The sequence below is a fragment of the Zingiber officinale genome, chromosome 7B (assembly GCF_018446385.1).
Source record: "Zingiber officinale cultivar Zhangliang chromosome 7B, Zo_v1.1, whole genome shotgun sequence".
Taxonomy (NCBI): domain Eukaryota; kingdom Viridiplantae; phylum Streptophyta; class Magnoliopsida; order Zingiberales; family Zingiberaceae; genus Zingiber; species Zingiber officinale.
In genome coordinates this window covers 114,774,226-114,846,314 of record NC_055999.1, presented here as the reverse complement: position 1 = coordinate 114,846,314, position 72,089 = coordinate 114,774,226, and the positions used below count along the sequence as shown (strand labels likewise).

At 36.4% G+C, this 72,089-nt stretch overlaps 5 protein-coding genes across 9 annotated transcripts; 2 read left to right on the top strand and 3 right to left on the bottom strand.

The window, feature by feature from the left end:
- Positions 1 to 11,958: 11,958 nt before the first annotated feature.
- LOC122007021 (probable serine/threonine-protein kinase BSK3) lies at positions 11,959 to 27,960 on the bottom strand. Of its 5 annotated transcripts, none has more exons than XM_042562764.1 (11): positions 27,786 to 27,960; positions 27,455 to 27,604; positions 27,116 to 27,336; positions 26,250 to 26,385; positions 25,402 to 25,535; positions 25,223 to 25,328; positions 23,290 to 23,375; positions 14,949 to 15,137; positions 14,505 to 14,669; positions 13,681 to 13,794; positions 11,959 to 12,605 (listed from the first exon to the last, which is right to left on the bottom strand). In XM_042562764.1, exons 2-11 carry the CDS (start codon positions 27,534 to 27,536, stop codon positions 12,360 to 12,362), a joined length of 1,479 nt encoding a protein of 492 aa, XP_042418698.1. In that variant the 5' UTR covers positions 27,537 to 27,604; positions 27,786 to 27,960; the 3' UTR covers positions 11,959 to 12,359. The 5 variants fall into 5 exon arrangements, with proteins under 5 accessions (XP_042418698.1, XP_042418699.1, XP_042418700.1 ...); XM_042562765.1 differs by having other exon boundaries at positions 27,455 to 27,600; XM_042562766.1 differs by lacking the exon at positions 25,223 to 25,328 and having other exon boundaries at positions 25,458 to 25,535.
- A 10,661-nt stretch (positions 27,961 to 38,621) lies between these two features.
- Positions 38,622 to 40,408, bottom strand: LOC122007020 (serine/threonine protein phosphatase 2A 57 kDa regulatory subunit B' alpha isoform-like). Its single transcript, XM_042562763.1, has 2 exons — positions 39,100 to 40,408; positions 38,622 to 39,037 (listed from the first exon to the last, which is right to left on the bottom strand). The coding sequence occupies exons 1-2, from the start codon at positions 40,168 to 40,170 to the stop codon at positions 38,750 to 38,752; spliced, it is 1,359 nt and encodes a 452-aa protein (XP_042418697.1). The 5' UTR covers positions 40,171 to 40,408; the 3' UTR covers positions 38,622 to 38,749.
- A 7,286-nt stretch (positions 40,409 to 47,694) lies between these two features.
- Positions 47,695 to 48,979, top strand: LOC122004091 (senescence-associated protein DIN1-like). The gene is made up of 5 exons (XM_042559021.1): positions 47,695 to 48,002; positions 48,083 to 48,255; positions 48,346 to 48,416; positions 48,515 to 48,568; positions 48,670 to 48,979. The coding sequence occupies exons 1-5, from the start codon at positions 47,749 to 47,751 to the stop codon at positions 48,742 to 48,744; spliced, it is 627 nt and encodes a 208-aa protein (XP_042414955.1). The 5' UTR covers positions 47,695 to 47,748; the 3' UTR covers positions 48,745 to 48,979.
- A 6,114-nt stretch (positions 48,980 to 55,093) lies between these two features.
- On the top strand, positions 55,094 to 57,788 carry LOC122007019 (chitin elicitor-binding protein-like). The gene is made up of 4 exons (XM_042562761.1): positions 55,094 to 55,823; positions 56,938 to 57,055; positions 57,159 to 57,343; positions 57,425 to 57,788. Exons 1-4 carry the CDS (start codon positions 55,172 to 55,174, stop codon positions 57,544 to 57,546), a joined length of 1,077 nt encoding a protein of 358 aa, XP_042418695.1. The 5' UTR covers positions 55,094 to 55,171; the 3' UTR covers positions 57,547 to 57,788.
- Positions 57,789 to 66,758: 8,970 nt separating this feature from the next.
- On the bottom strand, positions 66,759 to 71,228 carry LOC122004090. The gene is made up of 6 exons (XM_042559020.1): positions 71,030 to 71,228; positions 70,478 to 70,558; positions 69,705 to 69,833; positions 68,810 to 68,872; positions 68,061 to 68,185; positions 66,759 to 67,173 (listed from the first exon to the last, which is right to left on the bottom strand). The coding sequence occupies exons 1-6, from the start codon at positions 71,123 to 71,125 to the stop codon at positions 66,981 to 66,983; spliced, it is 687 nt and encodes a 228-aa protein (XP_042414954.1). The 5' UTR covers positions 71,126 to 71,228; the 3' UTR covers positions 66,759 to 66,980.
- Between the last annotated feature and the right edge of the window lie 861 nt (positions 71,229 to 72,089).

Here is a 72,089-nt window from a genome sequence, read left to right as displayed (position 1 = left end):
AATGCCTTTCTAGATTTAGAAAATATATTTATTATACCATCTTTTTTACAAAATTTAATTTCAATTTCATGTTTGGATAAATCAGGTTATTCTTGTTCATTTAGAAATAAATTTTTTAGTATTTTCTTTAATTCAATGTTGGTTGACAATGGTTCCTTGGTTGATAAGCTTTATAAATTAAACACTTTACTCCTACAGTTGACCAGGTGATAATGCATAATATAGGTACGAAACACAAATTAGCTAACAAGAATTCTTTCATATTGTGGCATAGGCGTTTAGGACATATGTCCAAACAATACATAGAAAGGTTAACGTCACATGGAATTTTCAATTCCCTTGACATGTTAGACTTTGATGTCTACATAGATTGTATCAAGGAGAAGACCACTAACAAAATGAATAAAGGGGCTAGTCATTGTAGTGACGTTTTGGAGCTAATATATATGGATATTTGTGAATCATTTCCTAAGACATCTTGGAATGGACACACATATTTTATTAGCTTCATAGATAACTATTCCAGATTAGCTATTTGTACATTATTCATGAGAAATAGCAATCTTTGGACATGTTCAAAGTTTTCAAAGCTGAAGTTGAACTTCAATTAGGTAAGAAAATTAAAGTCGTCTGATCTGACCGTGGAGATGAATATTACGGTCGATATGATAGATCAGGTGAACATCTTGGACATTTTACGAATTATCTTGCTGAGTGTGAAATTGTGTCTCAGTATATCATGCCTAGTACACCCATTCTAAATGGTGTAGCTGAGCGTCCCAATCGAACCCTAAAAGACATGGTAAGAAGTATGATGACTTTCACTTCTATACTAGAGTCTTGTGGGGTGAAGCAATCAAGACTGCAGTTTACCTACTCAATAGAGTACCTAGTAAGGCAGTAACTAAAACTCCATTCGAGATGTGGATGGGTAAGAAACCTAGCATTATGTAGTTACACTTCTGGAGTTATCCAACTGAAGCTAGGCCTTATAGGCCTAATGAAAGGAAACTAGACTCAAGAATGGTTAGCTATAATTTTGTAGGATGCTCTGAGAAATCAAGAGGGTATAAATTTTATGATCTCTCTAATAGATCCTTCTTCGAAATGGGAAATACTAAGTTTATTGAAGACAGGGAGTGATAAAGTCAGGGAAGTATCTTTTGAGGAATGCGTTAGCAATCCTCTTGTGGTCACTACTAGTACGATCAGTAGTGGTATGATTATCATATCACACATTATGGATATCACACATCCAGTGAGCATAGTGAACCACGATATTTCCGTGACATCTCTAATGCAATTGGAGGAACTTGTCATTAAAATTGAAGTATTGCCTCATATTGATGAGTAAGTACCTTAACCACCTCGAACAAAAGTACCTTTAAGGTGATCCACAAGAGAACGGAGAACCACGAATTCTCGTGATTATATTTATCTCCAAAAGCATGATTTTGACATAAAGTTGAAAAGTGATACTATATCTTTTCAAGAAGTCAAACAATACTCTAACCCTGAAAGGTAGATTAACGTCATTCAAGAAGAGTTCAAGTCTATGGCAGACAATGACGTTTGGGAACTTGTCAAATTGCCTGAAGGAAAAAAACATGTTAGCTGTAAATGGATATTTAAAACCAAGCGGGATGCAAGGGGCAATGTTGAAAAGTATAAGGCTCGTCTTGTTGCCAAGGGATTCACTCAGAAAGAAGACATTGATTACAAGAAGACTTTCTCACCTATGTCGATGAAAGACTCTCTTAGGGTAATCATGACACTTATAGCTCATTATGATTTAGAGCTACATCAAATGAACGTAAAGACTACATTCCTCAATGGAGACATAGAGGAGTCTATATATATGGTGCAACCAGAGAACTTTGAGTCTAAAGACTCAAAGAACCTAGTATGTAGATTAAAGAAGTCCATTTATAGTTTAAAACAGGCATCCCGTCAGTGGTACCGAAAATTTGATCAAGTGTTACCTCATTTGGATTTAAAGAGAACTCTGTCGATTAGTGCATATATGTCAAGTTCAGTGGGAGCAAGTTTGTTATACTTGTTTTATATATGGATGATATATTGCTTGTGAGCAATAATAAGGGTATGTTGCATCAAAGCAAGTCATTTCTAACTGATAATTTTGAAATGAAAGATGTTGGTGAAGTATCCTTTATTTTAGACATACATATCTATCGTGATCGTTCAAGAGGTATTCTTAGACTTTCACAACAGACCTATATTGAAAAGGTGCTTATAAAGTATGGTATGCAAAACTGTACACCTGGTGACACACTTGTATCAAGAAGTGACAAGTTCAGCTTGCAGCAGTGTCCACGGCTTGAACTTGAAATAAAGGAGATGGAACAATTCCCATATGTGTTAGCAGTGGGAAGTCTCATGTATGCACAATTTTGTACTTGACCAGATATAGCATTTATAGTGGGGATGTTAAACAGATATGTAAGTAACTCAGGACTATCACACTAGAAAATGATAAAGAGAGTGATGCGATATTTGCAAAGAACTAAAAGATATATGCTCACGTATCGGAGATCAGATCACCTAGAGGTGATTGGATATTCAAACTCTGATTTTACTGGATGTTTGGATAGCAGGAGATCCACTTCGGGCTATATCTTCATGCTTGCTAGAGGGGCTATATCTTGGAAGAGCATCAAGCAAACGCTAATAGTCACTTCTACTATGGAGGCAGAGTTGATAGCATGCTATGAAGCATTCAATCACAGGATTTGGTTGTAAAACTTCATTACAACATTACATATCGTTGATGACATTGACAGGCCACTGAGGATCTGCTGTGATAATAAAGCCCCAGAATTTTATGTCATGAACAACCCCAGTTCGTCGAAGTCCAAGCATATCGACATCAAATTTCTAGCAGTTAAAGAAAGAGTTCAAAATAGTTAGATTATGGTGGAGCATATCAGCACAGATTCCATGTTGACTGATCTACTCACCAAAGGCTTAGTGTCTAAGGTGTTTCATGTCCATATTGTGAATATAAGAGTCCTTATGGATGAAGAACTCATCTAATGAGAGTTTGTATTTATTTTATTGCTCTATATTTGATAATAAAGATAAATATTTTTTTTATTATTGTATGTACTTAAAGTTCAAAATATTAATGGGAATTTATATGTTTGTTTGACACTCTGACTGTGATATCATAATTTATTACTGTTGTTTAACATTTAGTATTTGTAAATATGATATAGATTCCTTTTGGAATCATAAAGTTTATCATAATTTTCTATTGCAATTTAGCATAAAGTATTTTGCAAATATGATCTGACCTTTTTTGTGGTCATCTTAGGACCAGTTGAAAATTAACATGTACTGATTATATTTCATATAATTTTCACTTTATGCATCTACATCTTGATCTATGTCATTAATGACATTGGTATTGTGATTACTGTTGGGCTTGTTACGATCATATCCAGTAGCTATGACCTCTTTAGTCTTATACCAATGAAGTTAATAGACCAGATTGTTTACAGGGGTATTCTATACCCATAAAGTTTGATATCAACTAAAGTTTTACTTGTATTTCGTATACAACTCAAAAATAATCCAAGTGGGAGATTGTTGGTTATTATCTCTAATTAGTGGGGTTAATTATAGGTTGTGCATATGAGTACAAATCGAACTCATTAAAATGATCTAACTTAGGCTTATTAGGTTTCGGTTGTTGGATGTAGACCTTGTATATGTAGAACCTATAGTCCCGCATCTATTATTATCTATATGTTGATAATAGATATTCAGTATATATATGGATTTATAGTCCCGCATATATTATTATCCATAGGATTGATCCTTAAGGGTTTAGGATGAAATTTTTGATAGAGCTTTTGGTTCCCCATTGACTTAAAGTTTTTCGGCGTCGTCACCCCTAAGCCACTTGAAAGACCTTCCTTTTCTTTCCGTTGCATGTTCTTCCACAGGGATTATTTTTGGACGACGCTAAAGACAAGGATGACTCTTCAATTAGGCTCCTTGTCATATTTGTTTATGTATATATTTTTCTTATGTCATGTTTAATTGATGAAACTAGATCTTCCTGTTCTTGTATTTCCTATATGTGAGTTCTTTATGTTTTATAATTCATGTGGCTTATGGTTATACAAGAACTGTCATTTGTTTGATACCTTGTATCCAAGTGTGTAGGAACTTAGGAGCATAGGAAGTTGAGCGAAGGATGTAGCTAGCGAGAAGGACACACAAGAGAGAGTCGACGAATTTGGTGCATCTGAGGGATGAAGTGCTGCGGAAGAGTACGTTGGCGGACGAAAAGCAAGCGCGCAATATTTTCGAGAGACGAGAAGCAGGCACGCAATGTTTTCGAGAGACGAGAAGCCAGAGCTGAAGCTTGCTCGATGAGAAGATCGAAAAACGGGTTTGACTGAGCTCTATTCCAGATGATCGCAATCACTGAAGCAAATGGAGCCAAATTGGAGGAGAACCAGACAGTCAACAACTTGTTGACTATCTAGGCACCTAGACCAAGTCTAGGTGCCCAAATTCTCCGAGCGCTCGGACTAGGTTCGGGCACCTGGACCGCCTTCAGCAACCCAGGGTGCCTCCTCAACGTGTCATTGCTCGGGGCCACGTTAGCATGATTCGGGAGCTCGAAGCTGGTCTGAGCTCCCAGACCAGGAAATTCTATCTTCAACAAGCCGTTGTGAACCATTACGACATGGATAAAACTTTATCCATGCCCAGGCACCCAGATCCATTCCAAGCGCTTGAAGTTACCACGCCAACAAACGGATATGTTCGACCAACAAGCTATAAATAGAGTCCTAGTCTCAGTAGTTCACATCATCACTTATACACGAATTTCTTTAGTGTTCTACTACTCTAATTGTGAACTGTCAACGTTGTAAGAGGCTACTCCACCCAAAGAAGATCTTCATAAGTGAGCTTTTCATAGTCTTGGATTAGCAATCTTCTTATTGCAAATCAAGTAAATTTCTATGCCTTTTTTCTTAATTAATTAGCTTATTAATTCTTTTTATACAAGTGTTTGTCTTAATCAATCTATAAGATCAAGAAAGATTTGGTCTTATTTTTTTAGGGTAATTCACCCCCTCTTATCAGTCACATGGGTCCTAACAATTTGACTCCATGATTCTAATGGCTATAAGAGATGTGAGTATGATTAATGCATTTATATGAAATGTCTTGATGATGATACACTTATTTTCTTGCTACTTTATATAGATGATATGTTGATTGTTACAAGAAGAATGGGCAAGCTTAATAAATTGAAAAAAAAAAGTTGAGTAAAGAATTTGATATGATGGATTTGGGTGCAATAAAAAAAACTCTTGAGATGTAAATTCAAAGGAACATAACCTTTAGAAGATTATGGCTATCTCAACGTAAGTATGTTGAGAAGATATTAAACAAGTTTAACATGGGTAATGTGAAATCTATGAGTACACCATTAGTGCATCATTTTAAATTGTCCATTGCACAGTGCCCAAAGATAGATGATGAGATTTAAGACATGTCAAGGTTATATATGCAAGCACAGTGAGGTGTTTGATGTATGTTATGATTTGTACAACACTAGATTTGGCACATGATGTTAGTGCGGTGAATAAGTTTCTTTCAAATTCTAATCGGCAATATTGAGATATAGTGAAGTGGATGTTTAAATACTTAAGAAATACTGAAAATTATGGTATCATGTTCAATAGACAACAGAGTGATCCTTCAATTGCAGGATATAAAGATGTAGACTATGCAGGAGATTTGGTTGACAAAAGATCTACCACAGGATATGTGTTCATTCTCATGAGGGGACATATTTGTTGAAAGTCCATGATAGAATCTATAGTTGCATTATCCACTACTGAGTCGGAGTACATTGCAGTAATAGAAGCTACCAAGGAAGCATTGTGGCTTACAGGGCTAGTAAAAAAATTGAGTGTTTAATAAGGTGGAGTCAAATTGTATTATGATAACTAGTGTGTCATATATTTGATAAAAAAATCAAGTGTATCATGCTGATCAAGCATATTGATATAAGTTGTCACAAGATTAGGGAGTTGATTTCTTCTAATGAAATATTACTTGAAAGGTCCACACTTCTAATAATATTGTAGACATATTGACAAAGTTAGTTACTATAGAGAAATTCAAACATTGCTTGAGCTTAATCAATTTCTCAAGTTGCTAGATGGGATGCATCCCAACTCAATGTCTCAAGTGGAGTTCTCATATGTGCATTTTTCTCCTAAGAGATGGATATTCGTCAAAATAGTGATTGTTAGAGTATAACTCATATCTGAAGGCAACAACCACTGACATAGTCGTGGTGTGAAGCATGGCCAGTATGTCAATTATTAAGAAGTCTGTCACACTATTGGGAAGTCTGTGTTACAGTCGTGCCACAAAGCATGACCAAGTCGTGTCTTAGAATACGGCTGTGTCATATGATATATGTGTTCTATTCTGAGCTATAAGTTGGGGATGCAAATAATATAAGTGTATATATTTCCATCTTAACAACCCTATATGACTATGGTTGTATAAATACATATGATGTAACCCTAATTGATAATCCTAGTGGAGAATACTCTGGTCATTGCTTCCATGGAGTAGGTATATTGCAAAACCATGTTAAATTTTTGTGTTCTCTCTTTTCTCTTCTCTTGTTTTACTTTTGTGATTTCTTCACAATTATTGTTGTGATCACTATATAACAGGTTATGAATGACTAGATGTTAAGCGTGTTGATGAAGTTCTAACATATTATGAAAGACTAGATGTTTGGTATGAAAAGAAAAGTCTAAATAGATTGAAGATTGGATGTTTGACAGTGATAAAGTTCTAACATATTAAGATTTATCGGATGTTAGACATGAGAAGGAAAGTCCAAACAAATTAAGCAGAACTGCATATTTGGCAATTGTTAAGTCCTGACAAATTAAAGTTGATCGAATGCTAGGTAGGAGAAGATTTAGTAGGTTGGAGTCAATCAGATGCTAGGCAAGGGTAGAGTTCAGTCTTAGTATGGCTACAATTAAAAGATCAATCAACTGATATGGAGTGATAATCGATTGATGAATGCTAAATCACTAATTTAGGATTTGAAAGGGTTTGTGGTATGAGCAATAGGCTACTAGATGCTAGTGGTTGACTGATTTATCAATCAAGTGATGTACTTGATTGATGACACTATAAAGAGTTTATAGTGTATTTAAAAAATCGACTAATGAGTCACAATTGACTTATGATGGAAGATCAGTCGATTGATACTAAATTGGATGGAACCATTGAACTGATAAAGTAGAGTAATGTTCAAATTGCAGCATAACAGTCGACTACAGAGGAGCGATCAGCTGATTGATAAGCGGCATCCAATCATGACAATAACCTTATAAAAGAGGATTTTCATGGAGATTTTGGCAAGAAAGATTGTAAGAGAGTGTTGTTACATTCTAGACATTCATGAAGCAATCCAAAGCAACTATAAAGCAATCAAAATATAGATTCATTTTGGTAAAGTTGTTTCATTTATATTATATCTATTTTTTATTATTTCTTTAGATTCTTGTATTTCTTGTAAGAATAGATATTGTAAGAGTTCGCCTGCAAAGGTCTCCAATAAGGAAAAAGAATAATGGTGTTACCACTAGAACTCTAGGTTGTACAATAGAAATTAGAGATTCTGAACCACATAAAATAGAGGTGTTCTTGTACTTTTGTCTTATTTTATATTTTTATTTCCATTGCGAATCTCTTGTAAATAAGCACATAATTATCAAACAAGAAATGAAAATTACTATCCACCCCTCATCTAACAACACAATGATTGTAACATATAGCAAATCTTGAAGTTTAACTACTTTTAACAAATTTAGGTAGGAAGTAGGTTCATAATTAGAAAAGAAGTCTATGAAAGAACTTATGCAAAGTATCTAAAGAGTATCTCTAAGAAAAGGAGAATGGAGGACAATATAAAGAGGGGACAATTATAATTTTGTAGTAGTGCTTCTAGAACGATGCTGAGATAGTAATATACTCAGTCATAACAAATTTTGAAGAATATATATATATATATATATATATATATATATATATATCGTAATTAGTTTGTTATTTTTTTTTTGAAATATCCTTAAAATTTTTAAATTAACATTTTACATTTTCTAATTTTAATTTATCATCGAAATACCCTTGTCCATTCATTTTTGTTATATTTAGGTTGCACAAACTAACTCAAGAATCAACGAGGTGCTCAATTTTATTTGAGGTCCTAGGTAAAAAAAAAAGTCTTTAACATTATTTTAAAAAAAATCATTATTCGATTTAGGATTGATAACGTTGGGTTTAAAAAAATTAAACAAATTTAAATATTAATTTATATATATATATTATTTTTTTATTTTTAAGATGTAAAATTATTAATTAAAATATATATTTATTTTTTAATTAATAAAATTACTAAATTATTTAATCTTTCTTGATAACAACCCTTTCAAAAAAAAAAAGAACAAAATTGAGAAAATAAAAATAATGAAATGGGTCAACAATAAAAAGAATCATGCTTTCATCCTCAACTCATCATCATCCATGAAATACAAAAAAAACAAACAAATAAAATACACGTATACAAAATGACAAAACTCAATATAATCCCAATAAAATGGAGATCCAAGCAAGATCAAACCAGTCGTTATCATTTATAAAGAACTAAATAAACCTTCTTAGGCACAAAACAAAAGAAAAAATAAATCATATTTTTCATCACCTAAACTAAAACAATTGAAAATGATAGAATGAAGATAAAAGGGAAATCAAAAATTTATGACGACAAATATATCTAAATAAAAGCTAAACTTAATGTCTATCAAGGAAGTAAAATGATAAAGGTATCTAACTCTATATTACTCAAAAATAATAAAATCTTACATTTCAATCGAACATAATATGGATGAATGCATCAGCATTTGAACTTAATCAAGAAAGGAGCATATTAGCACCAAATGGATCAGCATAGCTTTAGGTGCGATTTCTCTTCTCTAATCTCAACAAGTGAGAGAAGTACAAAGAGGGAGACTTGGAAACCAAAAGAGGAGGAACACAAAAAAACTAGTATTTTATTTTGCATTATATGAATATATAAAAAACTTCTAATTTATGTTCTTATCGATCAAAGAAGAAATGGTCACCAACAAAGGAGAAATATAATGAGAGAAGACTAGGGTTGAAAGATATTGAAGAAGAATAGATTAAATTTTATAAAATAACATACATAATTTTTTTAAAAAAATAAAATATTAAAAAGAGATCTTCTTTATGACTTTATCCGTTGGAATCATAATGAGATATTTGCAAAATCTGAAACTTTAACTAGAAAATAAGATTATACAAATTTTTTATCATGTGCTCTATTCTTTTTCATTCTCTTAAAAAAATATACATAAAAATATATTAAAAATATTAAAAATAATAAACATGAATGACCTATGTCTAAAATCGGCCCTAAATCAACCTACGCCCTATAAATTCGAAAGTTTTCCTATAAATGGATTAATATAGTTAATTGATTTTGTTGGTAACTAAGACTAAGCTAGGGTTTTAGTTGATGGATTATCGAGTCATATAGTATTAATTTATAATTATCAATACTAAAGAAAATGATTAAAACTTGAAAGAAGATGCTACCCTCTTAAAAAATATTTAATTCATATTTAAAACTAATAAATATGAGTTGAACACGAATATTATTCACAAATCGTTCGCAAGTTGAACCCAAATTAAATTTTCTCTATTTTTATTGTGTTGTATGTAGCTTCTATTTAAATATCCTCAAATTAGATTTGAATAACTTAAATTGAACTCGAATTCGAGTCATTTCAAGCTACAATTCAATTCTGCCCAAATCAATATTCAAACAACTCAAATTAAGTTCAAGCTCGAATTTCATTTTTAACCAAACTCGAACTAAAATTATTTATATATTCCAACTTCGAATCAAATTCGAACGTTAGCATGTATGCTTTCAAGCTTGATCTCAAATACATTAATATTTTTAAATTATTCAATTCAATTATTTTGATTTGCACCCCTACTTGCGCCTTCGAAACTGCAAATGTTAATGTCCGAATGTACCTTGATAGCGAACAAATATTATAAAGGGTAAAATGATTAGTTCTTCCACGGGATAAATCCAAAAGTGAAGGCCATATATCCAAACTCTTATAGACCTGATTAATCTTAGAGGTGAGGGTCATGTATCCAGACCCTTATAGACCTGATTAATCTCGAAGGTGAGGGCCATGTATCTAGATCCTTACAGACCTAATTAATCTTGTAGATGAACCACTTTGGTTCACCTATCGGATAAATTCGGAAGTGATAGTGACAATTCGCCCAATTGCTAGCCTCCGCTGCAAATCTTGCCCTTGTCTCAATTGGATTTTGAACCATGGTATTCTATGAATCCACCAAATGTCTTATCACTGCTCCTATGATTTTTTTTATAATCCAGGTATTAAAATTTTCGAATCAATTCATCATGAACTACAGAAATTTTTCTTGACCACCAAGATAAATTTAAAAGTGTTATTCCATTTAGACAATCGTTCTTAGACTTGTCATTTTGAAAAATTACTACAGTACCTTAACCGTTGCACCATAGTCCGGGAGTATATTAATAATTTTTTTTATCTAGCACCAGATATCCAGCCTTTCAAACTGACTAATCTTAGGGATAACCAGTCTGATCTCACGGAAATTTTCCACCGACTATCAAGATAAATTTGAAAGTACTTATAATGGACGGTTCAGTAGCTCAACATCTCAAGTTTGTCATCTCACTAGAAGAAAATGCTCTGCAATGCACCATAGCTAGGAATTGAATTATGAATATTTAGAAAATTGCATCGGTATCTTGTCATTGTACCATAGTCCGAAGGGAATGCACTAATGATTTGTTTTTGTAATCCAGGTATCCAGCTCATTGAGCTTACTAATCCTAAAGGTGATCGGTTCAATTTCATAAAAAAAATTCACCGACTACCAGAATAAATTAAGAAGAACTCACAAATACCTATTTAAGTAGCCATCGGCTTAAATTTATGATCTTATTAAAAGAAAATCCCTAGAATATAGAAAAGTATTCCGTCGACTTTATCACAATTATTTAATTTAGTAAATCTATCCCATAGTTACCAACTCGATTATATCAAGGACTTAAATATATTATTAATCACTTAGAAGGATGGCAATTATTTACTCATCATCCGAGCACACTTTGAATGGAATGGATGCCCTTTTCTAGAAGGGCGAAGACAATCTATTGAAGGGCCTAATTATGCGAACCAAGTCACTTTTGGGGATTGATTAATTATTTCGAGGTCACATCAAGGGTTTAGTCAAGTTCCGAGGGCCGTAAATAAGGAATATTTATAATGAAAGTTTTAATATAATTGGTTGCAATGTAGAGATGACTAGGTGCATCTTCCTCGTAGCTAGGTACAATTATTGTCGATCATCATTTTAAAATCATTCTTCAAAAGAATAATAATAATTGAAAAAGAGATAATGACTACCTTGTTCTTTCCGGACGATCAAAAGACAATTTTTCTATATTATTCTCACTTATTTTATTAATTATTTGATATCTAAGCACGTTGCTGTGAATCTCAATAATTGATTAGCTACATGACCACTATACATTAATCAAGAAATCTTCGTACCAACTAGATGCATAAAATTCCATTCCCACCAATGTAAACTTTAAAAGAAGAATCTATTATGAGCAATCTTATTTTTTTATCTTACTTTCCAAAAGATTATTTTATCTTTTATCTTACTTTACAAAAGATTATTTCCTTCATTCAAGAAATCATCATGAAAAAAAATAATTCCAATATTTAATCAACAGGAAAAAAGGAAAATGGAAAAATAAAATCAGTAGAAAAGACAGCAAAGCCACACAATAATTAAAACATTTAGTTGGACATTCACATAGGGGAAGCAACAAACTTAACCCATTCTGTCTTCCACAAAGCTTTCGGGTTGATTCCCCATATATAAATAATTACAATAGAAATTGGAAGGGTTATGACTTAACTTCAAAAAGATTTTTAAAAAAAACAACTCAAAAATCACTAAATATGGTCCAGCCTAAACCTCAATCGTAAGAATGTGGGGCAACTCTGGAACACTGGGGCCATCAAAGAATCATGCCTACTGATAATAATGGCAAAACCTCTTGACATTCGAAATAGTGTCTTTAAAAGATACAGTCCATTTTCATGGGGCATTGATCTGTATTCTTAGGGGATTTGATGTTTGTGGATATTTAGTCGACTTTAATGCGCCCCATTTCCTTTCGCTTCCAGCAAAGAACCATCTCTGAGTGCTTCTCGAGCTTCTTTCTCCATCCCAAGAGTCAAAAGGGCAGCAGCCTGAAGATACAAAGCACTTGGCCATATAGGTGATATAACTAGTGCCTGCGTTGCATCGTTAAGAGCTTCCTGGGGCATTTCATTCATCAGATATGATAAGCAACGGCGTGCAAAAACTGTTGGTGAAACCATCGTCCCGACATCAATAAACTGCATGTCAGATTATTGGCTTTTAGACTTTCATGTCAGGATTTTTGTCTCAGGTCAAAACAACAAAAAAAGAGAGAGAAAGAAAGAAACTACATTGTACAAAAATAATACCAAAATATATTGTTAAAATGGTAGTTCAACAACTATAGGGATTACCTTAATGTTTTTGTCATCTCTTTAAAATTTTGATGACTGAAAGATTTACATGTATGTGGACGCAAGCAGAAAACATATTATTTTTGTACATTTGAGCATGCAGGCCTATGTTTTGTCAGATCAGTGTTGCAGTATGCGGTGGCATTGGATGTTTTATTTAGTGGCGTGCTCCTGCACGCCGAACCTGCATATCAGTAGTTCAAATCTCCTATCCCCAAATCTCTCTGTCCCCGTATCCACACATTGCCCCAGCCCATCTCCGGCAGCCTCCGGCAACCGCCCCGATCAACACTATAACCCTTGGAGAAGGTGAACCTAAGGGGATCGCCATCGACATGATCGGCGCAAGAATCCGATCGGATATGAGCAGGGCTCAGATCGACGATAGAGGAAAGCCTGCTCAGATCCGGTCGGATTCCGTCGCCGATCGTGTCGATGGTGACCCCCTTGGGTTCACCTTTCCCAAGGGTTATAGTGTTGATCGGGACGGCGACCGGAGGCCGCCGATGGTGGGCTGAGACGACGAGTGGGACACGGGGACAGGTGATATTGGGGACAGGAGATTTGAACTAACATATCAGCTAAGAGATAATATGAGGCTATGGAATAAAATTTGGTTGTTGTTGCATCCTTGTATTAGAGAAACAATTCGGACTCTGATGGAGTACATAATGCATATATACTCTGATAGAGTATATAATCATTGACCTTTCCTAGAATATATAAGCTAAAAGAGATTAATTGCAGTCACAATAGATATTAGAGTAACATTGATACAATCTTTTCCAAAAGCTGGGATGATGGCCCATTTCAAACCCTTAGTTAAAGACGGTTGCTGAATTACTGATGAACAGCAAAATGGAAGTGATTCTACAAGCAAAATATGAAGAAAAAAATGATGAACAGAAGAATAAATAACCTGTGTATAGCACTCAATCGCTGTATTAAAATCCTTGTGCCGAAAAGCGGTATCACCCTTCTTTTTCGAGTTGAGTGTTTCTTGCATTTGATTGGTCCACATTTGAAATGACAACTAAAAGAAGAAAGAAAATGAATGAGAAAATCTGCACATTGTGAGACCCTTTACATAACTTGAAATACTAAAGACAAACAAAAAGTCATCTCAATCTGTTGTTCCAACAATTATCAAGAGCCTTTAGGAGCACTCCATGCCGTGTTAAAAATTTTCTGGGTCCCACTTACTAAGGCTTAGGGCATGTCTAAGGAATGCCATTTGGATGTTTAGAAACAAACTCAGCTGACTTTGCAGAGCAAACATCAAATTGGAGAACTAAGAATAAAATAGCAGAAAATGACTAGGAGGATATATTTAAATGGATGACAACTTACACCCACCTTTCTCCATGGATACCATGGAGTGCTAAATAGAAAAGATATGAATTATAAACAAAAGGCAAAAAGCAAGGTTCTTATATGAGCAAGTTGAAATGAAGTATCTTCTAAAGCAAAATGGGAAAATGTAATTATGTCATATTTATTTCAAATTATAAACTGAAACCCGTCTAGAAAATACTCAGCTTTATGATGTTTGTGAGATGATAGTAGATATATTCAGCAAACACATCAGCAAAACCTTCATATATTTAAATGAGTTTCCTATTTCAGGTCAAGAAAAGGAAAACTTCTCATATGCAAACCTCATTAGTTGTTCCAATAATACGTACTTTCTATTGCAGAGTCTGCTATTTCAGCACAAGAAAGGAAAACTTCTTATATGCAAACCTCATTGGCGGTCCCTTCGTCATCTTTGTATCCAACTGCTTCCATTATTTCATGAATTGCAGTCAAATCCATTCTGGAACAAGCTTCGCCCAGGGGAGAAAGTGAAAGCGACTCTATTGAGGATGCACCACCACAAGGGATGTCCATCAAAACATAAGAGGGAACCTACAGGATATATCCTGTAAATATGTATAATGGATTTAAAAGCAAGGGCATGAACTAATTCGTAGAGCATATTTATAACACAAAGATGCAGCTTGCATAAGCATTTGCTTACTTGCAAGTTCGAAAAACTACATAAAATCACAACTATGTTTTACCTCACAGACAGAACTTATTTGTTAGTTAATTAAGAACAAAATATAAGTGCCAACAGTCAGGCTGGCAAAAAACTATCATGAAAGCCTAACACAGATGGGGAGCAAAAAAGCCAGAGTTGCTCACTTCAGTTTCCTTCTGGAGTGGAGTCAACGCATGTATTATTGACTTCACATTGGGGCGTTCACGTTGTTCATATTGTAGGCACCTTGAAGCCAAGCGTACAAATTCAGTCCCATCTTCATCAGAGAATTGCCCTTCCAAACAAAAGTCTGTCAACATATTGAAATCGCGACCTCGTATCAAGTCAAGGGCCTGTAAGTCAATCTCTGGATAAATAAAGACACAGATAATGATACAACATTATAAGAACAATAAATTCACATGGCTAAATGACTAAATTGAGAAAAGTTAAACTTGGTGTTCTGATTGGCAGCAGTTCTGGTATCAACAGAAATAACAGTGTCATCCTTTAAAATACAACCTTTGCTAAGGATCAAGTGGATAAGAACCTAAGAGTCAACCTAGATTTGCTGGAGTCAATTTGGAACCACATTTGGTGCCAGATGGCTTAATATAAACAGGCTCTGATTTGGGAATATAATCACAAGGTTAAGAAGAAACAATTAAGGGTTTTAAGTTAGAGAATTGAATTGCTTAAAATTTATAAGCTCTAATAACCTTATTAGGTTGACATTTCAAGATGGGAATTTAGTTATGAGAAAGTTTAACAAGGGAGCCCATAGAACAAGCGAAGATGGCACCTAACTAAGAGGAACCATACAAAATTAGTGTGGAGATCCAACCCCAAGCCTATAACAGAGCACCTTAGAGAAGAAGAGGATACCTTGCTCGCGGAAGATTGATAACTTGAATATATATATATACACACACGCGCGCACATTTAGGTTCGGACTGTCATGAAGGTATGTACTTGAAATATCCTGAACTTCTATAACTCAAACCAAGTTATCAATCATTTTGCCATGTTTTGCTGAGCTGATCCTTGTAAAAACTGAAGTATGAATCAATCAGAGGGATAAGGTTGAAAACTTGAAATACATAAAATCAACCCAATATCGTTGAAGACTTCGCAGCAAGAGGCATCATGCAAAAGAAAATTCATACAAGACCTTGAATTAAAGGTTCCACGGAGTGTCACATAACAGAAAGTGGCATAAGTCGTCAACCTAATATTGCTGAGGAATTAGGAACGTAAGAGGCATCATATAATAGAAAATAACATAAGCTGGTCAAGGTTTCATGGGGCATTACGTATCAAAGGGTGAAGAATCTTCCAACCAATATTGTTGAAAATTTAGATCTCAAGAGGTTCCATGTAATATAAAATGACATAAAAGCTCAAGTCAAGGATTCTGGAGGCATCATTTAGTAGAAAATGGTTTAAGTCCTCTAAGCCTATATTATTGAACACTTAGCTCCCAAGAGACACTTTATGACTAAAAAGGCACAGCACATCGAGTCAAAGGTTCTTAGGAGCATCATGCAATAGAAAGTAATCCTCTAACAAAGATGTAGGTGACTGCTAGCAAAATTCTAAGGCATGAAAGCCTACAGACCAAATTGGACTAGACGTTGAGGTGGCTTAGTTTTCCCTAAACTGCAGGCAATTATTCATAAAATTTAAAGGCATAAAAGTCTAAAAGCCAAATTGAACTGAGAGCTGAAGTCTAGGTTGAGTCCAACCTAAACTATGGGCAATTATAAGTATAATTTTAATGCACAAAAACCTAAAAGCATGAATTGTGTTGAGAGCATGGTTTAAAATCTTGTGTCGTACCAGGCGGCATAGATGGAATTTATCATTCCATCCGCCGATCAACACAACACCTATACCGGCACAACCCAACAAGGTACTGTGTGAGGCCTCACGCTATGTGAATGCCCCGCAGCCACACGAAGGCCCTATGGCCGCACGGAAGACGGCGACAGCCACACGAGGCAACCAAGTTTTTTTTTCAATTTAAAATTTTTTTCTTTATTTTTTTAATTGCTAATTTCTTTTCTTTTTATTTTTTTAATGGTTAATTCTTTTTTCCTTCCTCCCCATATTTTAATTTCTTTTTTTATTTCTTTTATCCTTAAACACATGGAAAAAAATATTCATTTTTAATTTTTTTATTATTCCTTTTCTCCTTAAATATAAGGATAACAATAGTCAAATCTTATCCCACTGTATGAGTCAACTATATGGATATTTCTGCGTCATTAGACTATATCCCTTATTATATGATCATTTATATTTATATAAATTTTATCTTATTTTATTGTTGTTAACCAAACCTTTTTTTTCTTCCTCATTTGATATGACATTTGTCAAAGTTTCACAACCCAACTAGAGTATTTATTTGTCGCAGACACCAGGCGGGAAATCCTAGGGTTGAGGACACTAGGTGAAAGTCCTGAAGTGTCGGATGCTTAGCAAAAGTCCAAATGGTCTAAAGACTCGGTATGACAAAAGGTAAACTCTCCTAAGTGGAGTAGGTAAGGACACGTTCCCCCCAGAGGGAACAATAAGCGTCGGTCTGACCTAGAGTTTCAGCGAAAATTAAAGTCAGGACCGGGCAGTCCAAAGACTGTCAAAATTTACTTTACTTTACATGTCATTGCTTGTCTTTCTAACTTGTGGTGTAGGTGATTGAAAGCAAAAGGTGGTTGAAAAACAGGGCTCCAGGTGCCCCGAGCTTGTCTAGGTGCTCGGAGTTGCTCCAGGCGCCCTGGTCAGCAACGAAGAGGAGTGCCCGGGTGCCTGCCGAGGCACCTGGACGATCTGAGCGCCCGAACGGGTCCAGGCGCCAGGATTGACAAAAGTTCATCTTCGAGTTGCGATGTCATGCGTTGTTTGGCCGACCCACTTCAGCAATCCAAGCGCCCGGAGGTGGTCTAGGTGCCCGGACATGGATAAACTTCTCATATGGAGTTTCGACGAGGGCTTGTCACGTTAGCACACTCCAAGCGCCCGAGAGGGAATCTAGGCACCCGAATGGGGCTATAAAAGGAGAGTTCGACCAACACCTTAAGAACATCAATCCAAATAACTTTCACTCTTGCGCACTGATTAGAAAAGCCCTCAACGACACTGTAACGTTGCTCCGACGATCGAAAGTGAGAATCTTCTGATCTGTTGTCGGTATAATTTAATTTACAGCATTTAAATTATTGTAGTTCTTGTACTTAAATATTGTATCCTTATTCAAACTTCCAACGAAAGCGATCGACGATCACGAGCTTTGGAGTAGAAGTCGTCAAAGGCTCTGAACCAAGTAAAAACAAACTTGTTAGCATTGTTTTTATTTCCGTTCTTTATTTATTCCACTACGTTTTACTCCGAGTTTTAAACGAACATGAAAAGCCACGAGCGTTATTTACCCCCTAGCGCAACGATCCTACACTAAGTACATATTGTATCATTTTAAACGTGTCTCCCAGAGTTTTCCCTCAATAGATGTAACCCTAACTTTTTCTCCAATATTTTCATTTTTTATCATATGTAGCCTTGTATGTCCGCACATCCACCTTTATATCCTCATCTCTGCAACTCTCATCTTCTACTTATATGCTGGAGTTATAGCTCAACATTCAACTTCATGTAACATAACAAGTCTAACCACCGTTTTATAAAACTTTCATTTAAATCTTAAAGTTACTTTATGATCACAAAAAATGCCTAACACTCTCCTCTATTTCAACCATCCCGCTTATATTCTATATATGACATCTCTCAATCCCTCCATCCTTTTGAAAAAATAATTCTAAATACTTAAAACTCTAGGTTACAAACAACTCGTCATCTCCTATCTTAATAATTATCTCATTACGTCTAATATTATTAAACTTAAATTCCATATTTTCTTTCTTAACTCTACTATGACAAACTTTTCACTTCTAGCTTTTTCTCGCCAAGATTCGACTTTAGCATTTACTCATTCACGTGTCTCATCTACCAAAACAATATCTGCAAACAACGTACAATACCGTATCTTGGATGTGTCTAATGAGTTCGTCCATGATTAATGTATGAAAATAGCGACTTAGAATTGATCCTCTATCTTTATGAGAAACGTTTCAGTTTATTTAAAGTCTTCACTCTTGTCATTACATCCTCATACATATCCTTAATTAATTTAATATACACTATATTAACCCCTCGTTTCTGGAATTCTCCATATAATTTTCCATAGAATTTTATCATAAGTCCTTTTCTAGGTCGATGTTTTGCTTCTATTCCCAATATTTTCAATCAGTTGTCTCCTAAAAAGATATATAGCTTTTATTGATGACCTTTTAGGGACAAATCTAAATTGATTTTTGATCAGCATGGTCTCCTTTCTTTGTCTTTTTTTTCTATTACTCTTTCCTAAAATTTCATAGTAAGGCTCATTAGTGTAATACCTTTATAGTTTGCACGATTTTATACATTTCCTTTATTCTTATATAAAGGAATTAAAACACTTACGTTCCATTTGCATTTTTTTAGTTTTCAATATCAAGTTGAATAACTTTGTAAGTCATTCCATATCTTGTTTCCCTAGAGACTTTCATACATCTATCGGAATATCATCTAGTCCAATTGTTTTTCTATTTTGCATCTCATTTAAAGTTTGTTCTACTTCTGAAGTTTGAATTCTATAATAAAATTTTAAATTTTTATAATCATTTAACCTAATTAAATTATAAGTTAATTTGGTCACCTTTATTAAAAAGTTAATAAAAATATCAATTTCATCGCTCTTTTATGTTTTTTATCATTTACTAGTACCATAATGCATTATCTTTAATACACTTTTGGACAAGATCTCGTTTCCTCTTCTTGCTTTAGCTATTCTGTAAATATCTCCTTCCCTTCTTTTGAATCTAGTTTTCGATATAAACTTTTAAAAGTTTCATTCACTGTTTTCTTGGCTATTGTATATTTTAAGTTTTCATCATTCTTACAAGTACATAATACTTTATAGGCTATTCGTTTTTTTTACTTTCTCCTGTACTTTCTCATTCCATTACCAAGATTTTTTACTTGGTGGTGCACATCCCTTAACTCACACTCTTAACTACTATTTTCAACTTTGATATCATTTTATCCTATATCGTATTCAAGTCGTTGTATATTTCTCCTAACACTTGTACTCCTACCCTCTTTAAATATGTTTTTCTTTTCATCCTTCAACTTCCATCATTTAATTGTAGGAGTCGTGCATATTTTTCTTCTATTGATATTATACATGAGGCGTATATCCAATTCTACTAATCTATATTGGGTAGTTAAATTTTTTCTAGGAAGACCTTGCAATCTTAACAAATCTTTCTATCCTTTATCCTAATCATAAGAAAGTCAATTTACGATTTATTATTCTCACTTTTGAACGTAACAAAGTGTTCTTCTCTTTTCTTAAAAAATATATTCACAAAATCCAATATAATTTTTCCTTCTTCATTTCTTGTTCGAAACCCATAACCCTCATGCACCCTATCATATTCCTCATTTTTTTCACTCCCACATGCTTATTTAGATCACCTATTAAAATCATTCGGTTGCTAGAATAGTTTATAAAATTTCATCTAGGTCATCCCAAAATTTAGATTTGATGTGTTCATTTAATTTTACTTGAGGTATATATGCTAATTACATTAATAGTTTCTTTCGTCACTACTATCTTGAGAATTATAATCCTATACCCTTTCTAACTACTACTACTTCATCCTTTAGTGAACTATTGACAACAATACTTCATTTCTTGTTTTACTCCTTGTGCACCATAACATAAAACTCAAATTTTCTATATCTTTGCTTTCTCTCCTACCAATTGTGTCTATTGTTCACACAAAATATTAATTCTTCTCCTAATCATCGTATCTACTACCTCTATTGTTTTACCAACAAGTGTTCCTAGATTCCATATTCCAAATCTTAGACAATTAATTTTCCTATAATACTTGTTTTTACCCAATTTATGGTGTTAAAACTATTACATATTTAACATTACACCTAAGTTCTTATGGAGATGTAGTGGTCCTTACCAAGACGTTACAGTTGAACCCTACAATGCATTCCTTCCGAGGAATATCCTAGCATGTTGGATCAATTACGCACGTGAGAGGGGGGTGAATCACGTGATTTTTGAAAAACTCATCTTTTCAGTTTTAAAATCAAAGTACGAATGCAGCGAAAAAAAAAACAGAAATCAAAAAGACAATTAAGTGAAGTAGAAACAGACACGGTCTTGTTTACTTGGTTCGGAGGCTTCGGCAACTCTTACTCTAAGACCAAGGTCCTGTGGATCTATCGACGGATAATCCACTAAAAACTTTTTCCGATACCTCCGGAAAAGAGAATTGAGTACAAGAAGGTTGAACAAGTACAACACACTGCACTTGTCCTTTGCAGTATTTAATTACAAAGAAAAATTACTGACACTTAAAGATCAAAGTGGGAGTACTCGTGTCGATGTCGGTCTGTCGACCGCGATCGGAAGTCCTCGGAGCAATCGTCGGGCGTAGCAGCTTTGCAGCAGAGTCGTAGCAGGAGCCCGGAGCAGTCAGAACTTCAAATGAACGCATAGTAGCTCGTATAAGTGTTGTTCTTCAATGTCTTCTCGAGACAGCCTTATAAAAGGAATGGAAGGCGCTTCCAATGAGGCAAGTTCGATCCCGAGCAGCTCGGTGCTTATCCACGACTTCGGCCAAACTTTATCCCGCGGAAGGCGCCTTCCATAGTCATGGAATGCGCCTTCTATGAACAGTACGAAAGCAACTTCCATCAAGCTTGAAGGTGCCTTCGGACACTGGTCATCCGAAGGTAATTTTCTTCTCTTTGCTTTGCAAAACGATGTTAGTCCAAAATACCTTACAAAACAAGTATTAGGATAATTTAATAGTAATACAGAGTAGTAATTAGTTCCTGTCCTCCCAGGACCAGGAACTAGTCAAGGTCTCAGCTTAGAGATCCCAAATGGACATAAACTGGACCGACGTCTACTGTCCCTTCAACCGGGGCGCATCCTCACTTGGTCACTCTCCTCCAATGACTTACCTTAACTTACTAGTTTGGCAAACATCTGGTCAGTCCATCAACCTGTCTGGACTTCATGTCAACTATCCGGTCGGCCCGTTGACCTAACTGGACTTCTTGCCAGATATCCGATCAGCGTGTCGACCTATCTGAACTTCGTACCAGCTATCCGGTCGGCCCGTCGACCTAGCTGGATTTTGTACCAGCTATCCGATCGGCCCGTTGACCTAGCTGGATTTCCTGCACACTTAATCAAGTGGTTAGATCACAACAAAACCTAACTTAACTTACTTGTCATTCATCAAAACTTGAGTTAGACCATTAGTGTAAAACTGCACCAACATAGCATTAGTACAATAGTTTGACGGATCCATTCATTAAAATTTGTCTGAAAGCCCACGTTGGCGAGCAACCTAATGTGCAATCCTCGCCCTTTCATCTAGGCTTGGGACCAACATTGGTAGGTTTCCTTTCCTCCTTTCCTCCTTAAATACATGACAAAATCTCATTAAAATAAATTCAATTTAATTCAAGTTAAACCTACCTGAACCTAATTATTATACCTAGACTTTAGTTAATCCTAAAATAACTTTACTTAATCATAATTTTTAAAATATTAATTTAATCTAATAGTAAGTATTTATAGTAATCAAATATTATAATAATATTTGTTAATTAATATATTTCATATCTTAAAAAATATTGAAACCTTATCATTCCGGTCATAAACCGAAATCCCAATAAAGCTCAAAATTTTAAACCATGGTTGAGAGCCAAAGTCTAAGGTTGAGTCTGGTCTATGCTGCAAGCTACTGTAATAAAAAAAAAAACTATAATAGGAAAGGTTGAAGATCGACAAACCCAACCAACCCTAGTTCACCTCAGTCAAATTATGAATACGTCAAGTGAAAACCCACTCATGGTCAACCTTGTGCGAACTAGAAGGACATCCATTGGTTTCATCCAAACTCAAAAGCACTTAAGTACTTGTGCTCATCTAGCTACAAGTCCAAAAGTGAGGTCTAAGCCAACTTGATATAATGAGTGAATTTGTCTAATATGTTGTACAACAACCATTAACAATATTAATGAAAATTCTTAAACTAGTATAGTTATTATGTTTCTATTTTATCATCCCTCTTTTTTCGTAACTTTACAAATTTTTGTACTCTATTCATTTATTAGCATTAACACCTCACATATGGCCATCTACATTCATTAGATAGATTAAACATGTTTTATCTAAGATGTGGCACCAACTAATTAGCCAAGTACAGTCCATGAACAAACAAGCTTAGCAATTAAAAATGTTTTTGACATTGGCTCATGAACTTCAACACTAAGCAAGGAAATAGCACAGCAGTTATCCCAGATAATGTGGAACATTACTAAGTATTTCAGAATAAAAAATGTAGTGAAGCATGAAAGAACAAAACTTACATGGCTAGGAGGGATGTGCTTTCCACTTAGAACATCAAGGAGCAAAGTTCCAAAGCTATATATGACACTTTCTGGTGTAACCCTTCCTGTATATCAACCAACAGAAACGTGATTACTTGCAGCATGATGTAGAAGTGGCACATAAAAAAATAATTAGCACAGAAGATATTGCATTGAAATTTCTCAACAAAAAAAGAAAATCTTTAAAACAACATGGGCCCATATTAGACCTACAATTGGAATCTTGACAGAAAAGAAAACAAGATAGTTACCTACCAAAATTAGAAAGAAAAAAACATTGCATATGCATTAAGTGAAAGGCTGAAGTGAACCACAAGAGTTGCTAATCAGTCAAAAGGTAACATTTTATCGAATCCATAAGCACTTTCAGTCCCATGATTTGGAACCTTGATTTGAAGAGCTAAATTCAACATGCTCAGACTGAAGCAAATTACTTAAACTACTACATGCATATTGTAACAAATTTATGTCATGCCATGGGGAGGTTTCAAATGAAAGTGTTATTATATGACTCCCCTACAATAAGTTTAAAATCTTGAAAAAAGGGTTCTGGTTTTCATATTAGCTCGGTATCATCTCACTGCTGAGCTGTGCCTACATGTAGCATAGATGGACATGATTTTGGACTGGCCCCACCCTCTGACCCCCTTTATCTGGTTTATTTGCTTCCAAAAAACAAGTTTTACAGTCATGTGAATTAGATTTAGTTAGCAACAACTCGACCAAAAAAAACTATATAGCATACCATGCTAGTAAGAGTATCTCTAATGCTGCCTTGTTATTAGGAGCCTTTACAAACATGGGAATAGAATTCTTGAATTGGATGGGAGCATTGGATCTTTCAGCATCCAAGTAAAATCAACACCATAATCTTGCCTGATCAAGATTACACATTGCTCCGAGAATATTCAATATTTGAATTTGTATATCCACATGTCAAACAATACACCTTAATTGGCAACTACAAGTTGAAAAGGCATAATTCGAACTATTACAAGTAGGTCACGATGCTCTGATTCAAGTAGTCACCACATGATGTATCACAACCATAGTAGTAGGAAGGCTATGAATGTGACAATCATCTCAAGGGTTTAAGATGAGTTACATCAGTCTATTGATTATTTAATACTTGTATATGGTTACATAATTAATTGTAATTATCCTTTATATTATATAGTTATTATCAAATCTAAGGCTTTAAGTAGCCTAAATTGTATGTTTAATTCACTATTTAGAATTGAATCTAAATTAGGTTTAATTTGGGTTTCAGTTTGTTCAATCTTAATTTGGCCAAAAATTTGTCACTTGGTTACAATTTCAGTACGTGTTGAACTGTAAATCACATGTCAGCCAGCACAAAATGAAATTTTAAACTATGATTTAACAATCACAAGACCAAATCATTATAGGAGGAGAAAAACATCATAAAACCCTCATTATTTTTGAAGGGCCAACAAGTAATAACAAAGCATTTTATATGATTTGGTTTGACACAGATTAGTTCAGTTGACAAAATATTTTTGGGTTTCTGAATATGCAGGCCGCATATGACTTATATGTGCCCAATAGGATTTCTTAATCGTTAATTAAAGCTAATCCCATAAGTTATCTAATGTTTTCCCTGCAGTATATGCATAGGTGACTGCATATGCCACCACGTAGACCACTTTTTAGAATGCTAGATAGTATCTCAATGAATTGACTAAGTTTTAAATAATTCAAAAAAAAAAGATTTATGGCAAGGCCTGATTTTTAAACATATGGTTTAAAAATTACTACATAATTGGATTGGCAATTAATGCTTCTAACGATGATATTTAGTGACTTATTCCTGGGAGGAATATGGTGGGCATCCAAATCCCTAATTAGCGAGGCAAAGTGAGAGGCAGTTGAGTTTTGAAAGACCACAAACCAGTTCTCAAATATTCTGGAGGTGTAAATGCTAAATTAGTACTATAACTCTTGCCATCTCGGCTGTTCTTCATCAGGCCAAAACATGATAGTCTCGGATTACAGCTCTGCAAGAGAATTTGAGATAAGAGTGCAAACAACATATCAATTCTCGAAATGATATATTACATTACTACTCACTTCGTCAAATAAAACTCTGTAGGCATTAAGATCATGATAGAGTGCACGGCCCTTACTGGTGCAATATTCTAAGGCCTCAGCCAAGTAGAGAACCACTCTTAGTCGCATAGCCCACTTCATTGGTTGTGATTCCCCTGTAAAGTACAATAAATTAGACACAGCCATGATGTAGACAACATATATAACATAAACAACAAGATTGGAGATGGTTGCAATTAAAAGCATTGAAGCTTCATCTTTTCTTATTCATAAAAATTACTAAAGTAAGGACCCCCAAAAACCAATGGGATAAGTTCACAAAGTAATAAAGGAAGCCTCTACCCAAATAAGCCAAAACATGATGATGTCTGAGAAGAAATGGAAGGATTTAGCTTAAGCATTTTAAGATCCTTGATTTAGGGTGTATAACATCTGCATACTAGGGGTTTTTTCTGCATTTTGGATGACTTAGATCGTGCAACTAGAGGGACTTGTATTAAGTAACTGAGGCAACTGCTAAGATGATTTCAACACCTAAGAAAGACAACCACATAAGAAAGGATAGTATACTTTAAAGATAAGGATGCAGAAGAGTCAAATATGTTTCCATGTATCATACCAAAAAAATCTCAAAAATTGAGCATCCTAATGCTTAGTAGACAAAACCAATATTTTTTGTGAATAAATTAATTGTTTTTTCAATAATATGGGCAACTTCTCAAACTAATGGAAGAATTTTTGTTTTGTGATTTTTGAAATTTGTATAAAAGAAAATCGATGAAATAAAGAGAAATTGGCAATAACTCTCTTATCTTTGAAAAAAAGAAACAGAAAATAGCAGTAGTTGGCACTGATGCTGGGGGATTTACAGTGGAAAAGGTGCTTTGCAAGCGTTTCATTGGGCATATATTCTGCCACAAGAAGCCTCTCATTGCCTTCATAACAGAAGCCAAGCAAATTTGCCAATCTGTGGTTTCGAAGCTGGCCAACAGCTCTTGCTTCTTCCTAAACAAAAAAATTACATTCTCAATAAAGGCAAATCTTTTTCAATACTTAAAGATACCGAGGCATAGATCAACTCAAAAGGTTACTTCGCGGTTATCACTTATCAGATGTAAAAATTCTAGGAAACAGAAACTGAGTTTCAGGTACAAAAGGGCCATAAACATTAAATAATGCAAAATTGTGCATTGAGACAAAGCCACAGTATGCCACAGCACCGCTCTAGAACAAAAGTCAAATTTAGTGATACTCAATAGCCTCTTTTTCAAAGAAAGGCACTTTGGCTTAGCATTTTCAACACAAAACATGCATGACTGAATTTATTTTGTTTCTTTTAGATTGTGAAAAGAGTATTAAACTACAAAGTTTCAGGCTCTTGAAGAACTAGCCTATTCAATAATACATCTCTCATTGATAAAAATCCATGGTACTACATTTGCAAACTCTTTGTAAAACCAAACTTCACCTGTTAAGTTGAAGAGACAGTTTTAGGAGTCTTTAAACTAAACATTTTGAAACCATTCAAACAAGCATATGCACCTCTGTTATCATTCAAACATCCTATTGACTAAATTAAAAGATAAGCATGAGAACAAGAACATTGATAATAAGCTAACAAAACCCAAGCGTGTTAAGATTAATGTCAACTTCCACAGAAACCATTATCTGCAACTGATTGCTTTCATAACAATCAGGCAGTTGTTGCTGCTTAAAAATGGAGTTGAAGGAGTACCGAGAATTGGCTCGGATCAGGCCAAGCTGATCTGTTAAATCTCTTCACCGCAATCCTCCTCTGTGCATCCAACTTCCCCTTGTAAATAACGTTCGGTGCCTTCTCGCCATGCTCCGAGACAATGTTTTCAACGGCAAAACCAGATGTAGCCAATCTCAGCTGTTCGAAAGAAAACTCCCGGAAATGCGGCAGATCATACGCCTCACCTTTCTCCTCACCCTCTGCAACAGAATCAAAGAAACCAAACACCCATCATGATAACTTCCTCTACTACCCGCAGCTCACAATCACTCGAAACTCAAACAATCTTAGCTCATTCTTCTTCAAACACAAACACACCTACATCCGGAGCTTCAAGAACAGTCCCCTTGAACTGCGAGCGACAGCAACAGGGCCGTGATTTAGAGATGCTAGCTCCCATAGCCAACTATATTTATATTCCTCTCCTCGAGTAGATCAGCAGCTAAACCATCTGGAGCTAGCGCCTAGCTACAAACCAAAACAGCAAAAGAACAAAAAAATTTTTAAAAAAAATGGCGTGAGAAATCACTAGCTCGATTACTTCAAAGTGGAATCCAAAACCAGAAACAGGCAATTTGTCAAAAACAACAAACTACAAGCTCCGGATCTAACCAAACGATTAAAAAAAAACAAGAAACTATAGCAGTACCTAATCCTTTTCTCCAGTGCCCAGAACGCGACCCCGAAGATCCCGATCGACGAGCTGGGGCTGGGAATCGAAGTAGGGATCAGCAAATCGAGGGGAGGGGAAAGTGGAGATCGGATCTCGCCTGGTGTTTATTCTCCTCTGCTTCTTCCCATGGGGATCATAATTGTAATTATTAATTATTAATTATTATTATTTCAGAAGCAATTTTTTTATCCGACATGCTGTCCTTTCAAAAAAATATTTTTAATATATATATATATATATATAGAGAGAGAGAGAGATTTGTTCCGCTGCGGAACAAACCTTGCGGACCGCTGACGTGGCAGCTACCGCGTCATAAGTGAGAAGCCGGTTTCTAAACATCTCTTCCGCAGCCCTAACGCGTCTCGACGTCTCCGCGTGCCTTCTTCTCGCGTCCGCCGCCAGGGGTTCTGCTTTCTTCCGCTGCCCTTCTTCTCGCGTCCGCCGCCAGGGGCTCCTTCCTTCTCGCGTCGTTCGCCAGGGATGCTCTGCTGCGGACTAAATCCTGCGAACCGCTGCGGACTGCCCTCGTGGCACAGTCCTCTTCCTCACTTCTCGCCACGATTTTCTGCAGTGCCCTAGCTCCTCTTTCTTCCTCTTCCTCCCGACGTCGCCGCATCTTCCTCTTCCTCCCGACTTCCTCACCCCCTCGCCATCTCCAACCTGTGCCCTAGCGCCTCTTCCTCCAGACCTGTGCCCTAGCGCCTCTTTCCATTTCCTGTGCCCTAGCGCCTCTTCCTCCCAACGCTGTCGAGACCCGCCGCAGAGACCCCCCCAGAAGCCCTCCTCTTCCTCCCAACGCTGCCGAGACCCGCCGCAGAGACCCCCGTAGAAGCCCTCCTCTTCCTCCCAACGCTGCCGAGACCCGCCGCAGAGACCCCCGCAGAAGCCCTCCTCTTCCTCCCTCCCTGCAGAAAATCGTGTCGATCTGAAGTGCAGAATCGCAGCAAGCCGTCCTCACTAGCTTCCGTATCCCTTCATTGCCGGTAAAAGCTTATTTTTATAAATTGAGTTATCATTCTTTGAAATTAATGTCTTCAAATTCATATGGGCTAGTGATTATTTATTCGGAGTGTTTAGCGTTTTTAGGTTTGTAGAGGAATATATTTTCTTGTGGATCGTATTTTGGATTTGAATCTTAAATGCTAGATAACAGTTAGAGTGTCAGATAATTCTTTTTGTTAGGGTCTATGGAAGTTTTTTTTATGTTCATCATTAAAATAAAATGGAAAGTATTTATGGAAGTCCATTGAAATGCATTGTAGTTGAGATTTTAATTTTAAATTCTTTAATTATTCGTTATAGTGTTTAATCATTGTCTCACTTATAAAGGTTGTTTTATTGTTAGGGGTGTAATCGAATAATCCAAGATGAATTATAAGAGGCTTGAGCTCGGCCTCGGTTCATTATCTTTAAGCTTGAGCTTGATTCTAGTTTGATTCAAAATTGGTTCAACGCAGCAGAATTATTTATACTTTGTTGCAGTAGAAAAAAGTTATTTGAAAATTGGTTATTTTTTTTTCAAAAAAAAATTAGTGTGTGGGAATTGAGCCATGCCATGTTTTTAACAAAAACCCTCAAATCTTGTTGTGGTTGAAATATCTTTAAATTAATGAATTTGTTATTTTTGTTGTAAATTTTAAAACACGATTTGAATCTTTGTTTTGCTTCTGTGTTATACTGTCATCTATTGTCAATTATGTATACTGTCAATTATGTTTTTCCTATCGGTTATGCAGGAAAATTACAAAACAACGTTTCCTTTTATCAACGAATGGTAAATCATTTTATTTTAAGTTCTAATATTTTATTTATACAAAATTCTGAATATTGTTTTTATGTAGGGGAAAACGTATGTTGTATTTGTTGGATATAATCCGGGTATTTATGAAACGTGGATAGAAGCATCAAGTCAAGTTATTGGTTTTAAAGGCGCCATACATCAATCATACAAAAGTAGAATGGAGGCACAACAAGCTTTTCAAGCCCACTTGGACAAACAACTTTTGAGCTCTGAAAAAAAACCTAAGTTGAAGGATACATTAAAAAAAAAATAGAGCAGCTTTCCAATTCCTAGTTGTTGTTATTGTTGGTGTTATGTTTTATTTTTTTTTAATCTGAGTTCAAGTTGAACAATGTTGTTGCAAGTGGTGTATCAAATTTAAAACATATGTTATGTTATCTTAATATGTTGTGAAACCTATGTTGTTGTTGTATGCTTCAGATACTTGCTCCCTTTTGCAATCTAGAATCATTATGCTTACTATTTCTTCTTATTGTAAATTGTATTCTTCATTTCAAAATTGTTGTTGGTGGTGGATAGCATCCTCCAAATGTTTTTTTTATGAGCTGTTTTGCAGTCCCTCCAGATGCTTCTTTACTTTTGGTGCATTTGATTATATGTTTCAGCAGCATTATAATTGTCCAATAGAGATTTGGAAGAAATAATCAGGCAATACAAGCACACCTAACTTGCATTTCAAAACCATATATGTAAAAAATAAATTCGTCTCCGAGTGGATTGAATGTCAATTTATCACAGTTGTATTCTGATCAGGATTCTTCTGATGAACAACTGATATTACTCCAATGATAGTGTATATCGTGTGATTACAAGAAACAATATCTATTCTGGAAAAATATAAATAAAGTTACAGAGGATGCCGAGCAAAGATTCACAGCACTACCATGGGTGGACTTCATTCTTTCAGGATGCCTTTGAAATCACTAAAGGACAGTGAATCCAATGGGATCATAGAAACACGTAGGAATATATCAAAACAGATAGAATCATCTGGTCAGAGAGGGCTCTGTCAGAGAGGGCTCGGTAGCTCGTTCTGTAACGCCCGAAAATTCTCAAAACTATATTAGAATTATGCTACGATTTTTCTGGAATTTTTAGATATTTTTCCGGAATTTTCCGAGTAGCTAGAGTATTTAGTTTATCATGTCTTGTTTAGTTTATCATGTTTAGAACGTTAGTATTTACATGCTAGAGTATTTTTCATGTATCTAGAGCTTGTGTATGTGATTTTTGGCACGAATCAGTGCTGGAAATCAGAAATTATGATTTCGTTTCAGACTATCAGAACCTGGATCGAATTTCTTCTCCTGGATCGGTCAGCCGACCGATCCAGATGGATACAGTAGCCTACTGTATCTCCCTGGATCGGTCAGCCGACCGACCCAGCATCGAACAGAAGGCATCCCAGCGTCTCCAGGTGCCTGGATCGGTCTGCAGACCGATCCAGACACAACTGGATCGGTCTTGCCGACCGATCCAGCCTCTGCTGGATCGGTCCGCAGACCGATCCAGCAAGGCACCGAATCGCGGCAAGCTTGATCGATCCGTGGATCGAACAGCAGCTAGTTGGGAAGTTCGCTTTGAATTCTAGCTCAGAGAGGCTTTAGGGCTGATGGGAAGCTCTAAGTGGTCATCTGGATCGGTCTGGTGACCGATCCAGTGATACCTTGGTTAGCTGATCGGTCACCAGACCGATCAGTAATCGATCAGTGCCTCTCTGTGAGGATTACTGATCGGTCTGTAGACCGATCAGATAACGATCAGAAGGAAATCTGGGAGAGGGGGATCGGTCCACAGACCGATCAGGAAACGATCAGAAGTTCACTGATCGTAGCCTGATCGGTCCACAGACCGATCAAGCGATTCCCGGACCGATCATGATCTGCTGAGCTCTCGGTTTGCTGAAGCTTCTGCTAATTCTTTTTCTTCCTCTTGAGCTTTGCTGAGCCGCATCCGATTATGATAATTATCATCGTAGAAGTTTATTGTCTTTTTTCTAATGGCAGTTAGCAATGTACATCTTAATCGGTGTCATACTGGTTCATTATTTTTCAAAAGTTGTTTTCTAGTTCTAGTCTTGGCTCTAATATTTTCATGCTTAAGTACCTTAACTGCGACATTTCAGAATTTTAACTCAGAAGTGTTAGTGTTTAGCACTCCGGCTGTACAAAATCTTATGAGTTATAAAAAAATTTATTTAGGTGATACGCAACAATAACACAATAAATGTCATATCTTCAAAATATTTCACAATAAATAGTCATTAGAAGAGAAAAGTAAGACAATAGTTTAAGATATCAGATAATACAAGAATTAAGAATAAAGATCCTGCGCGGTTTGAAAAAGCAACAGAAAATAAACTCCTAGTTCACTCCCATTGCAAACTCAATTACCAAACTGCTATCTTCTGTGGCTCTTACACAAAATTACATTTGGGAAAACTTTTTCAAGCACTTGAACACCATGCTGTGAATTCCAACCAAGATATCCACGCAGCAAAATATCAACCTAATTGGATAAACAAATTAAACAGTATAAGAGGTAAAAATGATATTGAGTTAGCAATGTAGATAGAAGAGAGGAAGGTAAAAATGATGCAACAGAATATATTGAAACACACTCTTTAACTAAAAGAAGCCAATTACCAATTGTAATACATGATACCATATATTGCCATTGAGTTTTTGTTTATGAAATACTTGTCAGAAAAAACAACAGTAGAGTTATGGGGTCTACAAGTTTATGGCATTTCATTATTTCTTGCTCAGGAGGATTCAAAAAACAAAAAACTTGCACTGTCCCGTGGCATATAATAGTTTATCATTGATGGTACTCAAGCTAAACAGAAGAGTGCCAATTCAAGATCATTTGTCCTCCGCATCAAAAGTTATAACACACATAAGCAAATACATTATTCCTTTGCTTTACACGAATGGTGCACTAGAATGTCCAATGAATATAAAAGAATAAAACTCTCTTGTACAATTTGGTTATGGTATTTGAAGTAAGCAATGCAGATAGAAGAGGGGAAGGTAAAAATGAGGCAACAGAATATATACCTTCATTAAGTGTAACCTGAGATCACTTGGGCCGAACTTCTTCCCCAAATAAAAACCATAAACATGAGTTGCAGATAACTGTTTCCAATGAACAAGACACTAAAAAGTCAATCTCAATAATAAGCCAATCAAATAACAACACTAAACATAATGACAACAATAGTTGCACTAAACCAATCAAACATAATGACACTAAACATGACTGGCACATGAAACCAACATTTCCACCAAATAATAATAAGCATACCATACGAAGAGATGCACTAAACCAATCAAACATACAAGTAAAGGAAAAAGATGAATACCAACCATAGATAATTACATGCATCCTAACGCATGTTGTTAGAACCTGTAACAATAAAAATAATTATTAATTTTATTTTGTCAATGAACCACTATAATTTAATATATTAAAACTTTGATAGTACCAGCTATAGATGTCAAATCTAGTTCATATGTGTCGTCAACACTGTTATGATAATTATCTTGAGTTGACCTGATAATTAACACATTGTCATATATAGAAAATGTAATAAAAAAAATATGTCCTTGCAAGTAAAATTAGCAAAATTAATCCACACTTACCCTTGCTGTAAATTTGGACAATTACGCTTGTCATGTGACACTCCTCGAAGTCCACATCCATGACATAGCCTCGAATTTGATGTTGATTTCTCCTTCGATGATTTCAACCTCTTCCCACATCCCTTTGTTCTTACTAAAGAAGGATCAATAATACCAAGACCCTCATCCATGGATTTCTTCCTTTGACTTCTATCACTGGATGTTCTACTAATGTTCATCTCTTGAATTTTATTGTATATACAATCAAATTGTTCATCCAAGAAGGTTGTCCCCTCATTAGTTAAAGATGCATCATCAATTAATACTGAAGCTTTATAGGATAACCTTGAGTGTCTCGACATCAAAAACCTTTCTGGATCTGGATCATCACTGAAATTTTGCTCACCCAAACCATATACTGCTCCAACTTTTGCATCTTTTGTCCATCGTTTAAGTATATATGTATCAGGCAAATGAAACACTTGGTTGATACGGAAAAAAGCTAACATATGCCTGCATGGAATGCCCTCAAACTCGAATTTCGTGCAGCTACACGATATGTAGTCCCTTTGTTTATCATGCGTGAGCACCCTTGATTTGGAGGAAGAAGCACTTTGAAATTTCATCACATGGTAAACCACTGAGTCGACACCTGTAAATGCATGTTGCACATAATAACCATGACTCTCGGTCATTTCACTTTGAAATTCCAATCATTTCTTTTTTTTGTACACCTTAACCATTTGAGTTTCCATTGGCCAGTTTGTATTAATCTTAGGATATTCATTCATATCAATATGGTTTGCAACCAACTCATTGTGTCTTTGGTGTCTTAGTGCTCTATTAAAACGGGTGATAAAATCCATCAATGAGTTCTTATTTGAGACGTAACTTTTGAAAAATGCATGTGAGCCTTCAGATCTTTGACTACTTGACATTCCAGCACAAAATATATGGCTGAAATATATTGGCACCCATCTGTGTCGCAATTCATACATCAAAGACAGCCAATCATTATTCTTTAAGTTACCACACTTGATAGCTTCTTCCCATGACTTTTCAAAATCATCAGGTGTTGCTGAATTTACAATGACATTCTTTATATTTTGATAATTGTTTCGGAAAGTCAAAGGGTCTAATTTATCTGGAAATTTATTTAATATATGCCACAAACAATATCGATGCGCTGTTTGAGGGAAAATCTGTGCAATAGCTTTTGTCATAGCAGGATCCTGGTCAGTGATAATAATGTTTGGTGCACCTTTAGGCATGGCTTCTAAGAACTTTGTAAGCAACCAAACAAATGACTCAGTTTTCTCATCACTAAGAAACCCGCAACCAAAAAGAATTGTTTGATGATGATGATTAACTCCTACAAATGGTGCGAAAATCAAGCCATATCTGTTGGTGTTATATGTCGTATCAAATACAACTGCATCACCAAATACACTGTATGCCCTTCTTGATATATGATCAGCCCAAAAGCATCTACTAAATCTGTTATCTGAATCAGTCTCGTAATCAAAGAAAAAAGCCGAATTCTTCTCTTGCTCAGATTTAAAAAACTCAATCAGTGTTTCAGCATCAATACCCTTTTGTTCATCCCTTAGATTTCTTTCAAAATTTCTAATATCTCTTTCTGTGCAACCTACACCCTCAGGCCCTCCATACTCAATCTCTAATAATCGCATTTGTTGACAAGTTGGCACATTAGCCTCTGAAAATTGTTGTGTTAAAGCTTTCTTTGCTGCAGAAACATTACGATGTGAGCGTAGCAAATGCACCTTTGATGGAGTTGCGAGTGGATGATTATGGGTTTCTATAAAGCTACTGACAACCCAATTAGGTCCAGTTTGTTTCTTGGCAAATGCAATATTTGACTTACATCTCGTTCTAACTGACCCACGTGCTCTTTCCCTTGTCATTTGATCAACTTTTGCATGTTTATTCCACCGCATTAGATCTGTATGCCCTTCTTTAAAGCATATAATTTGTTTCCACGTTACTTCATTTGTTATCTTATTTTTCTTGCTCGTGTGCATCCTTGAACTAAATCCAGCTTCTCGTGCATATTGGTTGTAGAACGAATATGCATCCTCTAGTGATGAGAATTCCATTCCAATTTGTGGCTTTCGATCATGTGAAACTTGGGGAATGTATTCATGATCATCAGCTCTATTTTCTTCCATTTCTAGGCACCCTCACATTATAACTGACAATACATATTTAGACAAAGAAACATAACTGATTTCTTATAAAATAAAAACTGCAAATTTAATTAAAAACATTACTTGAAGAAAATAATATCCAATCTAATTGGATGAGTCAAGCTGTACAAAACGCTAAGATCGAACATCAATTAAACTAAATGGTACTCAAGTGACAATATATGGAACATTTGAATGGGCAGATCAGTTATTTAAGACACATTTGCTTTAGAAACCACATGCAAAGATCTAAACATGAAAAGACCAATAACATTTTGCATAAGTGTTAAAAGAAACTAACAACCTAAACAGTAAAATTTAACAAAATTAATCTAAACAATAACAATTTGCATAAGTGTTAAAAAACTTCAATAGAAATTGCAAGTCTAGTAAAAAAGAATTTGTACTAAATTCTTCTATCAGTGCACTTCTCAAAAAACATTATTAAACGGGAGGTCCGTTGTATGAATCGGCCAACAATTTAGCCCTGGATGAGAAATCATTTGCAAATCTAGTTCCATGAAACTTAAGGAAAGATTAAGTTGCAAAAATATACCAGAGGACTAAAAACAATAATTTTATAGATCAAACTAAATTTGCATGGACAAGTCCTGAAACGCAAGTGAAAAAATTACCTAACCGAGGAATAAACAAAGATAGGGAAGCGATAGCAGGAACCAAAAGTCAACAACAAAATAAGAGAATGTAAGGAGGGTGCAGAAGTAAGAAGGATACCTCCAAATCTCAAATCGATGGTAGAATAGAAGAGAAGACGGGATCTCAGCAATGTGATGAAGTGAGGGATAGCTTTGAATCCAACCCAGTGCTACTGTTCTAGTAAAGGGAGTGATCGATCCCGGATTTGCGTTATATTGGCTCGAATCTTTTAGGGCTAGTTATTTCCGACACGCCGAAATTATACAAGAGAAACCCTAGTGAGGGGGGGCCGCGAGCAGAGCTTGCGAGGGGGGAGGGGGGCCGCGAGCAGAGCTTGCGAGGGGGGAGGGGGGCCGCCGAGGGCTGGTGGCGTCCGACGCGAGAAGGAGGAAGCTGAGGTCGGCGGGAGGCGTCAGATCTGCTCCTGGCGAACGACGCGAGAAGGAAGGAGCCCCTGGCGGCGGACGCGAGAAGAAGGGCAGCGGAAGAAAGCAGAACCCCTGGCGGCGGACGCGAGAAGAAGGCACGCGGAGACGTCGAGACGCGTTAGGGCTGCGGAAGAGATGTTTAGAAACCGGCTTCTCACTTATGACGCGGCAGCTGCCACGTCAGCGGTCCGCACGCGGTCCGCAAGGTTTGTTCCGCAGCGACCCCGAAGATCCCGATCGACGAGCTGGGGCTGGGAATCGAAGTAGGGATCAACAAATCGAGGGGAGGGGAAAGTGGAGATCGGATCTCGCCTGGTGTTTATTCTCCTCTGCTTCTTCCCATGGGGATCATAATTGTAATTATTAATTATTAATTATTAATTATTATTATTTCAGAAGCAATTTTTTTATCCGACATGATGTCCTTTCAAAAAAATATTTTTAATATATATATATATATATATATATATATATTTATCATCCATTTCTTGACTCGGTATTTGAAATTTTATTAAAATTTCATAATATTTTCTTAATTGTCCCTGCAATTATTTAACTTTGCTTTGATTCGGTAGCAAACTGGTGGGTCCTAGTTCAAGGTCCATCACCGTTCATTTTTTGTGGACTCCGGAGTCAATCAATCGGGACCGCTCGCTGGGATTTGGTCTTCCACTTCGACCGAGCAAGTTATTGTTGTAGGGTTCCAGAAATAAGGATGATTAAAAATTCGATTAAATTGAATATAGTGGTTGAATTCGGTCTGATTATTTTAAATTTTTTTTTTTTAAAAAAAGATGATTAATTCGGATTATTCGATTCATATTCAATTTTAAAAAAAATTTATTAGATTAAACGGTAAAAACTGAATCAAATACTTTACATTCTTCACCAATAGTCTCTATTACTCTCATCTTTTGCAAGACAATATCTCAGACTCCCAATCCTCTTGATAAAGCAGCACCAAATTCGATGATTTCATTGTGTCCACTTCTCTTCCTTCAATCTTCCCAAATCCTAGCTCATTCTTCCCTCCTCTCGACTTATTATTTGATCAGGAGAAGTTATTTCTACTCGCTTAATCAATATTTTGTTCTTATTCATATATTCTCTTAAAGAAAAAAAAAACTATTCTGTACTCGTCTTATTTATCAATATAGAAATTTTAATCTTCTGTTTTATCAATATAGAAATTTTAATCTTTTCCTATAAGAATTTTACATGATTAGCCTTTTCTTCTATGAATTAAACTCTTCTTATTATTATTGATTAATTTGTTTGATTAATTTATCAAAAATTGAATTAATTGATATTTATTTAGCTAATTTAATTATTGTTGAAAATTTTAGTTGATTTAGTTAGTTTGAAAAAAAATAATTAGTTGGATCTTGATTAATTAGGCTAGTTTAGATTCAATTTTAATAGAATACTTCACCAAAACGTGTCGAGGAATGATTACTATGTTTAGTAGTTTTTAAAAAATCAAATTTAATTCTCTCATTTCTATAGTGACGTGATAGGGCATTTAAACAATTTAATTGTTCTTGAGATTATGATGTCATGGTTGAACTTTTGGATTGTCACCAAATATTGGTAGTTGGATTCTCAGTTAAAATATATTTATAAAAAAATTTCTCTAAATAAATAATGCAATCAAAAGATATTGAATTTCTGAACTGACAGTCGTGTTCACTTTCCGATTTATTCTGATAATCGATGAAAAAATTTCATAAAAATCACTCTAAAAATTATCAATGAGACTAATTAAATTTATCATTTTTTTCTCTATATTTTTTATTTTATTTCTCCTCTATTAGATGTATTTGTAAAATAACAAAAAATGAAAAAAAAAATACTTATTCTACAAAAAAAAAATGAAAAAAAAAATAACGGGCTTCATGTTTTACCATCTGAGCCTTAGGTGCCCTCAAAATTCTTAAGAAAGTCGAAAATATATCTCGTTTAAGGGAGAATATAAAAAAATATAATAATAAATTTTTTATCTAAAAAATAAATTTTATTATCAATATATCAGAGGTTGGGATCTATATATTTTTAGAAAGTTAATAGGCAAAGGTTAACCAATATACGAAACTAACTTCTGTGAATACGAAATGTTCGATCGTGGTTATTTGACCAAGTCGTCCCATCCCTTCATCTCGACAGGATTAGTGGTATTCTTAGCAATTGTTCACAAGCATCGGCGATCGATCAATTTAGCAAGCAGCTAAGCCATCTCTAGTCTCTCCCACCTCATCTTCCTCTTCCTCTCCTCCTCCGCCATGTCTGCCTCCTTGCGTTGCAGCTGCAGCAGAAACCTCGAGTACAGCGCCGGCTCCACCTCCTCCAGCATTCTCTTCAGCGAGGTGGCCAACTCCTGCACCGATTTGCTCCAGTGCCACTCGATGTTCTTCTCCACGGATTCCACGATGGCCGGGAGAACTTGCTCCCAGCACCGCGACGCCATCTTCACGAATTGCTCGTTGTTCCACATGCACAGAGCTCTCTCTGCCACCTGAACAGATCGCATCGGCTTAATTAAGAGCAAAAGTGGCAGAATGCTTTGGAGCTATTGACCTGAGAGTTTGTGCTGCCGGAGCAGCGGGCTACACGGTTGCAGATTGGCACGGCCACCTTCTGCAAGTCGCCGACGTCCGACGACTCCACCAGCTCCTCCAGCTCTTCCAGCAGCAGCACCTCCTTGTGGCAGTTTGTTGACGGCCAATGCCGTAGGATCCCCTTCGCTACCACCTCCCCCAGCCCCGGCTCCTTGGCCACAAATTGGGTTACGCAGTAGGCCAGCTGCCGGTGGTACGCGCCGACGCACTTGGCCTTGTGCAGTGGCACCAGAATGCGGCTTAGGAACACGCGGTGCTCCTCCTTGAGCGGCACGGCGAAGCCGCAGATGATGCTGCCCCAGATCTCTAGCAGCTCCGCCGTCCCGAAGGGCCGCGGCTCCGCGTCGAACACCTGGTGCGCGAGCGCGCACACCATCTGCCTCCGCATGAACCCGCGGTCCGGGGCCAGCTTCGAGTACAGCTGGTGGTACACCACCTTGAGCCGGTCTCGCTCCCGCGGGTCCTCCGACTGGAACAGCGAGACGAGGCCGCGGAGGAACCCGCGGTCGATGTGGCGGCGGAGCGTCCGCTCGTCGGCCTCGGCCACGGCCGTGGAGAGGATGTCGTACGCGATGTGGAGGTGGGGCCAATCGGGAGCGAGCGCCATCGCGTAGCCGCCGCCGTCCTCGTCGAGGAGGTCCGGCGGCAAAGAGGGGTGCGCCGGCGGAGGGAGCGGGCGGAAGAGGTTGGCGGCGAGCATGGCGAGGAGCGGCTTCCAGACAGCTTCGTCGAGGAAAGGAAGCGCCTTTATCTCCCGGACGGCGCTGAGGACGTGCGACAGCTGCCGTCGCTTGAGGTCCTGCTGCGCCGGCGACTCAGCAGGGTCGACGAAGTTGAACACGGCGGTGGTGCAGTAGGAAATGGCGGAAAGAAGCTGTTTGGTCTCTGCATCAGCGGAGGGAGCGGCGGGAGGGTACGGCGACAGGGCGTCGATTTGGGAGTCGAGGTCGAAGAGCCGACGAAGGGTGGTGGACTTCCGCTGGGGTAAAGGAGGCGACTTTACGGCGTGCCTCGGGCCGAAAAAGCCCATGGTCGACCGTGTAGCTCTGCTTCTCAACTCTCCAGCGCAACCATGAACACGAATCGAGTTTCAAGAGTGACGAAGCCGAAGGCCATGGGAAACGCGAGGCGAGGTTAAAGGGACAGCGGAGCTTCGTCCGTCGGTAGCTAAGAACAAGAGCATCGTTGCTTGCTCGGCTTGGGAGCTCCGAACATGGCGGCAATCCATCGGATCGGACAAAGTAATCAAGCGGACAGGACAAAGGCATCCGGACGACCCGCGTATTCATGCGGGCACGCATGTGATAGCCACGTGGCAGCAGGATGTTTGGATTAATTGCTGCCGCAGTCGGCCGGCTCCTTCCTCCTCTCAGTCTTGTTTACTTCCCTTGGGCAAAGGGCGATTAATATGCTTGTCCCCGTGCCCCATCAGTCCGTTCAAGAATTATCACGGAGCAAAATAAATCAAATAAATCATGATAGACTGATAGGAAAGTCCTTTCAAAATGATACAAGCATTGAAATATAGGATATTATTATATGAATTTGGTACATCTGAATATATTTGTTTTTATATTTTCATCATTTGTATTAATGATTATAATTATTTATGATTTATTTTTTCTATATTAATTTAGGGATGGATTAATGGAAGTATTGGGATGAGGAAATCATCTTTTATCATGTGATGATTGATAGAGAAGTAACTAAGTGGTAAGTTATGTTATGTAAAGGTGAAATGCTAGTCCTAGTGTCTTTGCTCGTTTATTCTAACATTAATATGAAGGAGGTAAATTATGATGTCTAAGGAAGTAAGTAGATGGGAGGTTGAGTTACACAGGGTACAGAGATAACCTGAGAGTTGATTCAACTCTAAGACCTTATGTGGCAAAGAATTATCCATTTACCATCCTAGTTATGCCAATGGGGATGATACAGAAGTAACTAAGGTACATGCGATGATTACATGTGATGGTGATCCTTGACCTAGGCAATAAAGAAGTTATGTGGCAGGATTAAGTTTCGATCAATATATGGATCATGTGGCGCTCTTCAATACTTAGTCAATATGACTTCCACGTAACATATCAATAATCTCCTAACTTCCGAGCTGATTCAATTTGCCGACCCATCAAGTTGTCTATCTTCTCGACCTCCAAATTGATCTACCTTCCGACCAACCGAATCATTGAGCTGTCAACCTTTCGAGTTTCCGACGTACAACATTTACTAATATTAAAGGACATGACGGTTACAAACATATCCTTTAATGTTTCTTTAATAACATTTTTTTTAAGGATGATTTTTTTAGACTTCTCCCTTCTCTTTAAGGGTGAGTGTTTTTGGACTTTTCCTTATAAGGTAAGGGGAGGAGACTGATATAGAGAGGGGGGATTATGCTATCATTTCAAGAGGAGGAGACTGATCTCCAAAGGGGGGATTATACTATCATCTACTTATACATTGTGTTATTATTTCTTCATTTTATCTTTATCAAATCTTAATGCTAACTTTGACATCGGAGTGGTCTCACAGGGCCACTCAGTGAATCCTTAATGTTTATTACTTTCCACAGGAAATTAAATTTAGGAGAAGATATACCCAACGTCATCGTTCTTGATGTTGAAATGTATTTCTCCTATTGCATCATCATGGTGGGATTTTTGGATCGATGATGGGTGGGTTTCTACCATCGAGTTTTCATGATAAGATGATCATGTAAAATCAAAGATGATTAGAAAGTAAGATAGATGGTAGAGATGATAATTTTCCCCGTAGATTTAGGGCTCCGCGAGGAAAATTTGAAATGGGGATGGGATCCCCGATTTTTCGAGAATGGGGTGGGTATGGGAATACTATTCTCATCCCTGAATCTGTCCCGAATATTATTATTATTATTAATATTAATGAATAATAATATGATTTTTTTAAAATATTAATAATAGTGTTAATATTAATATTAAATTTTTTGAAAATATTATTAATAATATTATTATTAATTTTGATATTAATATTAATATTACCATTAATAATATTATTAAATAATAATAATAATAATAATAATAATATAAATTAAATTTGGGAATGAGATGGGGATGGGGATTTGATCCCCGTGAGTTCGGGTTCGAGGATTCTCCGAATCTGAAAAAATGAGAACGGGACAGGGATGAGAATGATAATCATCGAACCCGAAAAAATGAGAATGGGACGAGAATGAGAATGATAAATCTGTCCCTGTCTCACCCCATTATCATCCCTAATAGATGGGAGAATGAGTTATACCAGATGCAGATATTTACATCCCATCTATCTTAGGATTCAGTCCCTTCCGTTCTGTTTACTATCTACCTCTCATTTCAATTCTGTTTACTTTATGGATGGTTGGTGGGTAAATCAAAGAATGGACCGGTAAAGATGCAAATCATGAAATTTAATATTTACTTGTTATTTTAAAGAAAATAAAATAAATAATGCTCGCATTCAGAAATAAATATAGTACACATCTAAATTTAATTCTCCTCGTGATGTTGTAATTAAGGAAACATTCTTCACATTTATCTATCATATGTTGTAATAATAGTACCCCAGCTATACTAAAAAGAATGTGCTTTAGTCCCTAATCAAAATTAAGTCATATTGACACTAAAATACACCTATAAAGGTTCTCGTCAACTAATCTAACCCTAAAGTGAACTCATTCAACATGGTGATGTAATAGCAAACCAACATCATATTAATTAACTTATTTTGAAAATTGGAATCTAAGAATTAATGTGTGAGACCTAATTGTACCTAAAAAGTGTGAAATGTCATCTATGAACTTAATGGTTTGAAATTGCTTTGGCCCATCAGTGTTTTAGTTTTAAAAAAAAACATGGTCCAACACTCAGAAGAGCAATACGAGCCTCCATTGAACTAAATATTATAAGACAATACTAAAATAAACAAAAATATTATTCTAGATGCTATCGATCAGAATGAAATACGTGTCGCAATACAGAAAATGAAAGAGCATGAAGAGCACAAGCATAAGAGAATATCTGAATGAATGTTTGAGTTTCTTGTGAGCTCTGCCTTGAAGTTCTTTATATAAGACTCCTCCGATCACTTAAAACCTTCTCGATCGCCTATGTCTATACTGACATGGTTGTAATTTTTATCTGTAAGATAACATTAACAAAGCTCTCTGGTCGACTGGATACCTTTGGTTGCTTGGATAGGGGTCAAACTAGGGGTGAAACTAGGATTTTATTATGGGATGAGCTAAATTTAAAATAAATTAATATTTTTTATATAAAAAATTTTTATTCATACAAAAATTAATGTACCATATAATAAGTCTTTTATATCATAATGATAATATTTCAGTAAAATATAAATACACAATTTAAAAAATAAAAATAGATTAAAAAAATATAAAGAGAATAATTCTACAAGATACTAAAAATATAATAAATTAAGTTTATTGATACTATGTTTTATTCTATGAGATTTCTCATCAAACTTATCTATTATGGATTCAACATTTGGGCTGGTTAGAAAATATTTGGATTTTTAGAATTTGGATTAAATTTGAAGTCTTGATATAGAGATGAGGATATATTGAGCTAGTTAAAAAATTTATAATAGGATTTAGTATTTGAATTAGATAATATACCTCTATAAGGAGGGGACTAGCATCTTTGATTTCGCCTCTAAGTCAACCGAACTTTGCAAATTTTCTTTCACAAATCCATTTCATTTTTTATTTCTTTTAACTTAAAAAATTGATATTTTAAAATTATAAAGGTTATTAATGGTGGTTATTTTAAGTTTTCTTCATATGTTCATCCTTTTAATTTTTTTTAAAAAATTAATGGATTCTTGACACATATGAGGGGTAGCCTGGGCTAAAGCCCAGGCTAGCCCCTTCTTACGTTTCGCCTTTAGGTCAAACTTCATTTTGACCACCTTGCTCGGATTCCTGATAATGTTATCTCTCAATCGCCTGGAAGCTTCTCTGGTCACCCGTATCTTTTGGTCATCTGTGAATGATCGAAGAGAATGTTGGGGGGGGGGGGGGGGGAATCATGTTTTTTAAAAACTTTTTTTTTGGTTTTAAAAACTTATCAAGTCGCAATGAAAATAGAAACAATTACAAGAAAAATAACGAAAGTACGCAGGTTGATTTTACTTGTTTCAAAGCGTTCGACGACTCTTACTCCAAAGCCCAGGATCACTCGGACCATACCGATTGGGCAATCTACTAAAATCTCCTTTGTAAAACTTTGAATAGAGAAGTTGATTACACAAATGAGGAAAGTGTAATAACCTACACTTTCCTATACAAGTATAATAATTATCAAAAATACACTTTTAACGACACTAGTAGTAGTTGTAGTTCGTAGTTCGAAGTCGGTGTCACTTTGACTATAACAATTGGACGTAGCATAGTCATAGTAGAGCAGTAACACAAAGATGGTGATCCGGTGGTGACCCAGAAGGGCCCACCTCCAAGGAAGTTCAGCGCTTTGGTAGACGTTAAAGTCAAGGGGTGGTCAACCGAGAGACTAACCGGTCAGAAGGTCCCTCGTCCCCGTCCGATTAGAAGAGTTCGGAGGGGGTTGGCCAAGCCTACAGCACACCGAGGCAAGGGACTACACGCCGAGCGGCCAAGACATAGGCGCATGAGGCCAAAGGAGAGGCCAGTCGAACCGATCAAGGTGGAGTCCAGCGAGGCAAAAGATATTCACGCCGATCGGGCAGGACATAGGCGCATGAGGCCAAAGAATAGGCCGGTCGGCCCGATCAAGGGGAATCCGGCCAAGCGGAAAGCCGACAAATAAGACGGAGAGACATGCCAACATCCTTCTGGGAGTCAGTGCTGCCGATTAATGGTGCGTATGGATAGAATATCCTTTTGGGAGTCAGTTTCACCGACTGACAGCGAGGAATGACAGAGAATCGTACGGAAGAAGATCCCGTCACCGTGGCAAATATACACTTGCCCCGTTATGGTAAGATGTCAGGGATCCTTTCTCAATGTTAGCTTTTGGGGAAAGTTTGGGAATACGGATCCGACCGGGAAGTGTGTAGTCTACTCGCCGAAGCCCTATATAAGGAGAGGAGCAGGCGGAGGTACGCACAGACGTCTTCGGGAGCCACTATTCTCTTCTTCTTTGCTTCCTTTATTTTCTTCGCTTGTCAGTGTGTGACTTGAGCGTTGGAGGACCGTCGCCGGGAACTCCCTCCCGGCTGAGGCATCTCCATTAGTCGAAACTCTATCTGCATGAGGGCGCCTCCACCCTGTCCAAGGTGCCTCTAACTCCTCAACTAAGGCTCCTCCAAGTACCCGAGGTGCCTCGACCACTATTTATTAGAGGTTGAACCCAGATCTCAGCTTCGTCTTCCAAATCAGCTTCATCACGACTCAACTTCCCGAGTTGGATATTCAAATCAGCCTCGCTGGCAATCTGAGATTATCTACTCAGGTCATCATAATAGATAAATTAGAATTAATTTTGTATTATTTTAATTTAGTAGTTTTCTCTAAAACCTCTGATAGATTATCCAATAATTAGTTCATGCTTAATCTCTGTATGCTTCTTGTGATCAAAACTAAGTTGTGCATGCTCAATTCTTAGTGGATACGATATTTGGTTATCCAATTACCATAGAATTTATTTAACTAACCGCTACATACTCTGTACGTTATTTTAAGTTTGATTTAATTTTATTAGGTCATGAAATTCGTAAGGTCATTTATCCTCCTGTTGAATTCGATTCTACAAATTATTTTTAGAGAATCATGATGTACAAAAAGCTAGATGGCATGTCTCTTTCTTCTGGTGAAGGCAAGGCCATAAGAACTTCTCTCCTTTAAAGCATGTTTTCTACACCATTGTGGTCCTTTTCTACTGTCCAATCTTCAGGAAAGGAGTCCTCTTGTCTGTAAATGTTGGATCATCCTCTGATCTAGTATTTATATTGGTGGAAAGTAATACCCCCTATCTATTTAACATGTGGAGATCATTATCTCCTACCAATCGACTTTTCCTGATCCAAGTAAATCAAGAAAGACGGTCCAGAGGATCTCATTCCCAATCTTCATCAAGATCTTTGCTATCCACTATAACAAACACCATAGCTAGTCACAAACTCTCTTCTTGATGAAAATCTTTACGACACCTTATCCAAGACGAGATGAGATCCTCTGTCCCGAAAATGACGTGTCCCCGTGTCCCCTCGCTTATCGAACGAACTAAATCACATATCAATGAAGCAATGTACATCACGAGAATGTCATAGTCGTCCGATCGACGAGGAGACACGGGGACACATCATTTTCGAGACAGAGGATCTCATCTCATCCAAGATCACTTGGATAAACTAACCATGGTTGATTCAACTCCATCATCTTCGAATCTCCTCACAACTAATGTTGACATTCAGGTCTAATTAAGAGTTCCTCCAATTAGTCGAATTCCTAAATCATTGCACTAACTCTCTAGATCAAATTAAACTCAAAATAAGTGAAATAAGTTTTTACTGTGTATAGTTGAACTTGTTGAGTAAAGATTTGTCCAATGACTGATGAGAAATTTTTATAGGGCTCGATTGATTATTTTCTGGATTAATCGATTAAAAAAACTAAATATCATACACGTAATCCTAAAATACATATATAGTTCTTGCAAATATACAAAATTTAATTGTTGATTTTGTGTGAGTGCTCCTGTTTATTTGGTTGTATTGCATGCACAATATAGATGATAAGAATAAAATATTTTTATTTTAATATTATTTTTGCTATTTTAGTCTGCTATATGTCCATAATATTTAACAGTTTTAATTAAACTTATTAAAATAGTATTTATATCATTTTCTTTGAGAATAATTCATTACTTTGAATTATCTTTGGGATAAAAAATAAATAATTGGACTGTTTAAGCAAAGGAAAACTAATTTCTGTTTTTATTTATAAAATTTTTTGGTTGTCAGAATAAAAAACAAATTATTATATTAAAGTTACTTTGAACTTACATACATGATGTTAAAGTCCTATCCATCCGAATCCACAATAGACTTGAGTTGCCTTTCAAATTTAAAAAAAAAAATCTTCAAAAATTTAAAATTTAAATACAAATTTTAATAGATTTTTAGACTTGATCGCATAATTCACCATTCAAACTCAAAATCAGTCCGTCTAACTCACACCTCGTTGTCCTGAATTGGATTAGGTTGAGAATTTTTGGATCCGTCGAGATGGCTGACCGTCCCGTCCCGTCCCGCCTCGTCAATTTTTGACGAATCGATCCGCCACGGGTCGTTTGCAGAACTGCTTGGCGTAAAGGTTTTGCTTTGAATTCTGAGCATCCCAATCCGATCGACGTGGGCCCATCAATTAAATCTTATCCGCAAACGGATCTACTCTTGTAGGATAAATCCGACCATGATCCAACGCGTCTTTCCAATCCAAATCCATCTCAAAAGATAGAAACAATTTCCACCACCATCAAAATGTCACCCGCCTTTGACACCCTCAAAAGACAACAAACGGACCTACGACTCTACCCAATCCGGAGCCAGGTAAACATTTTCATTTATATTGTTGAAATGGGCGAAAATTATGCTCTATATAGGCCGCCGGAAGGGGGCGGAATCTACTCCTCCTCCTTCTCCTCCTGCACCGCATTTAACCGCCGAGCTCCGAACAAGAACAACCATGGCTTCTCTCTCTTGCGCCCAGCCGTCGCTCCGCTCCCTCTCAAACTCCAGTATCATGAGTTCCCCGGCTTCTTCAGCCAGGCGAAGGACTCCCCCTCTCTGTTTCCGGCGACGCAGTGAGATCCCCGAGCATCGCCGTCGCCAGAGCTTCGGGAGGTACTAAATTAATTGATTAATTAATTAAATGATTAATTTGTCATTATATTCACGTTTTCCATACGGCATCAATATATCAGCTCCGCCTTCGCCGGCGAAGCCGCCACGGTGCCGATGTCGGTGCCGGTCCGAGTGGCCCGGGAGCTGCTTCAGGCCGGCCACCACTATCTCGACATCAGGACCGTGGACGAGTTCAACGCCGGCCATCCGACGGGAGCCGTAAACGTTCCTTACATGCTTAAAACTGGCTCAGGTATATATATTTTTCATATATAAACGCAAGCAATTGCAATTGCAATTTCATTTCTGAAACTCTGATTAATTCTTATTTCTTTTCCTCCAGGGCTGACTAAAAATCCCAACTTCCTGGTGCAAGTCTTGTCGGCCTTCGGCGAGGACGATGAGATAATAATTGTGAGTTGTGATCGATCAACTTCTCAAATTAATTATATATGTTACCATTATTATTATTTGTTTCTAAAAGATGGATTTTTTTTTTTTTTTTTGCACAGGGGAGCCAAAGTGGGAGAAGATCACTGATGGCAGCAGCTGAACTTGCAGCAGCTGTAAGCACAGCTGATCATAAGCTTTGGCATGATCAGTGAATTATAATAATTAAGAGAGAGTAGTGCATGATTGTTAATTAACTTCTGGTTAATTTCGACAGGGTTTCACCGGCATCACTGACGTAGAAGGTGGCTTCTCTCTCTGGCTGCAGAACAGACTCCCAGTTGATGCATGAAGAAGAAGCCAAAATGCTTGGGAGTTGTAGATATGGACAATAAGAAAAAGATGTTACAAGGGTCGAACACCTGTGCTTTGTTACTACATTCAGTAACTATCATCTCAATTAACTGAGAGGGGGAGTCCTTAATTCGCCTGCATTTCTCTATCTTGTGTATCTCCTTGTCCTTGGTATTGAGAAAACATATATATTAATTTAAAACATTGTTACCCATGTGCTGATTATCATAAGAGTGCAATGTCTAAGAATACTAACCTGAATTGGAGAGCTTGAGGAATCGAATCGAGTGAATACTAAGTCGCGTCAAGATGCTCAAGAAGCAGAACCAAGTGAGGGGGATTGGGGACAATCGAGTCAAGAGTGCTAGGTGGGTTGAGCCCTCGAGAGGTAGAGATGCTCCACACTTCCTCGAAGATGTGGAAGATGGTAAAAGAAGATTTACCCCAACAACAATAACATATGCAAGAATAAGATGCCTTAGATGGTCATGTTGAGCTGTTTGGATATCTCTTGGACCGTAAACCGGTCCTCTCCTAATCTCCTCCAAAATAATGCATTTCAGATGCCGTTTCTTTTACACTTACCGTCTAAATTTCAATAAATTGGTGGTCCTCTCCTAGTCTCCTCCAAAATAATACATTTCGGATGTCGTTTCATTTACACTTAGTCTAAATTTTAATAAATAATTGGTGTTGTTTTAAGCAGTGACGTAGCCAAAATTTAAAATTACCTGGGATTGATCGTCAACATTGATGTTCCAGCTGTTAGTATTAGTCCTAGTACCAATTATAAGATGATTGTAAATGACTCATTTTGTATCATATATCATTATTAATAAAAGGCAAAGTTGGTTATTATATTTATTTTAGTTCAGTGTCAATTAAATAAGTATAATAATGTCCTAGAGTATAAGGTTCTAATCTACAATGTATCAATTGGTTGAATTGATAGTGAGATATTGTAGAGAACGCTACTCTAAACTATTCCTAGTCGAGCATTAATATACAAGGACAATATTAATATGTTGAGACTAGCATGTAGGTCAACGGATGACTTAATCTTATAAGTCATGGATATGAGATATCAGGTTGACACATGGGTATATATTAAAGAATATATACTGAATGACTCGCCATGAGAATGTTTCATGGATCGTTATATGAGTGTCATAAACATTCTCTTGTGACTATTGGTATGAATAGTCCTTAGACCTGAAGTCACTACGGTTCCCTACATAAAGAGTTGTGTACTTTGGTATCATCAAACGTCACATGTAACAAGATGGACAATAAAGTCGATCGCTGGGTATGCAATGAATTATGCGAAGAGATGTGAGTGATGTAGATGAGATCTATCCCTTCCATATGACGAAAGCGATATCTATGGGCCCCTTGATTAGTAGGACACAAGAAAACATGGTCATGCGCAAATGAGTCAATATGAGATATTAAGCTTATTTGATTGGGTGTGTCTACTTAGAGATCAAGAAACACAAAGATTGATAAGAGGATGACACGATCTATGCGTCATTGATCAATCTAGATATCAAGTATAGAGGGACAAAGTCGTACAAGATAATAGCCACAGACAGGTTATGTCGGATCTCGACTTTCTCGTCACTTGGGTAGCAATGATGTCTTGCTAGATATCACTCATTGCTTATGTATCTAAATGTTGATTTGGGTACATTGCCAACGTTACGAGAACCTATAGGGTCACATATAAAGAACAAGTAGATTTGGAGAGAGGTTCATATGATGGATCATTGGATTAAATGTAATCCGAATTGAACTCATTGAGTTAGACTCAAATGGATCCAATTGTTGGATTGAGTCCAATTCAAACTAGATTCGTTGAGTTCGAATTGCATGAGAATCAATGGGTTAGACTCATTGGATGAACTTGAGTTCACCAAGAAAGTTGAATAGTTAAAATTGAATTATTGGATTGAATAGTCAATTTTGAACCATTGGATTAGAAGATGAAAGGGCAAAACCCTTGGTATTCATGGGATGGATATATATATTATTTTGGATGATATTTTTGTATAGTTGAGAAGGTGAAAAGCCTTTTTGCATTCTTCTTCTTTCTCCTTCCCTCTCTTGGCCGAAATCACCATTGTAGTTGCTAGCACAACCTTAGGTGTTTTCCTCTCCATCTTATTTGTTTGTGAGACAAATAAAGGCAAGGCTTGTTCATGTGGATACCGTAGAGGCACGAACGTGAGATCGTGTTGTGATCTGAGCTGTCAGGAGATCGTGTGCACGCATCAAGGGTATAATCCTATCATGTAACCTAGTATGGATTGTTTTTAAGCAATGTTTATTCCCTTCGCATGGATCCGTTGGATAGAGGATCTAGTTATTTTTCTGCTGCACTTCTGCGTGTTTAGCGCGCTAGATCCTTACACCAGCTAGGATGGTTGCAGCGAGTCGTGATGATAGAGTGGAGTCGATGTCGCTTGTGCCAGGGAGAACAACGATGACAAAACTATCAATAGAGATAGTAATGAATGTGATGTCGTGGTGGTTAGAGAGGAAGGTAACGATGGCAGGGTCGCGTTGTGGCAATGCCCCTACAAATATAGCACGTTGATAAGGAGAAGGTTTGTCGCAGTTATGCTAGTCATGCCACGACTAGACGCATGCGAGGAGGGACAAGAAAGGCGGCGGTACCGACTACTCGTGGGGCAAATAGAGCAATATATGTAAGGAGGTGAAGTAGTAAATAAGAAAAAATTTAAATTTAATTAAAATTTTTGGTAATTTAATTAGAAGAAAAAATGATTGAAATAAAAATACTATAAATCATATGGACTAAAATAAAATGAGGATGAGGCTGAAATAAAATTTTACTTGTAAGTTTTTAAAAATGGATAGGGTTGGGGTTCACCCTAGCCCAAGGATGACTCTGTCCCTGATTTTAAGTATAGGTATGTTCCGTGACGTGTTCTTTGATAAAATATAAGTATTTTATAAATAGTAGAGGGCTGTTTTTTATTTTTTTCATCATAATTTGTAAATTTTGATTAAATTTATATTTTTTTTATAAATTGGTATTATTTTAAACTTAAGTATATTTCATGCGACGCTATTTATCGAAATTCAGATTGAGTGTGTTATTTTAGAATGAATCTGAAGCATATTATTTTGGAAGGAATCCGGAGAAGATGAGAATTTAGGATCTAGAAGATCCAAACTGCATGTTGAGAAAAGTCAGGATGTTGAGTTGGGTGGTCTAGAGTCAAAATTTTCCTGTACGAAAAGTGGGACGCCAGTGTCCATGGTTTGGAGATGCTCAGCACTTTTTCAATGTATAGATAAGAATTATCATGTTTAACCCATTAAATTTAACCTTCAAATTTCACTAATTGTTGGAGCACGTTAGCTTTCGTGGTTTAGATTAATACTGCTTTGAAATTTCCTTTTTGATCCATATGTTATTCCTCACTGCGTGCATTTGTGAATGCAGTTTTAGTACTCCATTTGTGAATGCTTTTTCTGAATGCAGTTTTATTAGTGATAATGTAATTAAGTTTGTGAGCTAATTTTACTAGTTTTTAGTGTAAATCTCGGCTGAAAGAGGAGGACGGATCCTCGGTAGGGTCCATCATATAATTCACCAATAAAAGTATCCGTAAATTGAGGTCAAGAGGAGATCTCACCGGCTGAAAGGAGTACGGATCCACTATGTCATAAATTTGTAGGTTAGATGATCTATTATATAGATTGATCTATTTTAATAAATTCTATCCATTAAAATAGATGAGATTCATCATAATTCATCAATCAAAAGCAATGAATCATTCCTTGATTCGTAAATTATGGACTAGAGGATTTTGCCTGTTGGAGGATGAATCCTCTAGTCCGTAATTTACGGATCCGAGAATGATTCACAATATAGATTGGTTTATTTTATGAACCCTACTTGTTAAATAGATGGGGTCCATCATAATCCACCAATTAAAGATAATAGACCATCCTCTGGTCCACAAAAGTGGACCAAAGGATCCCGCCTGCTGAAAGAGGACGGATCTTATGATCCACAATTTACGGACCAGAGGATAGTCCACTATATGGATTGGTCCATTTTGATAGACCTTACATATTAAACAAGTAACCCACCAATCAAAGGTAGTCTGCAAATTGAAGACCAGAGGATCTCGCCTGTTGAAAGGAGGACGAATCTTCTATTCCGTAATTTACAGATCAGAAGATGATCCACTGTATGGATTGATCTATTTTGATGGACCCTACCTGTTAAACAGGTGGGGCCATCATAATCCACTAATCAAAGATAGTGGATCATTCATTGATTTGTAAATTATGGATTAGAGGATCTCGCCTACTGAAAGGAGGACGGATCTTCTGGTCCATAATTTATGGATCAAAGGATGACCCACTGCATAGATTGGTCTATTTTGATAGATCCTACCTGTAAAACAGGTGGAGTTCATTACAATCTACTAATCATCATCTGATTCATAAATTATAGACAAAAGAATCCCGTCTATTGAAAGAAGGATGAATCTTCTTATTCGTACAAAAGGATGATCCATTACATGGATTAATCTATTTTAATGGACCTATCTGTTAATAATCCACCAATTAAAATTCTGTTAAATGACCTCTATTCAAACTTCCAGATTAGAAAAATTTATGCATATATCCTAAAACTTATTGTTGCACTGAGTTTTCATTTAAATTATGATATGATTATTTTATTTTTAGAATTTTAATTCTTTAAATTTATAATCTATATCACTTTATTTTATTGCATTTAAAAAATTATATATATAGAATTTCATAATTGTCTCATAGATCTTATCTACAGAGATAGAAGAAAAAAAATTGATTGAGATGCCTTTTATATAAAGAATTAAAAAAGGTCATTTTTTAATTTATTTTTCATTTGGTTAAAAACTTGGATGATTTCAAATTTAAAAGGCGACAAATCTCCGACATGTGCCACTTTCAGAAACTCATACACGTACACACTTTGGCATCCACCTCCGTCCTACACGTCCACGTCAAAATAATCCATTAATATATGCTTTTAATTATTTTTTAATTGTATTTAATTATTTTAAAAAATTTGATTTAACATAAATTAGAGAAAAATCTTCCATCATAATTTTAACTTTATATACCATCTCTATATTAAAAAAACTTAATATAATTTCTCTAAAATTTATCAATTTAAATTATAATCGAATATATTTTTTATCAAATTAAATAATTTTTTTTACATTTAATATAATTCCTCCTAAATTTAATACTATTTAAAAAAAATCTATTATATTTTTTATTTAACACAATTTAAAAAGAATATATTGTATTTTTTATCAAATTGAGTGGAAAAAAGAGTCATTCTCAATTTAATAAAAAATATATTAGATTCTATTTTAATACGCTAAATATAAAAAGAATTATATTTATTTTAGATTTTTTATACTTAAAACATATAAGGAGTAATTTGATAAATTAATATTATTATATTTAATTAGGGAGTGAAAATAAATTCTCTTTCGTACGGGACCATATGCAAAATTTAAATTATGATTAAGAAGTGCATGTAAATTTTTTCTTCGATTTATACATGTGTGCCATTTGAATAATGCATGCGTACCATTTGAATAAAGAATTGAAATAATTGATTTAAATAGTTGATTTATTTATTTTTATAATTTTTAGACAGGTTATTGAGTTTGATAAATATAAATTTATTTTAAAATTTTCTTTATTTATTTAATATAAGTTTTATCAATAAATATTATTTAATAATATTAACTAATTGAATATATATATATATATATATATATACATTTAATTTAATAAATTAGTTGAACTTATTCAATTAATTAATATAGAATGAACAAAATTAAGTGGCACACCAAATTTATTCCCGAAAAAACATTCTCAATTAATTTTATAATACAAAATTAGTAATTTATAAATTATTTTTATCAAATTTTTTATAATTTTAAAATCTTCGATAATAGAAGAACAATACTTTTTTATTATTTATATTTAAATAAATTATTATTATTATTATTAATTAAGTCTTATTTGATTTTCTTCTTTCGGATATTTTGATAATTAAGAATTTTTAATATAAAGTAACATGATCTCTCACAATATTATAATCACAGGCATTATTCAAACCACATAAAAAAAAAAAAAAGATTTATCCTCGGTAAAGAATTACCGATCCCCACTAGTAAACACTAATTGAATAATTGCCCGTCGTGTAATAAATAAAATAATTGAAGGCATAATTCAAGTCAAAATAAGTCAAACCCAAGAAGACTTCGATTCAAACTCAAAACCCTCTAGAGCTTTTAAATTTAACCCACCCCGCAACGGCAGACAGCGAATAACCGACAACACGTCGCTGCTCGACTCGCTGTCACGACGTCGAGCACATGGCGGCCAGATTCCTCCTCCTCCTCCCTTTCCTCGTTATCTTCCTCGTACCGCCGGCGGCCGTCGCCAACTTCACCTGCCTCTCGCGCGGTCGCGCCGCCCGGTGCCAGGGCCTCGTCGGCTACACCGCTCGCAACGCCACCAACCTCGCCGGAGTCATGACCCTTTTCCAGATCCGCTCCTTCCGCTCTCTCCTTGCCGCCAACGACCTCCCCCTCTCCACCCCGAGCTCCCGCTCCGTTCCTGCTGGCTCCACCCTCCGCGTCCGCCTCTCCTGCTCCTGCTCCGCCGGCCGCGGCGCCTCCGCCCACCGCCCACTCTACCGGGTCGTCCCCGGCGACAACCTAGATTCCATCGCTCGGAATACCTTCGACGGACTCGTCACCTACCAGGAGATCGCCGCCGCCAACAACATCTCCGACCCTAGTTTGATCCAACTAGGGCAGGAGGTCTACATCCCCTTGCCCTGCAGCTGCGACGAGGTGGAGGGCCTTCCGGTGGTGCACTACGCGCATCTGGTGGCGGCAGGCAGCACAGTGTCGGGCATCGCGGCGGAGTTCGGGACAAAGGAGGAGACATTGATGAGTCTGAATGGGATTACGGATCCCAAAACCCTCCAGGCTGGCCAAGTTCTTGATGTTCCTCTCAGAGGTTTGCTTCTCTTTCTTCCCTCACAGTTGCCTACTGTTGGATCTATATGAAAACATAAAACAGTATGCTTGCTTAAAATTATGTCTGTACAGATGATTAGCCATCGTTTATACACAAGAAAGAGTCACCTTTATAGTGTACTTAGTTAGCACCAGCGATTGCCTCAAATATTTTGTTGTTGAACAAATTCTAACCTTGTAGTAAAATTAAGAGCTCAATCATAGATAACACCATGTAGTTGAACTCAGATACTTTTGAAATAGGCTTGGTATTTTGCTGTCGAAACTTTACTTTTGAATTGGATTGATCAATGAAAATTTTATCCATAGATGGCTGATTATATCTTGTGGAGTTGTAGAGTGGATGGTTCTACTCCGAACTTACTGAATCATGTGCTGTTTGTTTCTGGGATTCAGATAATAGTGTGCATGCTGATCTAACCTGTATGATTAGTATTTGTTTTAGAAAATAAATCAACAATTAGGCTTTGTCTTTTTGTTAAAAGAATTGTGGCATGCAGCTTTCTATAAAAATTGTAGACAACCTTGATTCCTTGCATAATTGTATGGTTGGCTTCACTGGTCATGCACTTGATAAATCACAATCGCAAACACCACCTGCTATTGCTAAATGCAGGCCTATATTCCACTTGCCACAGTTGATATCGATACTTAAGATCGCATTCAGATCTTTGGTTTATTAAGGATCTTCAATGCTTTAAAAATGATCAATCTTTAGACACTGAATTTGAAGCACTAGTATGGTTCATTATCACTAATAGATCTTATAGTGCTTAGCAATAAAACTTTGTAGGTAAAGATCATGAAAGAGAAGTTAAATTATATGCAGCAATTTTAAATGGCTTGACTGAAACGTATTGAATAGAGAGACCTTCAATAAATTATGATGATCGTTTCTAGTTTACTATTTTATGCACTTTCCAATTAGGTTCCTACCGCAATCTTTGAGGAATTATTTTACAGATTCTAATGTATAAAAACTATATGCTCTGTCAGCATTCAATAACACCAGATCTATCTTCCAAGATCTTTTATTCCTGACTTTAGTTCTTTGTAGTACTGCTTTATGTTAACAATAAACATTGGTGTTACAGTGTGTTCTTCAGCAATTAGTAATGCCTCTTTGGACAGTGGCCTCCTTGTTTCTAATGGAAGTTATATTCTGACTGCAAACAACTGTGTCCGCTGCAGCTGCAGCTCATCGTCGTGGGAGTAAGTATATGCTTTGTTAATGATTTTTTTTCCCCCAGTTATATATATATTTATATATATATATATTTCTAATACTTGGGAATTCTTCTTTGGATTGCATTAGGCTGGACTGCCATCCTACCCAGGGGATCAGTTCTTCAGTTTGCCCAGTAGCAACCTGCCAAGCTCTCTCCCTTGGCAACTCATCCAGCGCAGTCTGTGGGAGCACAACATGTGCCTATGCTGGCTACACCAACACTAGCTCCTTCAGAATACTCACCAACTTAACAACTCAGTCATTGTGCAATAGTAAGCTGACTGCCTGAAACTTGGGTAATTAACCATATTATTATATAGGATGGAATGTAACTGTTATCGTCGATTGATCAGCTGCAGGAGCGCCGGCACCACAACCCAGTGGCGGGTTTTCTCCAGGGGTCGAGGCTCAATCACTGTATCTCTTGCTACTCTACATTTCCCTTGCAATGGCTCTGCTAGGTTGGGGATCATGATGTAAAAGATAAAATCCCAAGATCTTGTAGCATCGTATGAAGTTAGTAGAGGGTTCTTTAGCTTTCTCAATTTAAAAGCAGAATACCTTTTGTATCTACTTATTCGATGTTGGCTTTCGCATAATTAGTATCTCAGGCATGCTTGGCTGATAGTATTGCTATCAAACCAGATGTTTATAAAATTGAATGGTTGTGATATTGTTCTGTGGTTAACATAAATAATAATTGTTAAATAAGTTGAATTGAAAATGTTAACCTGTTGATTGTGAGCTATTGGATTAAAGAATCATCCCATTATAATCTGATGAATGACCATGTAGGTCTAAAGTCTCTTTCCCCAATAGAAGGCCATCAAAAGATAAAGAAGGGAAAGGAAGATCAAAACCATGGAGAACTAAGACTGAGGAATGTATAAGCAACCAAAAACTAAGGTATGCTTTGCTTGTAATTTTATTTCCTTGTTCTAGAGTCTTTGCATGATATATCTTAGTAGAAGATGACTCTTACATATGATATTTGCATGCATAAGCTTTTTTTGCTCCATAGGTCAAGCTAATAGTGACGAACCAAATAGCAACTCTCATCAATTAGGATGAATTAGACACATTGATCTAGTCTAGACGTGTGGGCTAGTTGGACCAATTGGTCTAGTCAATCAGGATGTGCTAGATAGGTCAATGTGTTCCAACCGCGTGGTCCAGTCAAAGTAGTTCAAGTCAATTGGTTTGGGTTTGTTAATTCAAGCAAAGGAGGGCATAAGCCAATTCACTTGAGCTGCATGAGTAATTCAATTAGAGTAGTTGGACTAGAGATTTGTAGTCAGTTTGAGTTCAATTCAGTCTAGTGAATTATCCAGTAGGTCAGGACAAAGCTATCAAGTTGAGGGGTAAGCACATTGTTCAATGGGTCGATCAGGTAGTTCAACTGTTCAAGTCAGTTTGTGAAATCCAAGTGAATTCACAAATGATATCGGAGGGCTTGAGGATGAGAACAAAGGATTCATAGACAAGAGCAGAGTCTGGATGATGTTGAGGATTTTTATTGATAACTAGAAAAATGATTTGATGGCTGCACTGACTAAAGGCTGCATAAAATTGTTTGCATTAAGTATGAAGAATAATTAGTAGTTGACAAGAACAGATTGTTTATCTGGATTATTTCTTGTAAAACATCTAAATAAGTTCTATAGTTATTGCAAGTTACCAAAAACATATTACAACTCTATTATTTGAATTTTATAATCAATTCTTTTTTCTTGGTATCAAAATTTCTCTTCTTCCAATATACTGATGACAATGTTCTTATGAACATGTCTATTACACTACATCTTTAGCTATTGGGTTCCCTTTCTTTCGTCCTAAGGTCTCTCCTTTCATCTCTTGAGCACCACTAGCAATACCATCATAAAACTTGCACTTCCTACCTTGAATATTAATGTGTGAGTGCTAAGCACCATCAACATATGTGAACCCTTTTCGTTATATCATAGGTTCGGAATTTGCTATGATTCGACTAGAGGGAGAGAGCCTAAGTAGACAATGCATCGTAATGATTCACAGTTAGTGGCGTGTGTGCTTGTATGTGATTGATCATCTTAGGTTATAATTGCATAGAGTAATATGTGCATTAAGTCTGCATGGACTTTGACGTAGTCAAATTATATTTGTCTCAATGATTCAGTGGCCTAGTACGAATGGTGGAATTTTAGAGGAACTTGAAAAACTCTATATCATGTGAAAGATTGGATGACATAAGTGAGCTTGGGGAGTTTGGCGCATTCAATGGCTCCATTGTCTAGAATGAGATGGACTCAATATTATGAAGCATTGGTTGAATGACACTAAGTGAGCTCGTGGAACTTGGTGTGTTCAATGGCTCGACGACTTGGATCAAGGAGGTTGAAGACCTAGAGGCATACGACCTATAAGAGGTGACAAGAGTGAATGAAAATTTGGAGTTTTTTTTGTCTGTGAGCAACATCATTATAAAGATGATGTGTGATAGATAAATAGGGGAAGACTACCTAGTGGTTTGGTTGTAAAATCTTCTATTGGGGGATTTTATGTCTCATGTTGTAGTTTGTCAGCTAGATCAATCTCGAGCCATTAGGTAGACTTATATGATTGGAAACCAAGTGAAGGTAGGATCATCTAATATCTAATCAATTGAAGCACTATGAAATCAAATGAAGGTAGGCCCTCCAACGAAAGATTAGATATCTGGAGTTCAAGACTCAGCTATAGGATATTGTAGGAGATTTTTCCCTCAATAGATAACAAACCCAAGAATAGGGATGACAATGATGGAGAATTCAATATCCGATCTAAATGGAAGAGGATATTGAGGGACTACCCATATCCGATATCTGATTCAAATATCCGATTAATATATATATATATATTTATATATATACACACACACACTAAAGATTTTTTTTTTTTTTTCTAAAACCTACTAACTATTTTTGTTAATGTTAGGATTAGGTTATGTAGATGTTTAATCTATTTTTTAATTATATTTTCTATTTTTTTAATATGATGTTAATTCTAATATATTTTTGTTAAATGATGATAGTTAGATGAAAAGAAAAAAAATTATTAGTATGTAAGATATTCGATTTTTTAATGGATATGGGTATGGGGATGAATATCCAATACCAGATGGGTATGGAGACGGAAGATATGGAATCCGATTTGAATCCAATCCATTGTCATCCCTACCCGAGAACACTGACTGTCAGGATGCCTCTCTAAGTGCACTTTCCCGATTTATCCTGATGACCAATAGAAAATCCTAGGATTAGTCGGGCCGAATCTAGTGCCAACTTAAAAAAAAATATAAGTGTTGCCCCCACGGGGCATGGTGCAGTACGATGGTAAGAAGCAAGGATGATTCCCATGTAATGAAGGTTCAAATCTTACACTGAATATTTTCTAACACTTGTAGAGTTTGAACCATGGGTGTCGCTTGGATATATGTCAAGATCCTCCTGTTTAGTGGTCAGTTTGTGGGGATAGAACAATCCATCTCGAACTACTTGGACCTCAAATATTTGGATTATAAAAAAAAAAATGAATGCAACTGTTGGTTGAACCACATATTTTTATTTGAGTAATAGTGATTTGGATTCACTAGGAACCTGAGTAGTCAACTAGAGGTGACATCTAGTCAACTAGAGACATAGTTGTTGGCTTCTAACAATTACATTTGACCATCTAACCAATTGGAGATACAAGGGATTGAACGAAAATAGTCTTAATATTTTATCAATAAGTGTTCAAAGTCCTGAAAGGCAGTAAGCTTCAACTTAAGCTCTTGATAATCTCCTTCTCACATAGATTAGCATTTTCATTAACTTTGATCAGAGATGAAAGCTTATTGAATAACTCTTGGTTAAGGTGCAGAGGCTTATCCAATTACCTTTTATAAAGGGTCGTTATAGTGGATTTATAGAAGTGAAGCACAATCACGGGAACGCCATAGGCAATAGAGTAGAAGCATAATCTTCGAATTGCATTATACTATCATGTTAGTATCACATAAAAAACAAACAAATAAGATATGATAAATACATGCAAGCAAGAGCACAATAATACTAATAAATAAGTATGATGATCAAAGCATGTAAATAATTAAAGATAGAATTATGTATATCAATCAAACATAACATATTTCTCGCAGGTTAGTGATGCAGTGAAAGGACGTCTTCTTAATTTTTTATTTAAGAATCAAATCTTAATTTCAGTAAATTAACGAATAATTTTTTTAATGGATGATTGACAAGAATGTTGTGCTTTCTGATTTATTCCGGTAGTCAATGAAAATTTTTTATAGAGTTAAGTTGGTCATTCCAGGATTAATCAATGTAAATTAAATAGCAGGTGTAGACTAATTTTTAATCATAATAATAATAATAATAGGTTTCTTATTTTCAAATATTCTCAAGGGTCACAATTTGAGGAATTATGTTCAAAATTTCACTGTCCATCTAACCATTTTAATTATAATTGCCAAATGACCTTCTAGAACTCTAATAGTCAAAATGAGAGCATGAGATGAATAAAGAAGCTCCATGGAACATTTATCTATCTAATAGTTTTGACAAAACTTCTAAGGGACCTGATGAACTCCCTATCCACATTGCATATGAAACTTGTGATGGATGCCAGATTGTGCTCCAAAAGCTCAAGATAGGAAGTTTATCATGTGGGTACTCACAATGGTGATCTTGCTTGCTGAAGAATTGTCAACATAAAGCTTTCAAAATCTTGCTCTTGGGGGAGCACTGTGATGCCTTGATCTTTCTGCATTTCCATGCTGTTGAAATCTGCATTGACGCTCCACCTGCAGGAGACACTTCTGCATCATCTGAAGACATATTACTTGCTGCAGAATCTAAATCTGATTCTTTTGTGAAAGAAGAAAGGTTTTCAGAGAGTGTCAATTTTTTCATCTCTACTCGTTCTCTAATGTTACATTGACTTAAAGATAATTTCTTTTGTCGGATTCTCACTTTCCCACTACCAGCTACTGATCTGATCATAGATTCATTTTCTTGTTTTTTTTGTGTGCTGATCAGATTCTTCCTCCTCAGCATTGCCAATTTCACAACAGATACTAATTTTCCCTTCTGAATTGCTACTTTTCATCAGATTCTCTGCATAGAAAACATGTGAATTCTCATTGCAGACATCTCCATTATATCCAACTGCTTTCCCAGCACGTTTTTCCTTATGGTTTAAGATTCTAGGTGAGCTATTCATTGTGTGATGACGTTTTCTGGCTAGTTCTTTGTTTGATGTTTTGCTTCTAGAAGGATGGTTAGTCTTATACAGGAGCTTTATTGGGATCTGCTTCTTCCTCAATTTGCCTTTGGTCAAACAGCCATTTCTGGATTTTTTATTCATCGTAGTGGAATCCAGAAGCAGCAGTGCATTCTTTGCATCAGCTTTGGCCTTCGTGGCTGCAGCTGCTTTCTCAATTGCAGTGTTTCTGGCTGCCACAGCAATCTCACTTGCAGCCAAAGCTACTGACTTGGAAACCTCAATAATTTTTTCTGGAGTCGAAACTGAGGAATTAATAACATCTCGAAGACGGGCACCAAGATCACCTGAAAGAAAAGGAACTGGTGGCAGTAAATCAGATTCCAGATTCTCCCTCCTTAGTTCAGCAAGCAGACGCTTACGAGGAGGCAAGTAACTATCAACATTGAATGATTCCATCCAAATAACCCTTAGTTCAATCTCGATACTGCATCACAATCCCATCTCGATTAATAAATCTCGTGGATTGGAACCAATCTATTTCAGATGAAATCAATCTATTTCTACTACAATTCATCCATCAAAAGCAATTAAAAGGTAAGAAGGCATTCAACTGGATCCATCGATCGCAGTTTCAGGTAAGGACTAAGCCAGAACTGTTAACTTACAAAAAAAGGTAGATCCGCTACCTTAGCGGCCCCCCTAGTGCCGGCCCCACGGATATGGAGGGAGGTTCATGCAGGTACACAAACCCCAGGTCGTCAGTTCCTGAGAATCGACCCCTGGCTATTACGCCAGAGATACCATGCGCCCACCGTCTGCGCTACGCCCTGGGGGCAAGAACTGCTAACTTACAGATCGTACACAAAGTGGTGCCCCGATGATTCTGTGGAACAATTGGCATAGCTACCTGGTTTCACGGAAGGGGTGATTAGGGTTTTCCGTACGACAGAGATCTACCAACAAAGATGAAAGTTTTGCCCAAAACCCTGTGTGAGAGATACAATATCACAAATAATTTTATTTTAAATTAAAATTACTATATTGATTTTTGGGAAAAATAAAAACGGTGTCCAATTTTTCCCAAATGAACGTCTCATTTTTTTTAAAAAATCACCGCAAGTTGGGATGTGGATAAAAACAAAGAGTATCTAGTGGATCAAAATGTGAAGTTGCATCTCTAGTATTCGAATGCCAATTATTTGTCTTCGCATTTGTCTTCTCTTCTCGTTAATAGTGTTATCATATCTTTTATACTGCAAATCAAAGGTTGATGTTTAGATCTCTGAAATGCATCTCTATGATCCTTTCTGATCCGGCGATAAGGTAGGACCCAATTGGTAGAAGGTCAAAGTGGTCAACGTTACGTGGGTGTTCGATCGGACGAATTACCTTCATGGTCAGCAGGAAGAGTAGTCGGTCCGACACTTCGATAACTCGGTTAGACACCGAGCTTCCGATGCTCATGAAGCTCAACCAGGGAGACACGAAGATCAAGCGATCATCCCGCTCGGCCAAACAGTGGATGCAGCCTTGATCCGACAAGCATGACTCCTTCGCCCGATGGGGTGTAGCCGGCAGCAACTCATCGGCCGAGTGGACTCTCGGCCTGGCCATTGCATCACCCGGACGACCGACTGGCCGAGCGACTCTCCCACTCGGCTCAATAACAGACATAGGGAGTAGTTGATAATATCTTCCTGGGGATCAGTGTCATTGACAGACGGCGTGGTCGCGCGGCATGGTCAGACAGAAAATCTTACGGTGGAAGCTTCCACTATCACGTCAGGAATATGCCTGGGCTATTAAGGTATGACATCAGACACGTTTTTTGACACATCTTTTCCAGGTATACTTTGAGAAGCGTACACGTCTTGGGAAGCCTGCACGCGCCTCTCGAGAGTCCTATATGAGGACCCCGAGACTTCGACGGAGGTATGCTTTGATCATTATAGCTACAGTTACGCTGCTCCTTTCTTCTCTAGTACATTTTTCATTCTCCTACTACCGGTGATTGACTTGAGCGTCAGAGGGCCATCGCCGGGAACCCCTCCCTAACTCAGCACTAATGACTTGTGGTTGCAGGCTCAACTCGTAGGAGGTTCATGTCATCTTTGGTCGACACCCAATCAACATGAGTGTAGTCTCCCCAACATCCGTCTATTCGCTCTCGGACAGGATCACATTCTATTGAGATCAATTGTGCTGGTAGAGGGAGTAGAATATCACTTGTTGATTGTGCGGTTAGTTTTCTACAAAATATTGTGACAGAAAGTAAATGAGCAGTGTAATGATTTTCCTAAATTGCTACGTATATGATCTATGCACATGAAGTTCGTTATTTTTTTTTTGCCTCTTCAGTTAAACATTAGAGGTAGAAAATTTTTGTACAGATTTAGCAAAAACTAAGTAATAGAATAGTGAAAGCTCTTGAGATGGAAATACCTAGGCGTAAGTTTTGCACTTGATGGATATCTTATATCGCAATCCCATAATTAAACCCCTTTCACTCTGAATCTATTTGACAATCATCAGCCAACTGCAACACTTGATCCCTCAGCTATTATCCGAAAATGTCATTGAAATTTTAATCTTCAATTTCATTTTATTTTAATTGACACTAGATATCCAACTTAAGATGATTAATTCTAGAATAATTGATTTGATCCTACAAAATTTTTCTATTAGATAAATTAAGAAATACTCGTAGTAAACGATCCATTAGTCCAGTTTTCTTAGATTAACCATCCATTAAAAAATCATTAGTTAATTTGTCAAAATTAAGATTTAATTTTTAAATATCTAAAAAATTAAGAAAACATTCTACCGCTACAACATAACTTCTTCAACTCCTTTTAAACTAATCGCGTACTTAGTTGATTACTTCAATGAACTCGGACATTATATGCTCTATCAATAGAATTCAATTGACCAGACCAAACAGTTGAAAAATATTTCATTTAATTAATATCCACTTATAAGTTAATTGAGTCAAACTACAAAGCCCTTTATATGCGGAGGTTGATTTCCTCAATCATCAATTGATTCGTGATTTGATCTCAACACTAGTTAACCAATCCCTTGACTTTGATTAAGGTCATGTCAGGTTGTTATCTATCTTAATCTCTTGTATGTATATAGTTCACTTATATCAATTGACACAGTTAATATTTATATGAATATTTATTTTATTAAGTCTTAGTTAATTTATTTTCAATAGGTATAAAATATCTTGTTAGTTGTCTGACCTTCCTATACAAAGATTACTGTGCTAAGGTAAAATATCCTCCGTAATTTACTGACATGTATCTTACAGTAAAGTTGATAATATTGAGCCGCTTAGGATGAACGATATCATCTTTCACTCCAACAATTTACTTTACTTACATCTCACATGAAGTTTATCCCGACTTTGAGTTCTTCTCATGTCTCTCAAATGCAATGAACCCTTGGCTCCTTCCCATTATCATATTTTACACAATTCACATCCTTGGCTTGTCATACTTCAATGCTCCTTGCCTTACCATCCCGCAAATGCTAGTGCTATCCTTCTTCCATCTTCACAAATTTTGTCATGCAATCCCTCGTATACCAACCCCATACTTCTCTGAACTCACAGTCTTTGTCAAGTCTTTGTGCTTTGTGTAGGTTGTTTTGGCTCTATTTATCACATTGCTTGCATGCATCTAACTTAGCACATTCTTACCATTTCCTTACCTCCTCAATGGTGTTCTATCTATAATCTCTAACAAACGTGGTTCGACAAAAACCTATAAAACAACTCTCATTTCCATATGTCATCTTTATTTATCATGTGAGTCCAATATCACTTGTATCGACAAAAATTAAACAAGCCATTTTCTCTATCAACTAAAAGCTACTATCAAACCGTCAACCATTCCCAAAACTTATCTTTACACCAATACAAATCTTTCATATGAAACCATCCTCCAAGAAATACCATTCTTGTAGTGACCTCGCCAACATGCCCACACATGCAGCTCTAAAATTTCGAATGGGTTTAGCTATTTAGCCCACAGGATTGCAATCCATAGTGATTCATCTTCGTGAAGAATCTTATTGCATGCCTTGCCTAGAGGAGCAACACCGTATCCTTCCATTCTTTAATCCCCAAACCTCCATAGTCTTTAGGTCGAATAACTTTATTTGACGAAGTATGTTTATGCACCACTTGGTGTCATTGTGATATTAAAATAAAATTTTAATAAATAAGCTTGAACTAGCTCCATAAACACATAAATAATAAGCTTAAACACGACTAAACTTGGCTTATTTACACTACTGTCCGCAATAATAAAGCTACTCCACAAGATATTGGACCCCGAAACTCTTTCAAAAAGAGAAAAATAGTTGAATTTACATTGTCACTACAAAGACAAGTTTTCCAGACTTTATTCAAGTAAGCAAGAAGAGTAGCTAAGAATAGAATCGTTGAAACTGAATTAGCAGAAACCAGAGAGTAATTACAATCACCAATACAAGGAGTTGGTCAAGATCAGTTCTGGTAAGTAAACAAGGAATAGAAGTGGTGTTATATTTGGGTTTCCGATGAGAACCCTAGTGGGGGAAAAACTTTGTGACGAAATACCCTGCCTCGCGATCCTATGGAAGCCTTGATTTATGATTTGAGACATGGGGTTAAATTTCGAATCAAATTACTTGTCGTAGTTCTCCAGTTTCTAGGGCAAACTTCCGGTGCTTGGATAAAATACAAGGCACTGCAACTTGCTTAATTCTCGAAACAATGTCGCCCTCCTTGGATGGTTCAAGCTCCTTCACTGCATTGAGTACTGTTTGGAGAATTTGGAGTGTATCGCCATGACTGACAACAAGGACTGTGAATCTGAAGAATTAAGATGGCAAAAGTTTGGACAAAGCTTACTTTGCTAGAAAGGACAAATCATCAACTTGCGGAAAAGATTGATATTAATACAACAATGCAGAAAACAAGGGAAGAAAAAATAAGGATAACGAGCTCATAAGAAATGTATTAGTGAACACATCAGATATTGAGCATCTGATCCACCTCATTCATAGAAAGGTGAATGTCTGAAAATTCCTTCACTGTTGTAGATAGATTCGGTTCTACCAAAACAGTCTGAAATTCCAATATTTATTATGTGGAAAAACATGAACATGAAATTGAGCATAAACTAAGTGGATCACCAGGTGGGACAATCAATGATATTTAACTGATGGGATTAATCAATCGATATCAACTTATCAGAGCTTTGCATGCACAATATCAATCGGGCTCAAACTGGAAAAAAAACAACACAAATAATATCATTCCTGTTGAAAAAAGTAACAATACAATGAAGAATATTTATGCTGATTCTCACTACTAACGCACAAAGGCCAAGTAGATGACCTATGCTGATTCTCACTACTCACGCACAGAGCCCAAGCAGATGACCTCTCATGCTCATTGAAGGAACGACATCACCCATTCCATCAATGTATCAAGCGCATGTAACTTTTGTGGGACACAAATTTTATACAAGGTTCTTAAGGGTTTTGGATGCCAAAGCAAAGTTTTTTCACAAGCATCCCTAAAGAGATATGGCAATACCTTCGACCCTAGCTTAATGACAAGCAACAAACTGTCAAGGGATGATAGCCACTAGCTAACCAACAAGGCGATCAGTCACCAATTTGGTGAACAAAGGATAAGGGTGGTCACGCATTTGGAGAAAAGAAAACTTGCATTGCGTATGTTCAATTACGTACCCCTGAAACTCAGTTTCTATTGCTGCCAGACCAAGTGCAATTCGGGAGGCAACATCTGCAACACTTTCTCCACCTTCAGGTGGCATGAAAGGATCCTTCTCATCTAATGCCCATATCTCTGAATACTGCCAATTATTAATAGAACAGCTAATTGTTAGGAGTTAGGACAGCTTCCAGTAGAGTAGTAAGATCTAAGGTAGTTCTTCTATATTGTTGTCATAGTAAATGACACAATAATTGATAATAAAGCTAGAAGTTGACGCTCTAATTAAATTACAAATATCTGAAAGTTCATATTCATTATAGCTCTTCAAGTCAGAAATCATTTTGCATAATAATGAGATGATGCTGATCCAAATGTGTACTTAAATATTTGGAAATTAGTTTCTATTTCACCCTATCTAATTTCCTTTCCCAGATATAATTACTTGAACTATTTAGTGTTACTAAAGGCTTTGGTGTTGCACAATCAAGTCCATGATTCACCGCTTTTTGGGGTTTATCACTTCCTTTATTCTACAAGATTATCTAAAATTTTCCAAAATAGTTATTTTTCGGTGCACTAGCAACATATTTCATAAAGTATACTTACTGCAGTGGATTAAAGACAGCCAAATACTTGTTTTCAGTCAACACTCACTGACACATTTTCTAACCTTACAGGCTAATTTCCAATTAGGCACAGTGATTTTAATCCAAAATATATCCATAGTTTTCAGTTCAGAGGACATGTTTAATTGAGGGCTTACCTTTTCATGTGAATGGAGCTCAAACAACGGTCCAAAATAGCGCTCTCGAAATTCAATCAGTGCCTACAAAATAAGATAGGTAAGAATGTCAGCATTTCCAACAGAAAATACAAGGATAACTGCTAATCAATTAGAACTTCACCAAATTAAGCAGACAAATAGGAAGAGTATGATTCAGAAATTTTATTGTTATGTATCCAGCAAGGAGCATCAAAATCTGTTTAATTTGAGTTACACAGGAATTAGGAGAATATGACTTATACCAGTAAAAGTTAATCAGCATTGCTTTGTCTCTTTGAATATTCGATCATTTTTACCAGGTTTGTTGTAAGAGGGTAGAAATTATCAAATCCTCGATTGACATCGAAACATGAGGATTTCAGCAAGGAGCATCAAATGCTACTAGAACCATATCAAAGAGCATTCATTTGTAATGATCTCAAGATGGAAGATCTAATATGTGAGAGCAACAAACATGGGAAAGAGAGTACTATTCTCCAAAGACAAGAGACAAGAATCTGTGGCTTGTATATGACAGACACAAGATACTCCAGTGGACATCAATACAGCATTGATCAAGTCTGCCATCATAGTTGGGCACTAGGAGTCCTTAAACATTGACTAGAGCAAGCCGTTGGAATGTGGTTTTCAGACATTTAACTTGATTGAGGCAAAGAAGTATAAATTTATCAATGTTGTTGCCTCGTGAGCATATGTACTATTACTGTTAGGAAATAATGAACCTTGTCAATTTCAAGAGATGAGCCTATAATTATGCTTCATGCGAGATTTGGATAAGAGGAAAGTTTTATGTTTATCATAAATATGGGTATCACACATGACATGACTTCTGCTCTGTGCAATATACAAACTGATTTTAGTTGAAATGACTTACTTTACATTGAGAACCCTCAAACGGTATGCCTAAAACATTAGCAACCGTTTTAGCAGTATCGGTAGTTCGTGAAAATGGAGAATAGCATATTTGAACATTTTCAGGCAGGACATTCGTCTCCTCAACTTCCTGCATGAAAAAACAAAGTATTCACGGAACAAGAATATTGTTAAGTGAAAAGTAAGAAGTAAAATTAAAACCAACAATCATGCAATGTGACAGAATTAGCAACCTCTGTTAAATCAGGTTTGAAACCAAAAACCATTGAGACCTCCAAGAAAGGGGACTCAAAAGAATGAGATAACAAAACACACCAGTAGGTCCATAGCTTATATATATATATATATATATATATATATATATAATAATTTGGAGCAGGAACATACGTTCTGTTCATGTCTGTGCATATGTATCGGAAAAAAAAAATCGGTAGAAGCTTATAGGGAGCCTTCATCCGTAACCATTCGTGCTATGGATCTCATATATAGCCAGTGTTTGTCATCAAATCATGGATGAGATCCACAACACAGAAAGGATGAATGATTACACATGGACGGCTGCACAGAGGAAGGATCTACAGAGATATTGCCTGTTTGTGTTGTGAATACGCATGTTGTAGGAAAATAAGCTGATTACAAGGTCCAAGTAATGGTGATTCATATAAGCACACAACTCTAGCATAATAATTAAATCTTACAAAACTCATGCTTTTTTGCAGATTTACATATAAAGTCAAATAAACAAAAGAAGGTCCCTGTTTCAAAAATTGATACCTTAAGAAACAACTCTCCAGCCAACCGTGCCTGATTGAAACCTTCAGAAGCTAATCCATATTTCTCAAGCGTGCCATTTTCCTGACATATAAAACATCAATGTGAACAGAAATCATAACGATCTCCAAGATACTACATAATAGTAATGCATTGGTTAGATAAAATTGATTTCGCTGGGGCAGTTAAACGAAGAGATGAGAGTTGATATGCACAATGCTGCATATTTGTATCAATTTTGTCGCGAACTGTAGGAGGAGGAATCTGAATACTAAAAGGCCGCTCATGCTTTCAATCTTTATTCACAAGTGCAAGGGGAATAAAAAACAACCTCAGCGCTTAGCTTTAGTGAGGGCACAAGAATTTGCAATAAAACATCAAGAAAAAGGCATTATGATTGCTGAAAGAACGTTTTTTTAACCAGTTTTCGTAGGATTGGAAGGCGAAAAGAAAACTACTGCTGGATTTTTTTCTTGGTTAACAACAAATGCACCGGGGAAATGTGCATTAGCCAAATCAAACGAGGAGAAGATCGAAACAAGAGAGAGGGATTACCAAGGAGGAGACGACGAGGCCTTTCTCGTTGGGGATGCTCCTCCCGTGTCTCAAAACCCAGTAGCTGTTGCGAAGGATCGGCGAGCTTGGATCCATCGCCGCGAACCCTAGTCCTTGGAGGCGGCGGAGGAATTCTCGCTTTGCACCCGCACAAGGTGAGCGGAGGAAATCTTTCGGTTTCCAGATTCTCCTTCGCGTCGGAGTGTGTGATAATATTTGACCATTTTATTTTATTTTATTTTATTTGTTGAGCTAATAATGAAAATATTCTAAAAAATTAATTAAAAATTATTCAATAATCTAAAATGAATTCTCAGAATTTATTTGTATTGTAGTAGATTTAAATTTAGACAATCAAATACAATTTTAATTTTCAATTTATTTTTAAAATGTTTGAAAATTAAATATATTTAGTTATCTAATTGAAATGGATTGTCGTTATTTGTCTTTTGAGTTCCTTATGCACATTTAATAGTTTCGATCAAAATTGTTTCATAAAAAAAACACTCTTTCGTGCTCTTTGAAGAAGTTATTCTATGCTTTTATTTTCTAATTTTAACCAATTTAGGATTGTATAAACGTTTTGGACAAAACGGTTTGATAGAACTAATCAAAGCAGTTGTAAAAATGATCTCTCTAATGTATTCTTTTGAGTCACTAAAGATATTTTATGATTCCATTTTTATTGTTCAAGTCTTAAAAAGTTCTAAAATTTAATTCCAAAAATAAGTCTTATGATGTGTTCCTTGTAACTATTTAAGTCCTAGAAGACTATTTAAAGGATTTAATCAAAACTACTATATGGATCTAAATTGATTATATTTCAAAAATGATCCTTTTAAAAATGAAATTGTTGTGTTCCTTAGAGTTTCTTCAGTCATTTTATATTCTCATTTAGACTATTTGAGTTTTAGAATGGCATCTAGTAGTTTTAGTCAAAATGGTTGAAAGAAGCTAAATTAATCAAATTTCAAAAATGAATCATCTATTGCATTCTTTGGAGCCTTTGAAGTTATTGTTAGGATATGTAGAGAGCTAGAGGGAATGACTAGATTTGATC

Bases quoted from the DNA above. Each gene is read 5' to 3' on its own strand.
- LOC122007021 (XM_042562764.1), bottom strand. From the start codon at position 27,536: ATGGGAGCTAGCATCTCTAAATCACGGCCCTGTTGCTGTCGCTCGCAG. The intron at 25,536-26,249 runs GTAAATCCCCCA...TGTACTTTACAG, and splicing joins TGCAAAGCACCTTTTCCACT to GGGAATCACAACCAATGAAG. The intron at 15,138-23,289 runs GTAAGTTTTGTT...ATTGACTTACAG, and splicing joins AGCACATCCCTCCTAGCCAT to GCCCTTGACTTGATACGAGG.
- LOC122007020 (XM_042562763.1), bottom strand. From the start codon at position 40,170: ATGGGCTTTTTCGGCCCGAGGCACGCCGTAAAGTCGCCTCCTTTACCC. The intron at 39,038-39,099 runs GTCAATAGCTCC...CGATCTGTTCAG, and splicing joins CCGGCAGCACAAACTCTCAG to GTGGCAGAGAGAGCTCTGTG.
- LOC122004091 (XM_042559021.1), top strand. From the start codon at position 47,749: ATGCTCTATATAGGCCGCCGGAAGGGGGCGGAATCTACTCCTCCTCCT. The intron at 48,003-48,082 runs GTACTAAATTAA...TCAATATATCAG, and splicing joins CGTCGCCAGAGCTTCGGGAG to CTCCGCCTTCGCCGGCGAAG. The intron at 48,256-48,345 runs GTATATATATTT...CTTTTCCTCCAG, and splicing joins CATGCTTAAAACTGGCTCAG to GGCTGACTAAAAATCCCAAC.
- LOC122007019 (XM_042562761.1), top strand. From the start codon at position 55,172: ATGGCGGCCAGATTCCTCCTCCTCCTCCCTTTCCTCGTTATCTTCCTC. The intron at 55,824-56,937 runs GTTTGCTTCTCT...TTGGTGTTACAG, and splicing joins TCTTGATGTTCCTCTCAGAG to TGTGTTCTTCAGCAATTAGT. The intron at 57,344-57,424 runs GTAAGCTGACTG...TCGATTGATCAG, and splicing joins AACTCAGTCATTGTGCAATA to CTGCAGGAGCGCCGGCACCA.
- LOC122004090 (XM_042559020.1), bottom strand. From the start codon at position 71,125: ATGGATCCAAGCTCGCCGATCCTTCGCAACAGCTACTGGGTTTTGAGA. The intron at 69,834-70,477 runs GTATCAATTTTT...TTTTTCATGCAG, and splicing joins CTGGAGAGTTGTTTCTTAAG to GAAGTTGAGGAGACGAATGT. The intron at 68,873-69,704 runs GTAAGTCATTTC...CTTATTTTGTAG, and splicing joins TTGAGGGTTCTCAATGTAAA to GCACTGATTGAATTTCGAGA.